The sequence below is a fragment of the Mya arenaria genome, chromosome 10 (genome assembly GCF_026914265.1).
Source record: "Mya arenaria isolate MELC-2E11 chromosome 10, ASM2691426v1".
NCBI lineage: Eukaryota > Metazoa > Mollusca > Bivalvia > Myida > Myidae > Mya > Mya arenaria.
This window is the reverse complement of record NC_069131.1, coordinates 67,283,812-67,355,900: the sequence shown is the minus strand read 5'-3', so window position 1 is coordinate 67,355,900 and position 72,089 is coordinate 67,283,812. Positions and strand designations below refer to the sequence as shown.

At 34.2% G+C, this 72,089-nt stretch overlaps 2 protein-coding genes across 3 annotated transcripts; both read right to left on the bottom strand.

Annotated features, from left to right (window-relative positions):
* Positions 1-26,379: 26,379 nt before the first annotated feature.
* Positions 26,380-31,947, bottom strand: LOC128205074 (receptor-type tyrosine-protein phosphatase alpha-like). Its single transcript, XM_052906489.1, has 6 exons — positions 31,905-31,947; positions 31,249-31,383; positions 30,765-30,899; positions 30,302-30,456; positions 29,769-29,904; positions 26,380-29,501 (listed from the first exon to the last, which is right to left on the bottom strand). Exons 1-6 carry the CDS (start codon positions 31,908-31,910, stop codon positions 29,409-29,411), a joined length of 660 nt encoding a protein of 219 aa, XP_052762449.1. The 5' UTR covers positions 31,911-31,947; the 3' UTR covers positions 26,380-29,408.
* Positions 31,948-39,591: 7,644 nt separating this feature from the next.
* On the bottom strand, positions 39,592-56,329 carry LOC128205075 (protein tyrosine phosphatase type IVA 2-like). Of its 2 annotated transcripts, XM_052906491.1 has the most exons (5): positions 55,209-56,329; positions 52,811-52,833; positions 52,465-52,534; positions 46,934-47,139; positions 39,592-45,049 (listed from the first exon to the last, which is right to left on the bottom strand). In XM_052906491.1, the coding sequence occupies exons 1-5, from the start codon at positions 55,323-55,325 to the stop codon at positions 44,938-44,940; spliced, it is 528 nt and encodes a 175-aa protein (XP_052762451.1). In that variant the 5' UTR covers positions 55,326-56,329; the 3' UTR covers positions 39,592-44,937. The 2 variants fall into 2 exon arrangements, with proteins under 2 accessions (XP_052762451.1, XP_052762450.1); XM_052906490.1 differs by lacking the exon at positions 52,811-52,833 and having other exon boundaries at positions 52,465-52,557.
* Between the last annotated feature and the right edge of the window lie 15,760 nt (positions 56,330-72,089).

The following is a 72,089-nucleotide window of genomic DNA, read 5'->3' as shown; positions in this document are numbered from 1 at the left end:
ACCAGAACTGTCGGTGTACAGATGAGACGGATTGAGATCATTGTAAACCTGGATTTTTCAATACTACGGTTTTTTGCGAAACTCCTTGCTCCAGTCGCTGTATAAACGTTTCTTGTAACAATGATGGCAGTTGTGCATGTCGCGAATCCTTTACAGGAAGCAGGTGCACGGAATGTCTTATTGGACTCTACGGGGAACACTGTAACAGATTGTGTTCAAAAGGATGTGTTAGTGGATTTTGTTTGAGAAATGGAACATGTTCTTCGTGTTATCCTGGATATTACGGAGATGGTTGTCACGACATATGTTTTATTAGTTGTGTTGAAGAAGTTTGTATGAGGAATGGAACATGTCTGGGATGTATTTTTAGATATTATGGAGATCAATGCAAAGGGAAATGCTCGAAGGGATGCGTTGATGAAGTTTGTATTAGGAATGGAACATGTCTGGAATGTATTGCTGGCTATTATGGAGATCGATGCAATTTAAAATGCTCTCAAACGTGCCTTGATAGAATCTGCATAAGAGATGGTTCTTGCATGAAATGCATTCCAGACTATTACGGAGAAAATTGCAACATATCGTGTTTACAAGGAGTTCTCATCAGAAATAACACATACACCTGCATAGATAACATTGCTGGTAATGTTTAGAATACATCTTAATATGAATAGTTTTTATGCCTTGAAAACTACATATACTAGAGCAAAAGCCAAAAACATACTATGAACTAGTTAAATGGCACACTAATTAAAAGCTAGACATACGCACTCTTTCGAAAGAGGTTTTGCAAAATTTCAAAGATATCATAAGTCCACTTCTTTTTCTTAATGGTTCTGTAACAAAATGTTTCCAAATGTGATTTGATTATCATGGTGTTTCCGTTTTGTGTACATATTCCATGATTTTGAACATTACAGGTTGTGGAACTCATAAAACTGAATCAGATGGAAGAAGCGCTGGCCTGACCGTAGGAGGAACTTTTATTGGGTTTGTGGCTGGACTAATCATTTCTTTGATTGGAGTATACATCTGGAAACGCCAGTAAGTGTTACTGAATTGGGCTGAATTTGTTCAAAATAGGAAAAAACACCACCTTTTGGTTCAGCTGGAATAGTATTTTAGGATAGAGAAAATTAACATTATCTAGTAATCAAAACATGTCCAAATGATTTATATATCTAAATCTTTTATATTGACCTGTGTGTTTTTCGAGGACATGATATCGGATGAACAATTCAACTATAATTCTAACATATGCATTATTAGTTTAACCAAAAAAACAAAATATGTAGAAATGATGATACACATTGGTATACTTGAGTGCAGTATACTATAACATAAATAAAATGGTCGGTTATGTTTCAGACTATTTAAGCATGGAAATAAAAAAACAGACATGGCCACCTCAACAGGAGACAACAACACAGGTGGTAAAAATAACAATTTAAAGTGTGCAAGATTTCATACAATTACCCCAAACATTAATTATAGCCATATTCACGAAAATATTTCGAAATATAGTCATGACCATACCTTCACTTATAATATTTTGATTTACTTGATACATAAGTAATACAAAATAAAGTACAAAACTGAATTTTTCAAACATATATTCTCGATTTTAAACGATCATATCGAGCCTTTACACAAACAATGCAGTAATCGTTCTTAAAAAATGGAAAATGTCATGATAACAATAAAATTTAACGGAGTGTTATTTCATTGTTTTTGTTTTTACAGTCTTTTCAAATATTTCGTAATCAATCGATAATAATTGTTTATTTAATGTTTTAGGTTGTTTTAATGCAACTGATAATTTATCACTTACAGATCTTACAGTTTCAACTGAACAAGACTATCAGTGGTTATTTCAGGACCAAAGAAGAAACAGTCTTGAACTGACGGCGTACGACATGTGTGAAACTACTTCTGTCCAACATGGTCCGAGCGAAGACACGCATAATGAGTCCAATGAGAATAACCTCAATTAACGAATCAAGAAAGGCATAGCTTGTACGCAAGCGTATATCGAAAGCTAATGGTTGTATTTGTAACGATATATTCACTTTTTGTAATAATCTGTAAATGCATTAAGACCCGTTTATTCAAAACTCCCGTTGACGATTTAACGTTAACCATAATCGCTATAATTTATGTGCTATCGCTTCATGTCCATTAACTTTTAACGCTGACACACATCAGTTACCGTTAGTGTAAGTTCTCTTGTGAGTTTGGAACAATTTGGCATTAAGTTTTCAAATGTTTCCATGATTATGAGTCCAATGTTCATAATCACTATGAATTTATTTAGAAATCTATTCAAAGCAGAATGGATTACTTGTAGTTATAACCCCGAATCCAAATGAAATGTGTACATACTTTTGAAATCATTTGTGTGTGTTTTTTTTTAATAACAAAATGTGTTTGTTTAATAAGGATAATAAAAAATAACCCAAAAATCCATGTTCTTTTGTCAGTTTACAGAGAAAATCGTTTAACGGCAGTGTTCGTAATATGAAATAAGACACTGCTTTCGATTCGCTCTCTCTGGGCAGTATTACGTCATACACCCGCTATAATATCAATATTTGATCGCTCTATAAACGTCACATGTAACAACATTACATGCGTTCCAGCAGTCAAATTGGCTGCAACAATGATAGTGAAGGTAGAGAATGTACAGGTACGAGTGTTTAGCCAGAAATCGGCCCATACAATGAGAGCTTCGAATGTTGTAACCCTTCTAAAGTTATAGTTACATGAGGTTACAGGCAAATAATCAGCGAATATTATGAACAATGAAAAGAAAATTGAAGTTCAACCCCATAAATCGAGTTTTAGGTCGACATCTGATAAGAGTTGGCACTTACATTAGTTACAATGAGTTACAGCAAACATTTTGAAAAGTTTGAATGAGAGTTTGTTTCTCAAATATCGGGTTACGCGGTAACATCGGTTACATCGAAAATTGATTTTATGTTTACCATTAGTTCGATCAACGTGTACTTTAATTTGAACTTTGATATGAGCATAAACAGAGAGATGGTTATTTTCTTACTTTTCATGTCTTACACATGTTATTATTTTCATATGAATAGAATAAAGCATTTCCAATATATCGTTTTCAATTTGGTATCAGAGTAACTGGATTAGAACCTCCTTTCATGTGTTATAATGTAAAGAAATCGACAATCAAAATACCAAAATGGAATATTATAATAACATAGGACCTATTTAAAAAATGAATTGACTATTTTTCAAACATCTTTTGATTAGTGACGGTGATTATAAACGAGATGGAGGTGGCCTGTGAAAGGAAGTTGTGCTTGCTGTGAAGGAGGAGAGGCTGCATGTGGATGGGCTGATGGAAAAACTGATTATTGCTTTAAAGGCTGTGTTATGACAATATATGGACACAGATGCAAACATACATGTCATGGTAACTGCGCTTTCCGTCCAAACTTATGGGCCGTGTATTACTTGCAAGGATTCATTTTACGATATAAATAGTGCTTGTAGCATGAGTTGTTATCTTAGGTGTGATGGTCCTTGTAGTAAAGAAGGCTCTTGTAGCAAATGTATATCGAACTTTGAAGGCGCTAGATGCGATGCATGCATACCAGGGAAATAAGGTGAAGATTGTTCTATGAACTGCCATTATCACAACTGCCGTTGTACAGACTTGAATGGATGCGATTCATGTAAAACTGGATTTGCTGGTATCTTTTGCATGGAATGTGAAGCAGGATATTATGGAGCAAACTGCAACAAAATTTGTCCAAGCGGATGCAGGGGTGAAAATTGTAGGAGAAATGGAGAAAGCATTGAATGCAATGGTAAATATGGCGAACAATGGAACTTTATGCGTTCTTCTGGTTGTAGCGGTAGGGTATGTTACAGAAATGGAACTTGTCACTGTACGGAAAGTTTTACAGGTACCCATTGTATTGTGACGAATGTGTTGAATGGAATATTGGCGACAATTGTCAATATGAATGCAGTGTTGGTTGTTCTACATTGTCCTATGACAAAGAAGATGGGTCATGCAGTGATGGATGTGACGATAGATTATATGGTATAGATTGTTTTCAGAAATGTACCGGTATTGACGATGAGTGTTTAAAATGTCACACGTTTAATGGAACGTGTGTGATGTTTAACAAAGGATTTTACCCGAATGGAAATGGAGATTGCACAACTTGCAATAGTACCTGTAATTATCGACAGTTCAGTCCTGAAACAGGCAAATGTATACATGGCTGTGCAGTAAGCTTTCGGGGAGACAAGTGTGACGTCAATTGTAGTTCTAAGTGTGGAACTTGTCAGCAAGATTCAGGAATCTGTGATTCGTGTACTAATCTTACTACACATGGTTTATATTGCAATGAATCATACAGCTCCTCATGCTTTGAATGCAAAAGTGAAATGAAGACTAGCCATTGTTGCAATGGTTGCTCGAGAGATGTGTTTGGACATCTGTGTGAAACCAAATGCCCTCAACATTGCCTACGAAGTGGTGCAGAACCGAAATGTGATACTGAAGGTCACTGTTACAATGGCTGCAATAATGGCTTTGAAGAAGCTGACTAAGTACTAGTCACACATTTTGTTTAAATAAAGAAAAATTCGTTTTAATTTGTTTGTCATACGGGTTTTTTTTTTCGGATATATATAATGACGTTATAATCATTTCCGTAGGCGATGAGTTTATTTTGATGATACTTCTTATTAACTCCTTTCACATATTAGTAAATTATCGTTGATATTCAACAGTAGACAAACAAATAAAAGTAATTTTCCTTACAAATTGCATTACTATGTTCTTGCCCTGTGCCATATTTCGATGCATATGGAATATAATTCCACAATACTATGTATATGGTATGAAATACATTTTAAAGTGGTTCTTCTGTTTTCTTAACATTCATATGGATTTGCGACGTAACGAAATGTGCCGATTTGGCGAACATATTAAAAATGTAAAACAAATAAGTTGATTGAACATATATATTCTCTAAGGAATAGTTAAGATTGATATATGTTCTTTTGTAAAAAGAACATAGAAACGTTATTTTTCCGATAGGGTTGTGACTTGGGCAGAATTCCGAAGAGCAATGAATTTCTCGAAATATTGTGAAATTCAATTTTAAGCGACGTCCATTTAAAGTTTCACGTTCATGATTTAATGGAGTATAAAAGAGTCTTAACGTTGAATATACACTTGAAATGATGATCAGTATTAACTTCTGACTTCGTTTCGCTGTAATAGCCTCCCTTGACTTCATTTTACAAAACTACGTTAACACATTCGAATTCATACGCGCATTTGACAGATGACGGTAACATGAAATAAAATTAAAACCAACAAATAAAAAGGAATACTTAAATAGGCAGGTTTATAACAAATGGAATATTACGATAAAACGCTTTTCTGGTGACCTGCATCACGTTTTGTTCGGTGATTAAACATGAATCCGTCTCGACCTGCGGTCTGGACGGATACGTGTTTGAACACCGAACTCGACGTGATACAGGCCACCAGAAAAGCGTCCTATCATAACATCATATCCCAAAATACTCGTTTAAACAGAATTATATTTAAGTGATAGGAGCATTTCTCTTTAATTTTTTCAAATGATTATAATTTGTTTACGAATTATTGGTACAGTTCAGCGTCATTCATAGGATTTGAGAAGGTTTTGCACCTGAATCCATACTTAAAAAAGATCTATTATAGATTTGATCATGCTGACCATTCCAAAGCTGTGACACCAGTATGTATCTATAAAGGTATTTTAAAAACGTGTAGACCATCTTTGTGGTTTTGTGACGTCGTGTGTCCCTCGTGTAGAGTTGTAAGGAATAAGCAATACGCTTCTAAACGTAAAATGTGTGGCTTTATGGCTTGTAGCTGAAGTTTCCTTTGTAATCTTGTTAATTTCCGTCGGTAAAAAGGATTTCCCTTGGTATTTATTTAACCTCAGTTTGGATAGTTTTTTTTCCGAGCAGTAACGGACTTAAACCTACCAGCATATGACTATTAAATTGTGGAATAATGAAAATCCGAAAGCTTTCCTATTAAACGTTAATATACAACATACATAAGATATTGATAAGCAGGTACAGTCATTCTTTTACTAATTTAAGATAGAATAGCTGAAAATATACCACCATACATGGGGGGTTTGTCAATAAAATTGCTAGAAAGTGATGGAAAGTTCCCGGTATATCAAATATATCAAATAATTTCGCTGAATCGTCTGTATCTATACTTTGCCATCATAATGCGATTAAAACTTAAACGAAATGAGGAAAAACAGAGGACCGATTTGGTCGTAATTGTCGTGAGACCTGAACATGTTTTCGTTTAGCCTATCAGGCCTATACTTTAGTTGAAACGTAATTGACAATAGTTTTATTGAACTAAAAAGAAAAAAAAAATACCATGACATAACTTAATCAATATAAAACAACGTATACATAGAGAAAAATAACACAAAAACGCCATTATTGAAGTAAAATAAATGTGGAACAACATAACAAAGCTCAGGCTTTCCTTTCATTCTCGTTCAGTTGAACTACGTCTTTATTAAAAAACATTTAGGAAGAGGTATACAAACCGCTCGTACCCAGCCGCGATAACATCATTATTGTAGGATTTGAGATAAAAACGAATACATTTATTGAATCTATAACTATTTCGCAACGTATGTACATGATTAACAAAGAAAGGTCTATAATTGTACATGATTACAAACCGTAACAAAATTGTAACAATAGTGAAAACATATAATGGACATGCAAGAACAAAGTAAAATCTGTCATCTACAATGTATTCACACAATGACCTATGGCGGCATTCGCTAACGATGATTTAAAACTCTTTTCAATCATAAAGGGTATGACATGGTCGCATGGTCCCGAATGTAGCTAAACAGATTCTGTATACATGTAATTGGTAAAGCGGCAACAACCTGAATTAATGTAATAAACACGAGCACTTCTGTCAGAGTATGAATTACTTCACGAGGTTTATTGGTGACGTAACTGATTAGTACAATGTTGTCAAGAGCAGCGTTCAATAACTAGCACGTGGTATTAATGAATATCGCCTTTATGTTTACTCATGCTAGTTACCGAATGGTTAAATTCGGCCTACTTTTTATAATTCCGATGTGGGCCGATATAAAGGAAAAAAAACCTAACATCCTAAATACTATACAGATGTCAACTGCGAAACTTCATTGTTATTGCTTAAGACAGTTCGCTTTTTGAGAACATTATTTCTTCTTGTCTTCTATAATGTAAACCGTTTGCCATGTCAATTGATATAAAAAAGTTCTTGGTTACCAACAGTTTGTCTTTCCGATATAACATTATAATTCTTATATATAATTGGAAGTAACTGTAATTTTAACACACTTTCCTACATCTTATTCGAATGTATACCCAAAACAGCTCTTTTAAAATGTTCGTTTTTTAACATGAGAAATAATAAACAATTCGAAGTAATCTCATTCAAACTTAGCTTATTTTAAAAGGCATTTCATTGACTGATTTTAAATATGTAAGTTATGAAACGAACAGACGCACTTGTACTTCACGCTCGGTGATTTTAAACATGCAGTTTTATGTAACTATGTCTATATTTGATGATCATACAAGAAAATACAATATGAATATAATATTTTTCATCAGTTAATAGTAATATTCCCCTGGTGTCCAACACTTAATAATTGGGAACATGTACAGAAATACTATTTGTAGTATGGTTTTCTACAACATGTGCAAATACCATGGAGGAAACTCTAAGAATAAATATTTGCGCGAAATAGGTTGTGTTGGGGTAAACAAATGGAAACAGTAAACGTAACTTCAAATGTCTCAACTTTGTCTCTTATACATACAGCAGAGAACAAATAAGGTTTGCTGAACTAAAATTGTAAAACATTTCATAAAATATGGCTATACATAGTTCAAACGTGGAGTAAACGATTCTGTAAGTACATTTTTATGTCAAATTGTCTCGATAAAATGTCATCATCTGAATTAAAAGTCTTAACGGAAAACCACAAACAGGCCGCACATGAACGTATACAAATATATATATATTCACAAAGTTAGGGGTTGCTGCCTTGGGACGGTGAGCGAAACTATGATATGAAATAAAAAACATTTTATCCCCATTAAATTCTTAAAGTTACACTTTAAAGCTGCACTCTCACATATTGAACGTTTTGACATTATTTTTGTCTTGGAACGAGCCATTTTTTGCGAAAATCCATGGAAACCAGTGATATAAGATTGCTGACAAAAAAAGATCGCAGTCTTTTATATTTAAGCTCAAAAATGATGTTTTATGCGTTTTTCTTAAACCGTTAGTAACGGTTTAAGCCATAAAACATTAATTTTCGAACGGAAATATGAAAATTTGTGATCTGATCTTTTGTCAGCAATCGTACATTATTGGTTTGCAGATATTTACGAAAGAAAATGCTCTTTCCAAGAAAAAAAATAAAAAAGTTGTAGAAATGGTGAATCTGTAAGAGTGCAGATTTAAAGACCTTTCAACAGCGGAAAGTTCGTGCTTTTAATGAAACATTAAAACCCGGGAAGTTTGGTGACCCAAACGTAGCATTGCCAACTTTGTAATATGTTTTGGTATTGTAACTTGACCTACCATTACGTCTCATACTGAAACTACATTTATTAGGGAAAAATGTATAGCATATCAGACGACCTACTCTGCCTTTGGATCACTGCGGTGATAACCCCAAAAGTTATTTAATTATAGTTTTCTATACTTCATGTCTGTTTAAGAATACCAAGCAATGAATCAAGCCTGATGCCGCAGTTAAAGCTTTACTCTTAAAATTATATAAACAAACCGAACTTAACGAAAACAACTCATCGAACATTTGGAATGCTTTAGAATATTAATGTATATCATTTATTGCAAATTAGTCATGATTAAAATAAAAAATATTCTTAACTTATATTTGAATAATGTCTGCCATTTCATGCAGGTGACATGGAAACTTGGAAATATTGGAAAGCAATAACTGTCCGTGGGCAATAATAATCCTGTACATTTCCCCATTTTATTTTGTAATTTTCTTCAATTTCATGTTATTAAAAATCGATTGATTTTTGTTATGCATTTGTAAACGTTATTACACCATTTTAGGATGCACTCTTACAATCTACGGAATGCAATTCGACAACAGCGGAATTTTCTGGGCACACTTCTTAAGATGTGATTTTGCTAGCCTGCTGCGGTGTTACGGATTGTCCTAGAAACGTATCATCGACAAATACCTGTAAAAAAACAACCTCGTAACGTAAATGTTCAATCAAAACTGAACATAATCTTAAGCTTTTAAAACAAGTTCAAAGTCCATGCAGTCACAGTCATATAATTTTCTACGTTTGATTGAAAAGAATTAGGAGAAAATTGTTTCCCCTTGTATCGTTCCGAAACGATACGCCTGGGGGCGCTATGATTTCGCGCTCTATCGAGCACGTGTTTACTGTACAATATTGATTGATTCATTCAGCGCATGGTCACCAAGCTGTGTACAAGCATGTCCGACGATAATTCTCATTCCGACAATTCAATTGCCAGGCAGTTGCGTGATATTTCAAATAAACTTTCGCAACAAAGTGACGAAGTATCTGCTTTGCGTGAGGAATTTAGGGGAAACAGTGTTTCTATCGGAAAGGAAGTTAAGAAATTGAAAACGGACATAGACGTGCAGTGGAAGAGGCAAGGTAACAAAGTTCAATACACATTCAACGCGGAGATTATTGACTTTATGAGTCAAGCTTGTTGGGCTTTGGAAAACGACAAAGTATCCTACTGCAAAGATGTTCTCTCTGAAGGAATAGATAAACTGAAACACAGGCAAAAGTTAATTCGTATTGCTGATAGCTCTGAGGGTGGATGGGACACCGTGAATTGTTACGAATCCAATCCACTAGCCAGTGACTCTGATGATGAAACTAAGTTACGTAAGGCCGAAACGCAAGCTCTCAAGAAGCGAAAAAACAAGAGCGTCAAGCGTCTTCAGTCAGTTCGCAAGACGCCTTCTGCAACCGTTACTTCCGGCGCTTTGTATGGGTATCCTGCTTACCGTGGTTTTCAACCAGACGCATACAGGCAGCAGGCTCCAAGAGGCAGTGGGTCTTTTCGTGGCTTCTACGGCAACGCTCCCAGACCCAGTCTCCCGTTCGGTTCCTGTTACTCCTGTGGGGAATACGACCACTTCCGGCGACAATGTCCGTACACCACCGGTGCCGCCGTCTTCAAGGCCGACGCCTCAGCCACCAAGAAATGACGTGGCACAGGGCACCAGCACCGTGGAAGATGAGTATATTTCATATTTGTCAGATCATTGTAAAGAACAGGAACATTCACACAATTTGACTACTGATTATTTTGAGTATGAATCCGGGCAAAAAGACATTATAGTTCGTGGTAGGCTTAGAGAACATTTAGATTTTTGGAAACGAATTTGTACAAATGATTTCATAATAGACACAATAGAAAACGGTTATAAAATCCCTTTTTATTCTTTACCAGCATCTTGTTGTTTAAGGAATAATAAGTCTGCTTTAGATAATTCTGAATTTGTTTCTGAAGCCATAAATGATTTGTTAATAAGAAATTTAATTCAAGTTTGTGAGTCTAGGCCTCATGTAGTTAGACCACTCACTGTCAGTGTCAGGAGCAATCAAAAGAAACGTTTAATTTTGGATTTAAGAGTCGTTAATCGACATTTATGGAAACAATATTTTAAGTATGATGACATCAAAACTGCATTAGGCTTTTTTGAACAAGATTGTTGGATGATAAAATTTGACATACACTCAGCATATCATTTTACAGAAATCTACTCGCTTCATACTGAGTTTCTAGGATTCTCTTGGGTAAACAGCCTCAGTGAAACTGTTTTTTATAAATTTTTAGTCTTGCCATTCGGTTTAAGCAGCAGTGCTTTTATTTATAGTAAAGTTACTAGGCCCTTGGTAGCTAAATGGAGGGGTGAAGGCTTTAGAGTTATGATGTTGCTAGACGATGGTTTAGGTTCAAGCCGGACTTACGATAGTACTGTAGATCTAAGTGCTGTAGTAAAGCAAGATTTGATCTCCTCGGGGTTCGTTCCAAAAGCTGAAAAATGCATTTGGGTACCAGTTCAAAACATGCAATTTCTTGGAAATGATATAGATTCAAAAACAGGATCTTTGTCTATACCTCATGCTAGGCTTGAAAAATGTAAGGACACTCTTCAAGGTCTTGTTAACAGTGTACGAAGTCACAGTAGGGTGAACGTTAGAAAGCTAGCAAGTTTTACAGGTCAAATTATGTCCATGTCAATTGTCATAGGTAACGTTGATCAGATTATGACACGTTATTTAAGTATGGACATTATTCAGGCCCCTCACTGGGATTTCTATGTGTATTTAAGCACACAAAGTAAGGACCAACTTCGTTTCTGGGAAAATGAGTTGCCTTCGTTAAATTGTAGAAGACTCTTTGAAAGTCATTCTTGTTCAAAGATAGTTTACACTGATGCTTCGTCGTACGCGTACGGTGGTTACGAGGTTAGTACAGTTAACGGAGTAGCACACGGTGTTTGGTCACCTGACGAAATGTTGAAGTCCTCCACGTGGAGGGAGTTAATGGCTGTGTATAGAGTCCTGTTGTCATTGGTTCAAAATTTGAGGTTTCAGAGGGTAAAATGGTTTACGGACAACCAATCCGTTTCAAAAATTGTAGCTAATGGTTCAATGGTACCTGAATTACAAGAAACCGCTTTAGATATTTATAGATATTGCGCGTCAAATTCTATTATCGTAGAAATGGAATGGATTCCAAGGTCCGAAAACCACAAAGCTGATTATTTGTCAAAAATCGTAGATTACGACGATTGGGGTGTTTCGCAAGCAATAGTAGATATGGTTCAGAATAAATGGGGGAATCTTGAAGTAGATTGGTTTGCGTCTGATTTCAATGCAAAATTGCCTTGCTTCTATACAAGATTTTGGAACAAAGGTTCCAGTGGCATAGATGCATTTATTGAGAATTGGTTTGGTAAATTTGGACTGTTCGTGCCACCAATTTGTATCCTTCCGAGAGTTATCAGGAAAATGATTACTGACCATGTGTTTGGAGTTTTGATAGTTCCGTACTGGCCGTCTTCAAGCTTTTGGCCTTTATTATGTCGACTTGGGACTTTTACAGATGCAGTGTTAGACTGGATGTATTTACCAACATCAAAGAGTTTTTACACAATTTGCAAAAACCTAAAAGGGTTGTTTGGAAATAAGGATTTAAATTTCCAAATGTTGGCACTATTGGTTAAATTTTGATAGAAGGGGGTTAAATCATGTACTGATTTAGAGCAATTACAGTGCTTTATTATCTCCCTTTGCTCCACACAGCTGCACGTGAAACATAATTACGTTAATTGCGTTACAACATGCTCTCAAATTGTGGCATTTTCATTTTTATCCAGTCAATTTTGTTTTGCAATATATGATAATCACGAGTTTTTAATTCCTACAGCATATCATATATCGCCTTAGGGCATATTTGTACGTTTGTACGCTGATCAATGACAAATATAAAATGCTTGATAGTACATTTATTCACTTTAAATGTTTTCAGTAGCCAGAAATTACTCTGTTGAAGGTTTAGAAGCAAATATTGTAAAATTTACACGTGAATTTTGGCAAACGTAACGCAAATTTATGTTTTACGTGCGTTATAGGTCGAGCGCTTTTTACAATAGTCTGTGAGACATATGCACAGTTATAGAACATTTAGTTCTTACAATAGTACCTAAAGTACATAAATTTCAGATAATGGTCTTGTAGATATAATTATTGCAATGAAGAAATGCATTTTCATATATGTAGGCTTGACAGCCATTAGAATAGCCAGCGAAAGAAACGCACGCATTTATATATACAGGCTCGGCGGACATTAGAATAGACAGTTAAAGTGATGTACGCATATATACGAAGGCCCGGCGGCCATTAGAATAGCCAGTTTTAGTTATGTGCTCATATAAATATGCAGGCCCGGCGGCCATTAAAATAGCCAGTTATGTGTTCATATAAATATGCAGGCCCGGCGGCCATTAGAATAGCCAGTACAAGGTATGTACTCACATACATATGCAGGCCAGGCATTCTTGAGAATAGTCTTAGAATTTATGAAAAACTCCATGTGTTGTACTTATGTACTACGTTCATGTATTATGATTATGCAACAAAGGTTGAAAGCGTTCAAATAGCTTTAATAACTAGTTATATTCACAAGATATAAGTTTTGTTGTTTAATAGATTTAATAGTATCATTATAAAGTTAACATGTTAATATGTTCATTTTGCAAATAAAAGATACATTTAATTTAAAAAGATTTTTACATCTATTTTTCACAGATTTTCTCAGATTCACAAACACGAGATAGACGAGCTGCCGGAGGTCTTGGCGGACAAGGTGGCCCTTCTCCCTCAGATACTGCAAAAGTCAAGAGCCGACAGCACGTGCAAGAACTATAAACAGTCGTTTCAAAGGTGGAATGTTTGGGCTCTTTCAAACGTTTTCGGGATTAGGGACATTTTGCCCGCTAGGGCTTTTCCGGTGGCTATCTATCTAACTTCGTTAATACAGACTGCTTCTACAGCAAAACCTGTTATATCAGCTTTCTATAGTTTAAAATGGATGCACGAAATTAATGGTTTTGTTTCCCCTACTGATTCAAAACTTGTTATTAATGTGTTAGAATCAGCAAAACGTATAAATTCTAGGTCTACGATTAAGAAGGAACCTATAACTGTAAGTATCCTACAAAAAATGTATGATAGTCTTTATGGTGAATGTAACCTAATGTCACAGAGAATGATTTGTGCATGTTTAATAGCCTTTTCTGGTTTTTTAAGAAGTGCTGAACTGTTAAAGATAAAGAGAAGTGATATTATTATAAGTACAGCATATATGGAAATATTTATAGAATCTAGTAAAACTGATCAATATAGAGACGGGCGCATGGATAGTTATAGCCCGAACTGGAACTTTGTTGTGCCCTGTTAAGAATTTGGAAAAGTATATTCAATGGGCTGGATTTTCTGATGAATCTTACATATTTTGTAACTTGAGTGCTACTAAAACAGGATTTAAAGTCAGAAGTGTTAACAAGCCTTTGTCTTATTCAACTCTTAGAAATTTGTTCATAAAAACTTTAAAACCTTTAGTTACAGACGTTCGTAAATATGGCTTTCATTCACTTCGTTCTGGCGGGGCTACGGCTGCCGCAAACAAAGGTGTAAAAGACCGAATGTTTAAGAGACATGGACGTTGGGCGAGTGAAAAAGCGAAAGACGGTTACGTAAAAGATAGTTTAGAACAACGTTTGGTTGTTTCACAGTGCTTGGGTTTATAAATGATGAGTTCCGAATTATTTTTGTTTTTTATAAAGTCGCTTTCCCGTTCTTTATAATTCAGTTGATTGGCCATGACGCTTACAACAAATTAAACATTTGTATACTATACATGTTGTTTTTCGTCTTAGTACAAGATCGAATTAGTAAGATAGAGTGAGTAAGGATTGATTCTAGGGGAATATTATTTTCTACGTTTGATTGAAAAGAATTAGGAGAAAATTGTTTCCCCCTGTATCGTTCCGAAACGATACGCCTGGGGGCGCTATGATTTCGCGCTCTATCGAGCACGTGTTTACTGTGCAATATTGATTGATTCATTCAGCGCATGGTCACCAAGCTGTGTACAAGCATGTCCGACGTTTTTTATTTCAAAAAACTTAACGGGTTCATTCATATCAAACATCGGAACTCATCATTATATTCTTGAAATCAGTATACATTATGATATACAAAATTTTGTCTTTATGTTTTACAAAAGTTGTCTTGTTACATAGATATATCAATGTTTTTTGAATAATTTCATTGAAAATGTGTTGTTTATTATGATCGTATATGTTGAAATATGTGAAAAATGTTTGTGTATGTACAGTTGATTGGCCATGACGCTTACAACAAATTAAACATTTGTATACTATACATGTTGTTTTTCGTCTTAGTACAAGATCGAATTAGTAAGATAGAGTGAGTAAGGATTGATTCTAGGGGAAGTTGTTTTACAAGTATTACCTGACAATACTCATGAGGTAAGTTGAATTTCCTGATGTGCTATAAAACAGATATTCTGCCGGTATGAAAGTTTTTGTTCAAGTCTGCTATATCGGTCAGGGTACTTTCTGATTTGCCAAGATACAGGGTCCGTTTCATGAAGATAGCTTTGTCGTTAGCCTTACGCTGCTGTTCGACCGTAAAATTACGGACGTAATCGAAGCGATAAATGTCCCTACACTATTTTTATTGAAATGCATTTTACGCCTTAAACGGAGTTACGCCTAGAAAGTCAAGATTTTAATGGATCGCTCCTTTTTGAAACGGGCCCGAGATATTCAAAGTTTAGTGGAATTTTTAACATAATATTAAACTGTTACTTAAAAGGTTAATATAATTTTGCTATGCTAACAAACCATCAGTTGGTTCTGCGATCTGCTATAAAACAGAACAATCAATAGATAAAAGATCAGTAGGTTTTCCCGTTTGCTATGGAACAAACAGTAAATATATCAGACGACCTGCGATGAAACAAATAATCAAAAGGCTAGTAATTTTTTAGATCTGCCCTGGACCGGATAAGCAAAAGGCCAGTTGCTTTTCTGATCTAGTATGGATCAGATAATAAAAGGCCAGCTGATGTTTCCGTTTGTTATGAAACACGTCTCTGAAAGCATGCATATCTGATGAATGTTATGATATTATATTATTAACTTCATGCAAATTCTGTATTCAATTCGAATAATTTTACCACACAAAGAGGTACGGTCGAGAGTAAATATTTATTATATATCGTATATGATATAAATTTCATCTTTCACCTGACAGTGAACTGAATGGATTTCCAACGTAAGTTGCACCTGGCCAACGATTCCTGGGTATTCTTTGTCTGCAGGGACACTCACCATCTTTATAGTAATCTAGGACGAAGTATCCGTTTCTTATTGCGACGTGTATGTAGCTGTTATTTGCATCCATATTAAGATTGAAGTAGAAACTGAAAATATAGAAACAAACAAGTTGTAATTATATGAATGAAATTACTACCGAATAACGGTATTCTGACAAAGTTACTACTTAAGGTAAAATCATTTTATTCACAAATTATTAAATTTATAGAAATCTTACAGTCTTACTGTTTTGACCTTATAAGAATAAACACATCGGTAATTTCCTATAACCTGCAATAACTTATTTAAATTTTAATCATTAATTTAGATGCACTCTTACTCCAAATAAAATGTATCACAAATGATACAATTGATTTAATTTACCCAAAAGAAGAATACATATCGAAAACAGTGGTTACTCTGTTTCATTTTAAAGAAAGATGAAGAAAGCTCGGTTTATACCTTATGAGACGATAGTCTGTAAAACATTTAACACTCACCAGTCATTTAATAGTTGTGCATATTCAGCTATAAAATACACGGTTACAATCTTGTTATCAGTAATCAATAGTTTTCATAAATGCATTATTATACTTAGTAAGTTCTTAAAGGATTATCACTCATTAATATTTGGTTGACATGTGTATGTATTCATTTTAATTACTTTAAGTAATACTATTCATAAAGCAATACTGTTTCAAACGGTACCACGACAATATGTGTTCATTAACAATTAAATTACCGCAGATCAAACGCTTGAACGTTTACCTTATTTATACATCGAATCCTTTAACATTGAAACTATTTATATATATAATGAAAATAAATTCCGAATTTGAAAAAAATCAAAAAAAATGATTTAATCATCGATGCCAAAGTTTGTTCTACCCTTTTTAATTATACTAGAGTGACAATGAACGTAAAAACAGAACTGAACACACTGCGCTTGTACATCTTGTACGAGTGAAGGGTTTATTAACGCACATATTCGTTGATCGATCAAAATGAAAAAAAAATACAAACTGAATATGCTGATGCTTATTTGATCAAGTGCTTCAATCACTGGCAGTTTTAAAAGATACATACAGCTTAATAAGAAAATTAGGTGCATAAATTACATTTAACTTTTTCGCCAGTTAGGTGAACATTTTAGTATTTTAAACAAATTTGATTGACAGATAGATCACAGTATTCAAACTGAAAAAGTAAATTGTCTACATTTGGCCAAAGTTCCTTCGCTTGTGTCCCCTCCTTATTAATATTTTCTTGAAATATCCTTAGAAAATAAGCATGAATGGCTTTGACATAATATGGTGAGTACATTATGAAGAAACAGATATTGTCATTGCATTTTTTAATTCATAAATGATTTTTTAATCACATCAGAAGCCATTGTACGAACGAAACATTTACCTGAACGATACATATTTACTGTAAACTTACTTCAGTCTATTTGGTGTGAAAACAAATTTAAAACTGCTTCCAGTTTCTGGACTAAATGGTACAGGCATCACATTACACACATCAGTTGGGCCCACCAAAATTTGAAGAAAATGGACATGACTAATAAGAAGAATGACTTCAGTATAATAACATTACATTGGTACATAATGCTTAAAATTCTTTAATGTAGTATGATGCAGTATGTTATACAATGTAAACAAAAGAAATAAACACGTCGCGCTTAGAGTTTGTATGTAATGTCACAGCTTCTGCGGATTCTGCACTTGGCCTTAAGGGTATGCACAATTTGTATTGCATTACTTCCTTCCCTGAAATCGATCATTGTTTTGTCTTTTGAACATCGTACAAATGGGGATTATATCGAGATTGCTACGGAACATGGGCGCGGGGGCAATTTAGGGCCTCTAGTGTGGATTTATAGTTTTATGCTTTGATTGAAACCGTATCAGCATATATATATATAATTTCATGTGGCCATATTATTTAGGTAACCTTAATATTACAAAACAAAGCAAAGAATAACGTGATTTTTTTGCATAAAATATAGCCATAACCAAAAAAACCTGCCATTGGGTTATATGCTTGTTCGAGAAGTACGAACCTAGGTGATTGAAATGAAAGTGGCGATAGAAGGCAGGACACAATACTAATATAATTATCTGAGGCAATATACGCATAAGTTTTACGATGAAAAATACAGGAATAAGGACAGTAGTCAAACATCCAAATATAAATCCCGTTAAAAAATATCGTCTTGGGTTTAGGAAGTTGTGTTTGCACATAGCCTCACCTTTGCCCAAATATGCATCGGTAATTACAGTTTTACTTATAAACAGTGAAGTCTATGACAGTACGTATAACGTTACTTCTAAACGAATTATTATGTGACATGTGATCGTGAACCGTTATCTTAAAACCTCACAGATCACGGACTTACCGGCGGTTCGAAACTTTCATACAGCTGCCTCTTTGCAAGATACACTCTTCCTGGTGACATTATCGGGTCATCGTACCACTCTAAACCGTAGTTAGAACAAGTGCACGGTGCTCCTTGTACCTCGGTAACTGATGTATCAATGCTGCTAAACAGGAAAGCACATTTCATTACACACGAAGCGCTGACGTCTGCTATGGCGCTGTTTAATGTTTGCTTCTGGTACCAAGCTTGTCTGTTACCAGAACTTCCACAAAACAGATACCGGTCACACTTTCAAAATAAAATATCTCCAAATATTCATTTTGGATTTCTCTATGAGCTAAAGTACATAGTAAGTGTTCCACTTTGAGTTTAAATGCTGTACTTTATCAACCAGACGAATGACAAATTGGATTTATTCAATTTAGTAAAATGAGGTACTGTGTAAAAAATATATTCTTGCTTGAAAGCAATTTTCGTTAATTCCGAGGGAAGGGTAAACTATGAATATCGAAATCCCGTCATGATACTAGTATGTGTTCGAAATTTCCATTAAATTTCCGAAGTTAAAATGTGTTTCTAAAAAACATTACGACAGTTTTGGCCTAGAAATATGTAGAATCTCACAACGAATTTTACAAATTCAAACAATGTAAAACAATTCCTAACATGTGTTATAAATATTCACAACTCCAATATTTCTGTCAATAAAAAATATTTTCTGACAGACAACAAGAACATTTGCACTGTTGAACGAAATTACCCAACTCAATATCCTAAAACAAGTAAAGAGATGAAATACTCTGTTTTATTCTTTCACCTCGAATCAGTATTTATGATCATGGTATTATCAGTCACTAGTTTTTATTTTTTTAACTGTGTCAAACAGCAATTGATAGAGAAAAATCTCCCTGAACAGTCATTTGGAATTTTAATACACTCCTCAAACCGATTTCGTCGTAATCTTTTAAGCATCTATAATGCAATGGAGACTTCAGGGATAACGTTAACTATATAAAAGTAAACATTCCCCTTAGGCAGTGAATTATTCAATTATCACTAACTTTAAGAGATTTTTACAAAGAAATTTGTTTTTTCTATCAGATATACTTTGTTAAACGATAAGTTGTATACGCTGTCGGAGATATCTCAATGGTTTTTATGACATTGTATGCTATCATTTGAAACCATTTATTTGAAACATTAATGATACAATAATTTAGCCAACACTTTACCTCTGATTTATGTACCTTGAAAAACGGAAAGTCCCATATCAACTACTCATCATTCAGTTATGTTAACATTCTTTTAACATCAAACGATCACAAACCTTAATGGAGCACCAGACAGTCTTAAACGACGTCAAAGATCAGGTTATTTTTTATAGCGTGGCGCTGTCGTCCTCATGCGACCGCTCAACAAGTGTATGTCACTACTTACGTGACAATCACGATAAATGGTTAGTTCTGCAGCTAGGAGACGGTGGATCGAGCTCGCTAGTTTATTGGAAGACACCTCCAGACTATCCATTGGCGTCGACCAAATAAAAAAAACAGATTCAGTGTTGGTCTTACATAATGCAAAATAAGGATGTTACCGAACGAACGCATGAACGAGCGAACGTGTATTCAATAAAAAGCCTCTTGCTTATAATACAAATACAAATCAAATATAACAAAATGCATATAAGTAGTTAAATAAGAGTTGTGTCTCCTGGTTAACAAAGTTGATTTATGTTCCGTATAGCTTACATGAGTTTATGAACGTCAAGAGCAGTGGATTTAATATGGGTAACATTTTGCGATGCCATCTGAGATTATAGAAATGAACAATATCAGTATTTCCACGACACCAGGAAAACAAACAATTTTCGCGGATGCCATTAATCTTGAGCTCTAAAAAAATACCTGATATTCATCTTCAATAACAAGTATGACGTTTGTCCAATAAATAATAAATACAAAAGCGATCATTTCTATCAATACTAAAAATCGACCAATTTCAATATGGAGTTTATGAATAGAGGTTCTAAATCTAGCCAATAATGTTCGTACAAGAAACGGTAAACTTAAGGTAACTTTCAACATTTAATAAAGACTTTATTATTTACATCATCAAGTCCTGTTTGTCTACAACGATCAGTAATTCTTGTTTTAAAATGATACATTGATATATTTATATCTCCAGCATCCAGGGCAATCCAAGCATACCCGAAGCCATATGCAAACAATATTTCTTTGATATAAGTTGCTCAAGTACACCTTTCGAAACTAGCCAGATTTTTATCATAATATATTAATGTCTAGGGAATCTATTTTCAGGCATTTGTAATACTTTGCACCACTTTTTACACATTTTGAGACATAAATATTGAATTATGGTAATCTACCACTTTTACCTAAAGCCACACAATTATTTACAGAACTTTTTAACTCCGAGAAAATATTGACAAAAGAAAAGCTGTCCTTTTTCAATCTCATTACATTCATTGAAACCCCAAATTTCTGAGCCAAATTTCAATATCGGGGAGACCATTGTATCAAAGTTTTAAAAAAGGATCATGGTTAACGTACCAAAGACAACTGGTAGTTTTTAATTAAAAATAGCTAACCTTGCCTGAGCTGCTAATTTAGATTTAGCTGCAGACCAGGATAATGTTGGAGTAAACAATAAACCCATATATTTGTATATCGACGTCATTCTGACGATTGTTACCATTAAATGACCTTTTTAATGGCGTATGGGTCTTCGTTTTTAAAAACAATAATATCAGTTTTATTCGGATTAAATTGCCTTTATATTTATTACAGAAATCGGAAATAGCGTTCAATTGTCGTTGAAGGTTTATAGCAGTATCAGCACAATTTGCCACATCATTAGAAAAATTGTGTGTAAACACCATGGTTACAATTATATTTTAGATATTTACATATCTATATAGGTCATTAATAAAAAGATTTAATGAAATTGGAGAATAAAAATCTCCCTGCCTTGTCCCAAAAGTACACTTAAAACCCTCAGTAGCATGAACATTTTCGTATTAACGTCATCATTTGTGATGACGCCATCAAAAGAGCAACCAGAATTATCTAATTTAGAAAGAGCCTTGAGTTTGGAATACATCGATAATATTACGTTCATGATATTTCCTTTTATTCCTTTGTTTATCATATTTGTAAAAAGTTTGTAGAGACCCTAAGAATCAAAGAAAATCCTCTTTCAACACGACTTTTGATTGTCTTTACAAAGTAAAGATTTAAAATATTCAACCAACTCATTAGGCTGAATTGACATCAATGCCTCAAGCTGTTTAAATGTACCTCGCTCTAATGTTGACCAAACTATCTTTGGGTTTCTACTATAATCTATTAACATCTGACGTACATGCTTTTGATATTCTGATTTTTTTCTTCTACATATATACATATTAAAATCAAACTCGTCATTAGTATGCCTCAAATGGCACAATTTTCTTGTTTTAGTATGTTTTAACTGGTTGCAAGTTCGGTCCCACCATTTTGGTTGATTCGACTTAATACGCTTTTTTACACAGCATTACACCTGCCGCTCATATATAAATATCCGATAGCGTAGAAATAGCACTATCTTTATCAATTTCGACTAAATCTCAAATTAAAGATAGAAGAAAAATTAGATACAAACTTATTTGCCATGCATTCACTCCATTTAAAAATATCAAACGTTTGTATATTAGGTCCGCGGTCCTCTTGTATATTACAATAATTGATTGTTGAGGATAAGAGTGAGGTTTGTGCACTGGTTTAACAATCCTTGATAAACATTCCTAGCTTTTAATATATAGTATGTATGCACTGCGATGTTAGTGGAGTTTTGTGCTGTTCTTCCATGTTTCTTCTTTGTAATTGTATGTTCTATGTCTTTGGCGTTTACCCAGTGCCATTAAACCAGGTTTATGTTTAAACTTTTTGCTACTGAGCTTGTTTCTAAGCTTTTCGCATAAATATTACAATAAGACGGTGATCAGAGCTATTTCATCGTATAGTAGCATATGTTTTGTATCAACTCTGATGAAGCTATATAATAATCGACTACACTTCAACCCCTATTAGCATAACATGTTATATTCCCCTCTTTATCGCTATGTAGTCTACCATTTATATCATGTACATCCAGAGTGCAACATAGTTCAGTTAATGCTTTACCAAATGTATTGTATCGTTCAGAATCTTTATTGTTTCTAAGTATATGACATTATTCATAGTTATTATCTACCTCTGGATTGCATACATAATTTAGATTGTCTTTTGGTATATAATCGAAAGGATTTTTGGTTCGAGCATTAAAATCAACACCCATATATATCAGACAATTGTTACATGTATTCCTAATCATTGAAATATTATTCTTTTTTAGACGAATGCCGTTAATGTCCTCTTGGTATAACAAATTTCAGGGGAAACATTTGCTACATAAAGTTTAATATAATGCGCAAAATCATACAAAGACGACTTAATATAAAGTACAACAAAATTTACATAATCATGACATATGCGGCTTATAAATCCTGATTGAAAATATTCACATTTACCAAAAACACTTACATACACTGCCGCTATTTCTAATGCATTTACAGGTTTCTTTCTAATATATCCGAAATGTCATAGTTCAATGAGGCATAATTACCTTCTTCACGCTCGGATAGTAATCGTTTGCGCGGATGCCCTTATCCGCTCAGAAAAATCATCGTAAACGATATGAGTTTCTTAAACAACGCTTGGCCTTATTCAAAATTTCATCTTGATCCTTGATATTGTCAATTTAACACTACTAGAGCATTAATCGGCACTATCATTTCATTTCATACGATGTTCCCGCTCTATATCAACATTTTCGAGATATGGCAAATTTAAGTCATGTTGATGAATTATTGCACCTTATATTCTGTTACACTCCATGCTTCATTAGTTTACATTGTTAACCATTGAATTGCAATTTGTAGCGCTTCATTTGAGCTTCAATATTGTCTGCTTTGGATTTCAGAAAATAAATTTCTTTACATTCATTTTCTGATTTTAATTGATCATTTTTGATTTTCAATTCCGCAACTGTAGTATGAATGTCATCAGTTTTGGTATTTAATGTCCTTTTGAAAGGCTCTCAAGTAGGCTGATACCTCTACATTAATAATATCACTAATGGCACTTACACTATCCTTCCGAGCCCCAAATTTTTAACACGGTAGGTCATTAAATCCATTCCCATTGTCAAAATACTTAATATTTTTCAAATATTTGCACAGGTAAAAAATATTGCCGCCATTTTGCAAGGGACGCAATTCCAAACCCATGGCTACATATATCTGATTCTAACACGCGCTTCAGTGTGGCACACGGATACCCAGTTCAACGTCAAACGCGAACAATATTATCAGGCCACAATAAATGAATACAAAACTGACGAAAACGAAAGTCAACATGCTACTTTAATGGATAAATTACCTTCTAGCAGTACTTAAAAACGTTTGATAACAACTGTGCCTTTGATACTCATCCAACGATATGATCTATATTCCGTCAGGAATCAGCTATTGCAATAATTCAATTTAATACATAATAAGAACATTAGATTTTGAATGAAGTCAGTTCAGGCTCCAAAAAGGAAAATAAAAGATCATTTTTTAAGAAAGTTCACATCACATTATCATAGTGTTTAAAGTTTATCCTCAATTAATAGATTGCGTAGTTATAAAAGTGGAAATTTACGTTCGAAAATATCCACTCTTAGTTTGTAGTATAAACGAAAACAACATATAATGTGTAAGCTGGTCGAAATAACACAATTTGTAACAAAAATTATGCTCTGCATATTAATGATTCTCTGTGTTTCCTTGAGTGTGTCAAGCTCATAAATTTTAAGGAAAAACATACGCAAAATGTAACATGTAGTTTATTTACACAATAACATATATTTTATCTCTGTAGAACCATGTAGAGTGCGGGACACAATCATGTACGGCTATGTTTGCAATATTCAGGAGAAAAACTTTGAAGTAAAAGGTCAGCTTTTTGTAAACGACGGCCTAAAACAATATGCATAGCAAAGACACTTAAACATTCATACTTCGTGAGCAAATGGCTTCCTTTTGCAAAATAATCAACACATTGTGTATTTTGTTGCTAGATGAACGCTCCATAATTCTATATGCTCTTACATGTTTTTAATGAAATTGCTTTACATTTAGTTTGTCAAAATTTAAGTCAACCATTATTAAAAATTAAACCATGCTGTATTGAAGTGAAAATAAAATTAATGCAAAAACTCCCCATCGCCTAGATATGCATAACATACATTGGTTACATTTTAACAGATTGAAGAAGTTGAATAGATACCAAATTATCTTGAAGTTTGATGCTTCGTCAAGCAATACATTTATATAATTTTCTTATAAAATGTCCCCCTTATCAATTGCAAATAACACCTTCATACTTTGTTTTGTAAACGCAGTCGGAGCCAATGTAAAGATGCGTTTTAATGAAGGCTTCGTTACACTAGAACCGACAGCTATCACTTTAACGTGTAAATCAGACGGTGTTTGGAGTCCAAAACGCTTGATCTGGCTTCCAGGTATTTTGTGACCCAATATCTGTACAATTTAAAACTTATTGCAGTATGTACATCTTTTTTTTCTTAAGACAGCAAGCCAAAATATTTCTTATAATGACGTTTCTGTAAGTCAAGAAACTTAAATTGTCTATTGTAAATGATTCAACAAATTATTGATGTGAGGGGAATGCCATGAGGTTTAGCACATACTTCTGTCATCGGTCCTGTGCCATTTGAGATAGTTCTGCAGAGGTATTTTGTTATTGTTCGCTTAGTAGTACCCGGTACAGCTTTGTTTATTTAGGAACTAGGTAGTACTGTTAGAACCCTGTTTCATTGTAAGTCATTGTCATCATCATTGCAGAACTCTTGGTCCGGGGTTTTGTTTTCTGTTTGGTGTTGAGGTCATATAGTCATCTTTCTCTTTCTCTTCTCAAAATGTTTAAACAAGTATTAGTAGCTATGGAATGGAAAAAGCTATTCATTTAGATTTGTTTCTGTGTAAAACAAATCAAATGTATTAATACATTCGCATCGGTTTGCAGTGTTTCTGGAAGTAGAAAAATTTAAGCTGACCCCATCAGCCATCTAATTTTTATATAATGTGTAATCATAATATGATAAAATCGAAATCAGAGGAGTTGGGTACTCCCATTTGAAAATGTTAACAATTTCTAGTCCAAAAAGGTGCATTTAGAAGCAGAAGAACTTGATTACGTATATTTGATTGCCTTCTGGAATGTAATAACAAAGTATGCACACAAATGATTGTTTATTCAATAGATTGTACTCAAGAAGATTGGCATAATTTTAATATATTCAAAAGCAGTGTAATATAAAAGCATATATAAATACACATAATTAAGCAGGGGCCTAGGAATTGACTTTAGATGGGTAGAGGGGGCTTTACATAGGGTTAAACCTATTGACATTCGCATTCTCTAACAACCGAAACTAAAATGGTTTACAAAATTTGCGGGGGGGGGGGCGGCTGGTTAACACTCTTTAAAATTATAACAATTTCAAGTCTTAAATGGTGCATTTGTGCCTATTTGTTCATTTTTTCTCTGAAATGAACACACTAAGTAAACTTTTACGATTAATAGTGGGGTCGGGGGATCGCCTGTTGCCCCCCCCACAGCTTAAATTTGATATATACGTTAAATGATTTGAATGAGATCAAAAGGAGAAGTAAGCTGAAGGTTTTTGCAGTGATTCTTTTTTGTCACCTCCAGGGCTTGTGAGTTCTTACTATTCTGTGTAATTCTATATTTGCCATTATAATATTCATCATGGACTGATTACGAAATCGACGTCAAGACTTTTTACAAAAGGCATACTGTTTTCGCGAAGTCAGTATTTTTTTTCACAGCCATCTTTCTAAACATTTTGCTTTTATTCTATATTCGATTATTGTCGAAATCATGACTGGACTTTAACGATGAGAACAACTATCTTTTTTGCAACGCTCGTTTATTGTTGTGCAGAATTAATTTCCAAAAGTTGGTACACTGTATTCTTAATACTCGTTTTTCAAAAGTCCTAGTAGAACTTATCATAGTCTTGTCAAGGTGAATAAATAAACTTCTTTATTTCAATTGGGAAGGTCAAAACTAAATATCGTCTTATTTCGTGATTCATGGGATTTTCATTAGTAAATAGACGGATCAAATTAAATGAATGATTTTTTTAAGAAAGAAAGTCATTTTGTATCAATCATATTTTCTTTATAAAACAATTGTTTCACTTGATTCAATGCTGTTTGAAAAGTCCGTATGAGTTTAAAGTTATTGTTTTTTTCTCGGAATCAAACAATATCTTTTTAGAACATTAAATAGAGCAATATCGTAGTTTTCTGATATGTGGACCAAAGCACGCGTGTAACAACTTCCGGTTTAAGTTTACTGGCAAACGATATACCTGCATAGTTAAGGGATAATAATTCACTCATAAGTAATACTTAGAAGGAGAATACATATATGTTTATGCAATATGTAAAAAATCAAAAACTATTTAAAGCTATTGATCAAAGACGCTTGTCTGCGGGGTTGGAAAATGACATCTCAAAGGCCAGATAGTGTGTATAGTTCTCTTAAGAAATCAATATGGCGATAAGTCCTAGTACGAAAAACATTGTATATATATAACTTATTTAAAACAACAATTTTCAGCTACTCAGTAATTACTCGTTTTTGTAAAAATCCCCCCAAAAGCCAGTTTAATAATTATTGTGTTAAATCCGATAGTTAATATGGTAATATATAATTGTATATATCAGTGTGCTTCAATACGAAGATAAGATGGTCATCAAAAATAAATGGAAATATGTATTTTCGAAATGATGTTAAGCTGTTTTTATTGTCTATTTACAATTGATTTGTAGATCAATGCTAACATTAATCAACCCAAAAATTTTGTTATCAAAAACAAATCTTCTAATAAGGATATATTTCAGGAAAAATTAAAGGGAGATAAGCTAGTGTGTGGCACCTTGAATGCGTGTACTTATACAATGAACTCTACAAAAACAAGCTGATAGTTTTCAAACAATTACTTTACGGGTATTACATGTACAATGTTGTTTAAGTCACGTGTTTGTATTTATCATTATAACGCCAACATGTGTTTAAAATGCTGTTAATGGTGTTAATTTCGACGGATGTGTTAATGCATGTAACTTTTGTTCATCTGGCACGACCGTGAATTACCACGGCTTTATACCCATGTTAAACGGACCTAGAGTCTAGTCCTGAAGTTGTTTCGACTAAAGCAAAATATTCATTCTACTGAATAAAAACAACGCAAGAGGTATATAGCGCTATAATTTAAAAAAGAACTTTACTGTTGCTCAACTTAGCTGCAGGTAACCTCATGAGAAAGGTAGTTCTTCCTATCTTATAAAAGCTCGACTTCCGAATTGTAACTATTGTTAAAGTTAGTTGACCTTTCAAAATAATTTGACAAAACCTTTCACAGCAGCAATAAGGAACACATAGATACATATGCATTTAATATTACAAACTTCTCTAATTAATAATAGTCACGTTCAAGAAATGTCTGTGACGATGAAAACACCGCCTAACATAACAAGAACAAACGAACAATAGAACTTTGCTTTACTACAAGCTCAGTTACTCTAAAAGAAAACAGGGTATCACATTTGAATTAAGTATCTGCAAAATGTGTTTTTCAGAAAATCATGGTAGACTAAAAGAAATAAAACAATTATACGCAATGTATTTACAGCATGAGCATTGCCAACATGGTATCTTACATGTATCATACAATATCAATACCTGATTATCTGAGCAAATCATAACACACAATCAAACTTCCTGCGAAAGAAGAATAACAAATTGTTAACTGCAAACGTTGTTTATAAAGCCCCAATATAGTCTTAATAATATCTTGCAATGTTGATATAAGGTTTGTATACTCGATTATTCACTTCCAATTTTATCAAGAGTCTTTGATACCCATGTGTATACAACATTTTAGCATTTGAAAACAATCCTAATTCGTCGTATACAACAATATTGTCTGAAACAATCTACAAGTATATACAACAACATAATGTCAAAAATGAACTATGACCATTCACTGAATAACATACAAAATATGATAAACAAGAAGCAAACTACGGAAACGAAGACATGATTCAACACCTATCAACATAAAAATTGCTGCTGACGTGAATATTGACAAAAAACATGTTTATTTTCTTTCAAAGGGCAATGAATAATTGGTATTGAAGTTGTAAATTCATACGAATATATTTAAAGATTTGGCTATTGTGTTGCTCTTTTGGTTTGTATAGAAGTATTTAGGCAATCTTTGTGGCAAAAGAGGTTAAGAAATATTTTAAGACCTCTTATTATTAATAAATAACCCGTAAGGAACAACGAATCAGTATTAATATATAACCCTTAAAATGACACTCTTACATAATTATTCGAAGTCAATGCATTCACATGTTAAAACATAAACTTAAAGTGTTAAAACTTTAAGCATTTTGTTTCCCAGGTATAAAGATAAAATACATCTGCAGTGTTGTTCTTACAAAAAAGGTAATGTTTACATCTGTTACGCGAGACTAATCGTCAACGATACTTTTGATACAAATATATACAGTTTAGAGATATCATGTCGAAAATTTTCACTCTTTTAAAAGATACACATTCAATAAATATGAATGTTATCGGGTAAAGAATATTTTGTAAATAAGGTGATAAAAGTGATACTCCTTTTAAATGACATTAATTCATATAGACTTAAAGATATATAATATTATATTACAAGTAACAATAATGGCATATCATTACATATCTGTTAGTATGCTTTGCGCAAAACACGGCACCAAAATATATATACACGATTTACGACTAAACAACACATTAAATTTTTCCTGTAGCCTCGTTGAAGTTGGCGTACACATTAAACGAACGAAGGTACTCCGAAACGCATCCATGGCAGTATATAAATTGCTCCTGAAATCACGAAAACTTGGGAATAAGTAAAAGGCGACAAGTCTTAGTGCATACATGCTTTTTGAATTAATAATTGAACGCACTGGGACATTACTTGATATACTGGTGTCCGCCGCCAGAGTAACACGAAACAAATGATTTAACAGTGAACCATTCAATAAATGCTTAAAACTACGTACAGTTTGTCGAACAACTAACACAGTGGTTCGACATAATAAATGTAATATTTTGTTCCTTATTTTTTGTTTGATGAGACAACTTTTTTACCTGACTTGGGATCGCTAGCCTCCGCGTGGATTTTACCTTCCTGACAGTGTTAAGTAAACTGACTTCATGTTCCTCGGCCATCTTGTGGAGAAGCAGCGAAACCACACAGAACAAACCACTTTTACCTGCACCATTTCTATGATAATGAAAGATAACTTATAAGCAATACAATATCATTAAAGCACGTTAAAAGGTTCGGTGCAATTAAAGTCAATATAAGCGATCCACTCGTCATAGTCCACACATTTAAACTCGATGGTCTTGATTCGCATACGAATAAACCCGCAGAGATATTTAGACATTAATATTTATCAAATCTGATGCTAAGCACTCTTCTCCCTTATTGTTCTCTTTTAGACCATAACAGGAGGTGAACCATACATTTCCACATTTTTCTCCCGTACGAAAATAGTTATACTTATTCTACTGAATATATCATGTGCACTTAAAACTACGTTAACAGCCAGTTTTTCAATGTTATGAAAGCGATAAGTTAAAAATTTATCAATTAAAACTGAAATTGTTATACTCACAAGCAATGGACCAATATCGGTCCATCATCTTGTTGTTTTGTGACATTCTCTATCAAACTCAGAAATGACAGAAAGTTTGAAGTTGATGTTGGAATATTCTTCATTTCATCCCAGTCAGTAAATTGAAGGTGTGGAATGGTTAGATCAGTGCACTTCTGAAACCATATTTGCAACTGTTTCAATTTGATCAGTCATTCAAATTAGTATGTCTGTCCGGTGTAACGAGTGTTCAAATAGTGAATAGCTTTGTCGATAAATACTTAATTCTGTTTAAAAATATTTTACCGCATTGGTTATTGGTTATCGAATTACACATTATTATACTACCATCGTAAATGAAACAATAATAAATACAAAGTACAAAATTTACATTCATGTTTGATTATTTATAGTGAAATCATAATTTCAATGAATTTCTAAAAGAACATAATTATATTGTCAATAAAACTTCGAAAATGCTCACCCCTGCCACTTTGTGCTGTATTCTCAATGTTCGTTCTGTGTAGAATGATTTCTTTTCCTCTTTTGAACAGCTGACTTGAAACGATCCCTTTTTTAAATCATCTTGGTTTGGACCAGAGAAGTAAATGCCGATATTCTGTAAACAGATTTTTTTTTCAGTTTAGGGGCGTAAACAAACTATTAAAAATACTGTATTGCTTCATAAACGCGTATGATTAGTCTTCACACAGTATTATCATTGAAAAGAGGTTACATGAATGTATTTTTGATTCAGTACATCGGAATGCAGCCAATAACATTTCTGTCCACAGCCTATTGTGTATGGTGTTGATAAATAATGAACCATTTGTAATTATACGTTGCTGTGTTATTACTGCGCTGAGTGTCAATATATGTCTTTTTGCATATTCAAAGGTTTGTTGTATTTTCATTTATCCGACGATAATCAATTATGTCCATAAAGCCACTGAAAATGATACGGTTACCCTTTGTTTGTCCATGTCAGCTTCAAAACTGACGATACATGAACATCTCTCTTGGACAGCTAGGGTCAAAAAGTCGATAACCGTCTCTGGTAGTGGAGTTTGTGCTACCAGATAGCGTTTCTTCATTCTGTAGCTCTGTATAACGTGAAGGAAAACAAAAATAGTACAAGCAAAAAGGTTGTTTCCTCGTACAAAGCATCTTCGCCGAAGTAGTCTATAACATTGTAATCAATAATATACTTCTCAAAAAGCCGTTCGTGCGTTTTACATAAACCGTACGTCATTATGCAGCCATTTATATTCCGTATCTGCACTCAAATTGCACAAGCGACAGGCCATGTTTCAGAATCTGCTGTTCAATTTCATATAGAGTCCATTTGTCGAAAACATCATACAGTAATACAATCAAATGCAAAGTTTCTATCATTAGTCTTAATTATTTTGATAACCAAGGACCACAACTCAAGTCATCCGTAATGAAGTATAAATGATCTATCGCGATATTGCAAAATGCACAATATCGAAAGCACGCTTTATGACTTTGCAAGATGTCTCCCTAGCGGTCATTCTGCATGAACGGATGGTACTCAATACTATGTAAGGGGTATTTCTTATTTGAATTAAGAAATTATACCCAGAAGATGGGAAACACTTACATGCATATACGTAGCATTGATGTAGTCCGTAGCTCCTGGTTTGAGATCAGATAAAGACGTGGTCTGTTTTCATCACCTAACAATGGCATCAGTATCATCAATTAAAGAAACAACCAGAAGACCCATGTATAAAGCATTAACTCTCATCTTTGTTATAGTTTCATTAAATAGAAATCCCCGTGATTAGCAAAGTCTACCTGGTATATCGGTGTTAGCTCTGTTTTTGGTCAAGCGCTGCTTATTTCGCTCAACTGCATCGGTTTCGTCTTTACATCGTTTTCCAATCGTTTGCTGCAATCTCTAAAATAACGGAAATCTTTAACTAAACAAGAGCCTAGCGGGACGAACGAGTTTTTGTATCGCCATATTTAGCCACATTAGCTACAAATATTGAAGCAATAACTATGGACCTTAGTACACGTCTGTGTGTTGACACTGGTAACAGCTACGCACAGTTTCATGTAACTATCAAAGTATGTAGTGGGTATGGCACAGTTAAAGTTTATTATCAATGGCATAGCTTGACAATGATTGACACTAGAATAATTGGCCATGTTACACATGTGTATTTTGTCACTTTTATCATGTTATACAAGGGTTTTATTAGTTATTATCTAGGTTAAAAGTTTAAAACTACTGCAGTACGAAGATGATAATGCCACCACCGCCACTGATGAGGACTCCAGGACTGTGACGTTATTTCGACTTTTTCTTTGAAAAAGTAATTTACTTGCAATGGACCTAATTATTCTGACTCAGGCGCTTTATATTATCAAACTGTAAGACAACCTCATTGTACAGACTAAATGTATCTGTTTACATATTCAAATTGTGCGGTTTTATCTATTTACCTTTTCGAAGTAATTATTTTTCTGAGGCGCACTTTATATTATAAAACTGGTAACAACTGCATTGTACAGCCTACAAGTATGTATTTACATACTTCAAATGTGCGGTTGTATCTATTCATTGTTTCAAATGCAAATAAAGTATTTATTCGTTAAATATTTGATAACAAAACCCCTCATACGGTAATCAGAGAGTCTGTACTCTTACATCTAACATTGTGTACATACTTGATACGACAAATACACCTGCATACGGTACTCAAAGAATGTCTGTACTATTAAGCTTTTTCATTTTGTACGTAGTTGTCACGATAAATACACTTGTATTCGGTACTCTCAGAATGTTTGTACTATTTATCTGTAATCTTTAGTACATACTTGATACAAAAAATACAACTGTATACGGTATTCTGTGAATATCTGTACTATTTCGTTTTAATATTTTGTACGAACTTGTTACGATAAACTCACCTGAATACAGTATTCTCAGAATGTTTGTACTTTTTATCTGTAATTTTTAGTACATACTTCAAACGATTAATACAACTGTATACGGTACTCTGTGAATATATGTATTTATTAGTTTTAATATTTTGTACATACTTGCTACGACAAATACATCGGTACACGGTACTCTCAGAATGTCTATACTTTATATTTGTAATATTTGGTACATACTTTCGATTAACAAACCTGTATACGATACTTTAAGAATGTCTGCACTGTTTAGCTAATATCAAGTACATACTTGAAACGATTAATACACCTGTATACGGTGCTCTGAGAATATCTGTACAATTCAGTTTAAGTATGTTGTACATACTTGTTACGATAACTCACATGTAAACAGTACCCTCAGAATAGCAGTACTATATCTTTAAATATTTTGTGCATTCTTGTTACGATAAGTGCTCATGTATACGGTACTCTCAGAATGTCTCTACTATCTATCTGTAATATTAGGTAAATACTTCATACGATAAATAAACTTGTATATGGTATTCTCAGAATGTTTGTACTGTTTAGCATTATATTTCGTAAATACTTGATATGATAATACACAAGTATACAGTACTTTCAGAACGTAAACACTCTTGTGTAAACATTCATTCGTTTTACGTCAAATTTAGCATTTGAAATATTGACAACTATTGTCTACACTGAAGCTGTATTGCAGTGTAGTCCGTTTCGTTTCTATAGTATTGTTCGTCATGGGAGGCCATGAGAATATGGTGATTACTGCGCAGCCCTAATATTGGATCACCTTATGGTGCGAGGCGGATGTCGTAACAAGTGTTCAACAGAGCAATTGTGAAAGCAACCTACATTGAACTGACTATTAAGTTCTTGAGTAGAGTGGTCGTTCATATACTGATTGAAGTTCTCTCTTTTGATTTGTTGGCAGTCGAATGTCAATGAATACACCACAGCTGAGTGCAAAAAATGGTATTGCTCCTGTAACGAGTAAATTACACTGATAAAAAGGCATGGCAACGTGAATACAAAGACGGGTTACATAGAACCACGAATACTTAGCCATGAAATTATTTTTTTGTAAACAAAAAAAAAACGGATAAATTTAGGCTTCAATTAACCATAATCGGGTCAAGTAAACAATGGAACAGAAGTTGGTTCCGGGGTTTTTATTAGTGCATAAAAAATAACAAATGTCGGTTTTACGTATAGTATGCTCAAAGTTATGTTATACAATTGGAACGAATCCACATAATACAAAAGGAAGTAACATAGACAAACATGTGTTAATAAAGACCAATTGTAACGGAGGAAATAATACGCGTTCAGTCTAAAACAATATACTACTAGTATATATTAATAAACAATGATACAAATTGCATAATCTGATTCGAATTTAATGTCATAGCATGGTAATGCTGGGTACCCGTGCATTAATTTGACTTTTGTTAGGTAGGTGATGCAGTATGAATATAAAATTATCACCGGATGGATCTGATTAAACGTAAACTTATTCCTTATATCTCACCAATGTCTGCACCATATTTGGCCTATTCTCTAAGCCACGTAAGTTCAGAGGAGAAGATTTTTGAAGTTTTCACTATAAACATATAGAGAAAACCCATGACCCCCCAAGGGGGCGGGGCCAATTTTGACCCCAAGGCCATAATTTGAACAATCTTTGTAGAGGTCCACTAGACAATGAATCATGCCAAATATCTAAGCTCTAGTCCAAGTAAGTTCAGAGGAGAAGATTTTTGAAGTTTTAACTATAAACATATAGAGAATACCCTAACCCCCGGGGCGAGGCCAATTTTGACCCCAAGGCCATAATTTGAACAATCTTTGTAGAGGTCCACTAGACGATGAATCAAGCCAAATATCTAAGCTCTAAGCAACGTAAGTTCAGAGGAGATTTTTGATTTTTTTTAATATAAACGTATAGAGAAAACCCATGACCACCCAGGGGCGGGGCCAATTATGACCCCAGGGCCATAATTTGAACAATCTTTGTAGAGGTCCACTAGACGATGAATCATGCCAAATATCTAAGCACTAGTCCAAGTAAGTTAAGAGGAGAAGATTTCTGAAGTTTTAACTATAAACATATAGAGCATACACATGACCCCCCGGGGCGGGGCCAATTTTGACCCCAGGGCCATAATTTGAACAAACTTTGTAGAGGTCCACTAGACGATGAATCATGACAAATATCTAAGCTCTAGTCCAAGTAAGTTCAAAGGAGAAGATTCTTGAAGTTTTCAATATAAACATATAGAGAATACCCTAACCCCCGGGGAGGGGCCAATTTTGACCCCAAGGCCATAATTTGAACAATCTTTGTAGAGGTCCACTAGACGATGAATCATGCCAAATATCTAAGCTCTAGTTCAAGTAAGTTAAGAAGAGAAGATTTTTGAAGTTTTAACTATAAACATATCAAGTATACCCATGACCCCCGGGGCGGAGCCAATTTTGACCCCAAGGCCATAATTTGAACAATCTGTGTAGAGGTCCACTAGACGATGAATCATGCCAAATATCTAAGCTCTAGTCCAAGTAAGTTCAAAGGAGAAGATTCTTGAAGTTTTCACTACAAACATATAGAGAAAACCCATGACCCCCCGGGGCGGGGCCAATTTTGACCCCAAGGCCATAATTTGAACAATCTTTGTAAAGGTCCACTAGACGATGAATCATGCCAAATATCTAAGCTCTAGTCCAAGTAAGTTCAGAGGATAAGATTTTTGAAGTTTTAACTATAAACATTTAGAGCATACACATGACCCCCGGGGCGGGGCCAATTTTGACCCCAGGGCCATAATTTGAACAATCTTTGTAGAGGTCCACTAGACGATGAATCATGCCAAATATCTAAGCACTAGTCCAAGTAAGTTAAGAGGAGAAGATTTCTGAAGTTTTAACTATAAACATATAGAGCATACACATGACCCCCCGGGGCAGGGCCAATTTTGACCCCAGGGCCATAATTTGAACAAACTTTGTAGAGGTCCACTAGACGATGAATCATGACAAATATCTAAGCTCTAGGCCAAGTAAGTTCAGAGGAGAAGATTTGTTAAGTTTTTTAGAGAAAACCCATGACCCCCCGGGGCGGGGCCAATTTTGACCCCAAGGCCATAATTTGAACAATCTTTGTAGAGGTCCACTTGACGATGAATCATGCCAAATATCTAAGCTCTAGCCCAAGTAAGTTCAAAGGAGAAGATTTTTGAAGTTTTCAATATAAAGATATAGAGAATACCCTAACCCCCCAAGGGGGCAATTGTGACCCCAAGGCCATAATTTGAACAATCTTTGTAGAGGTCCACTAGACGATGAATCATGCCAAATATCTAAGCTCTAGTCCAAATAAGTTAAGAGGAGAAAATTTTTTGAAGTTTTAACTATAAACATATATCAAGTATACCCATGACCCCCGGGGCAGGGCCAATTTTGACCCCAAGGCCATAATTTGAACAATCTGTGTAGAGGTCCACTAGACGATGAATCATGCCAAATATCTAAGCTCTAGTCCAAGTAAGTTCAAAGGAGAAGATTCTTGAAGTTTTCACTACAAACATATAGAGAAAACCCATGACCCCCCCGGGGCGGGGCCAATTTTGACCCCAAGGCCATAATTTGAACAATCTTTGTAAAGGTCCACTAGACGATGAATCATGCCAAATATCTAAGCTCTAGTCCAAGTAAGTTCAGAGGAGAAGATTTTTGAAGTTTTAACTATAAACATTTAGAGCATACACATGACCCCCCGGGGCGGGGCCAATTTGACCCCAGGGCCATTATTTGAACAAACTTTGTAGAGGTCCACTAGACGATGAATCATGCCAAATATCTAAGCTCTAGTCCAAGTAAGTTCAGAGGAGAAGATTTTTGAAGTTTTTACTATAAACATACAGAGAAAACCAATGACCCCCCAAGGGGGCGGGGCCAATTTTGACCCCAAGGGCCATATTTTGAACAATCTTTGTAGAGGTCCACTAGACGATGAATCATGCCAAATATCTAAGCTCTAGTCCAAGTAAGTTCAGAGGAGAAGATTTTTGAAGTTTTAAATATAAACATATAGAGAATACCCTAACCCCCCGGGGCGGGGCCAATTTTGACCCCAAGGCCATAATTTGAACAATCTTTGTAGAGGTCCACTAGACGATGAATCAAGCCAAATATCTAAGCTCTAAGCAACGTAAGTTCAGAGGAGATTTTTGATTTTTTTTAATATAAACATATAGAGAAAACCCATGACCACCCAGGGGCGGGGCCAATTTTGACCCCAGGGCCATAATTTGAACAAACTTTGTAGAGGTCCAATAGACGATGAATCATGCCAAATATATAAGCTCTAGTCCAAGTATGTTAAGAGGAGAAGATTTCTGAAGTTTTAACTATAAACATATCAAGTATACCCATGACCCCCCGGGGCAGGGCCAATTTTGACCCCAAGGCCATAATTTGAACAATCTTTGTAGAGGTCCACTAGACGATGAATCATGCCAAATATCTAAGCTCTAGTCCAAGTAAGTTCAAAGAAGAAGATTTTTGAAGTTTTCACTACAAACATATAGAGAAAACCCATGACCCCCCGGGGCGGGGCCAATTTTGACCACAAGGCCATAATTTGAACAATCTTTGTAGAGGTCCACTTGACGATGAATCATGCCAAATATCTAAGCTCTAGTTCAAGTAAGTTCAGAAGAGAAGATTTTTGAAGTTTTAACTATAAACATATAGAGCATACCCATGACCCCCCGGGGCGGGGCCAATTTTGACCCCAGGGCCATAATTTGAACAAACTTTGTAGAGGTCCACTAGACGATGAATCATGACAAATATCTAAGCTCTAGGCCATAATAGTTCAGAGGAGAAGATTTTTTAAGTTTTTTTAGAGAAAACCCATGACCCCCCGGGGCGGGGCCAATTTTGACCCAAGGGCCATAATTGGAACAATCTTGGTAGAGGATCATTTGGTGATCCTTCCTACCATATATCAACGGCCTAAGCCTTGTGGTTTGGGAGAAGAAGATTTTTAAAGTTTTTCCTTTCCATTGCCATGGCAACCAGAGTTCTGCATGGATTTCAATTCTTTGAACAATTTTCAAAGGGGACCACCCAAGGAACATTCCTGTGAAGTTTGGATGAAATTGGCTAAGCGGTTTATGAGGAGATGTCGTTTAAAGTAAAAGTTTACGGACGGACGGACGCCGGACAAATTGTGATCACAAAAGCTCACCTTGTCACTATGTGACAGGTGAGCTAAAAAGTAGTTCAAACTACTTATTAAATCAATTAAGCATGTTATGAGAAGAATTCATGTTAACAACAGCAAATATAAAATTCACGTTAACAACAGCCTCTCTTGAAATATCGATATTCATAAAAGAACTAAAATAAATTTTACAAACAATTCGTTTAATGAATGAAATGAGTAAAATCAATATTTTAACACATGTTTGAGTTCTTAAACATTACTAATTACTAAGAATTGTATACATAACAAAAAATCAACGGCGCACACAGCGTTGCATTGTTCTATAAAATCCTGTTGATTCGAAATTTTGGCCAAGGATTCCATAGTTAAAATACAAAATACAAGTAAATCTAAAATATTTAACACTTGTAGAAGCAGAAAATAGCATAGTCTTTTATAGGCTTAGAAATATTTTCCCATCTTTTCTCTCATAAAGGTTATTTAGAAATAACTGGCACTTTCTTGCTTGTTTACATCGTATTTTAACCGTGGTGACACATGTGAGAACCCCGTTGAAGTCACGTGATTCCTCACCCTGTGTATACAGAAGCATTGTTTAAAATTATTATACCGGTACAGTGGTGAAACGTCTTGTGGGTGTATTTGTACTTCCAGTTTTAAGGATTTCAAGATATCATGAACAACTGTTAAGTCTGTGTTATTGCTGTTAAGTAACCACATATACCTCGTCCTCCAAGTAATTAATTCCTTGTCCTTAGACACCATTTCGTCATTATTTCAGCTTGTGTTGTGGGTGTGCGCATTAGTGCACCTACCATTTCTACCAATTAGCAGTGACAGAAAGGAACTGCTGTTTTCATACCAATTTGTGCTTCCGAAGCATTTATAAATGGTAGGGATGACAGCGAGTACCAGATTTGGTTGTTGAGTCCTTCGATTATCTTTTCAAAAAGTATTTAGAGAACTAAAGTCAGGCAATAAGAATCAGTTCAAACTTGAAATTGCCTGGCTTGCAAGTTTATTCTTACATACAACTTTTCTGGGCAGTTGTGTCAACGGCCAAAAAAGTTATCAGAAGGTAGCCCAAAATGATTATGCATAAGGGCAGAAATTGAATTAGAACACGAGATTTACACATAATTTATAACTTTATTGCCTCGTCCTAGTATATACAGAGAAATGCTACCATTTTAACCAACTGTTATTCACACTAAGGCTAAAACAAAACAAAAAGCACAAACAGTAAAGTAGGGACACAGAACAGAACCGTTGAGCAAGCTTATTGCAACACTGTTCTTTTTTATATGGAGTAACGTTTGCCCTTGAGATAGTGATTATTTCCACTATGATAACGCTGCAAAAACCTGTTTATGTAGCTGTTTCGAGTGCATTCGCAGGAAAATAGTTTTCAAGCTTTATACCAAAGTATGAAATCTATTTTTTGCCATAATCACAATGTAGCCTAACAAGTACATGTAACTCTAGCAACAGATCTGAGGCAAACGTCCAAGCCAACTTAAGTTGGGAGCTTTCGGTTTAATTAAAACTTAAAACATTTACGGCTAAATTGAATTTTGGTCTTAAAATTTGTATTAACACCCCATAAAATATTGCATCCTATAAAATGTTTACAACTCTGTCAAAAGTTTTGTTCTGTGTCCATGAAAATAAAGTCAAATCCAATGCATATTAAAAGTAACCTTATTTTGTTGAATGCAAGTTTCCTGTTATAATGCATATGAAAATTGCAAGACATGGAAATCTGGTTTTGACAAGAGAGCACTGTCTTGTTTTCGACTAAATGCTTGAAGAAGGGGAAGTTATTTCGGAAAAAACACTGGACAAGACAATATTTATTAAGAAGCATGATCATGCCTTTTGGTGGTCAGATTGAGTTCGCATCACACTGGTGAACATCCATGGTTCGTAAGCTTTATTTCACAGACCATATTTGTGCTTTGTTGTAGTTGGAAATAACAAAAAAAGACATGTGATAAAAAGCTCTTTGTACAGTTTATAAAGAGATTTCAAATACTAAATTTAAGAGACAAATATTGATTATCCAAAATTATTATCTCCCTTAATTGCTATAATGAATTGATATACTTAGTTGATTAATTGATATAATTAATTGATATAATTAATTGGTATAACAAAATAATTCAGTGATATAAATAATTGAACATAATCTAAGACAGTACTCTCATTGATGATAGTATTTCATTAACACTTAAGACCTGGCATACAAACGATATTTTATATAGCTGTATTTTGGAAAATAATAAACAAAGGGGGAAAAACTGGTGTATTTACAATATTTCACATTGTTAAGTACTGATACAAATCCAACATGAGAAAAGCAAATATAGTATGAAAATAACTGTTAAAACGATAGAGGACCTCGTTACTTGTCATCATATCCGAAACATTGTTAAAACATTAACACCAGTCAATTGTATAAAAACTGGTTAATTCTTTTGCTGGTCGAAGTGAACCTCAATGTTTATTGGTTGCCCAATTTTTATGCAATTACTATTGACCAATCAGATCATAGCAAAAGATAACCAGTGGATAACTTATCCAAGCTTTATACAATTGGCTGCTGGTATCTAAGTACTCAACTAGTTCACTGTACGTACTAAAGTTTAAAAATATTAACACAGTAACATGCAAGTTGTTCAATATTTCAAATCTGAATATGGCGAAATAAAGTTAAAATTCATTCATTATTCCGCTTGACAGCTTTTAATCAATATTTCATAATAATAAATATGTGATATTTCATTGAGTCAAACAGTATAGTGAAACAGATGTGCACACATAAACAATGAGTAATTTGTCAATTCAAACATGAATGCTTAATTAAGCTAAGAATGTAAAACACTCTCAACTTGAGACGCAAATTTCATTGAACCTGTCTGTTCCGAGCAAAATGTGGCACTTCAAAAAGGAGTTACATTTTGTAAATTAAATCATTTACTATAGGTAAAAATATGATAAGGATGGTGAACAGTTACCAAACGATATAGATCTTACATCTTATGATATATAATGCGTAAATATGTACATCTTTTTTTCAACAATAGAAATGATGAAATGCATGGTTCATCATTTCAAAGATACAATTCTGTAGTTAACGGTACGCATGGCAAGATAAGTAAGCATTAAAGTGGCACATGTAGGTTGTCTGTACCAGTTATGTCCCTTTGTAAAAAGTTTGTCAAATGATGTATTTATTATTAAGGACTTTTCGCAGGAATTTTCAGCTGGGTGTCCTTAGACCTACAAGGTTCACAAAATTGGGTATCGGGTAATTTCATAAGGTACCAATTGCCAGGGATGTATTATAAGATGGCATTGTAAATTATCATTATTTTCGCAAATTACGTTTTATCCAACATTGAGAATGCATTTTATGTAATGGTACATTCTAGGCATTAGGGTTAGCCTTTTTACTTCAGTAAGGACAATGTAAGCAATTAATTCCCTTAAAATGATCAAAATCTCATTTGCTAGATATACATAGGCAACAAATACAGAACATAATTCATTGTAATAACATAAGTGTTCACAAGATTCTATATGACTTATGTTTGTTATAAATATACAATTGCTTATACTACATACTTCATAGACGAAAAATATGTCAATAGTAACATTACATATTATGATGTAGAGAATGGTGGACAATAATTTATCTATACATAAAAGTCAATTCATTCATAATACATGTATATAAAAACCCATGTAATGAAATTTACAATAGATAGTACCAGATGTTCCCCTCATAATATGATAAACAGTATTGGCTGTGTATTACAGATTGTATTAAAGGCCTATGAATAATAATGTTTTGGTTTCTATCACTGCAGCACTAAACATACATGTTTTAACACAATTTCTCTCGCTATTTTACACAGTTATGTGTATTTTCGATCCTAAAGCAAGGTGCTCAAGAAGTTTTTGTTGAACTGTCTCAAATAGTAAAGTAACAGTTACTGACAGGCTACTACTCATTCTACATAAAATTCCAAATATGAATCACCAAATTGCAATTCGAACTGTCCATTTTTGGGTCCGATTCTTATTGAGAACACTGCTAAAGTATTATCTACAGTAAAATTTTGTACACATATAAATATAAACCAACAAATAATACCTAAGGTTATGTCTTCAAATCAAGATCATCAATAAGAGGTTCTTACTCGACACTTTCATTATACCATTTTGGGTTTTTAAAGGAATCTAGAGGCAGTATTATCGGGGGTGGAGGCTATGAGGTTACATTGCACCAATTTTCAACACTCATATTATCCACTATTTAATTTGGATAAAAACACACAAATAACGATTTGCTGAGAATGAAAAGTGAAGTCAAAAGTTGAAAGCTTATTGAACTCAATTTTAACTAATTCTTTATAAAATCAAAATGAGTTTATTGTATTTCATTCATCAAAGATGAAACAAATTTCAATTTAATCCTCATATTAGTAAACCAGTTATTAATTTTCTCATGACTTTCCTATAAAAGAAAAAAAAATATATGAAAAAACAATCTGCTTGAAGCTTCCCTATAATGCCACTTTAATATTTATAACTTGTTCACCAATGGAGAGATTTACTGGTCACATGATACCTAACCACCATGATATACATATTCATAACTGTCAAACCAATGGAGAGATTTACTGGTCACATGGTAAAATTGGACAAAGGAATGCACGTGGACTTGGATTGTTATACAAAGCAGGTAATTATCAAGAGTGATTGCAAGGGCCATACCAGGTTTTTAAACTCTAAAAAACTGACCTAAGTTTCCACTATTAAAGGTGATTGGCTTGTGATGAAATTCATATTTTTACTATTAACTGATAGAATCACAAGTGATTAAAATGTATTGTAAGTTTTTTTTTAAATCAACTCTTGAAAACCAGTGAATAAATTCTGTCAAGCATAAACATTCAAACAATGTACCATGTCAGAATGAGTATGTTCATACAAAATAGTGCAAATGCATAATATTATGATCAATACAACAGGGGCTCTAACAACAGCAAATAGTTGATCATTAAATAGCTGGGTATATGTTCGAGTATAAGGGATTCATGCCCCAAGCATGGGTATAGGGGCTTAGACACCTTGTGATTTTTTCCCCAAAGTCAATTGCGTCGTTTTAAGGAAATTGCGTACTCGTAACTGTTTTTGATACATATATCTGATCACAAGTTTATCTTTACAACTGAAATCGAAAGCTCTTAATCCTAATTTCATTATTACTCTTGAACTTTTAAGAACCCCTGATAAAAATACCACAAGGAAAACAGTCAATGAATTATTCTTACATTGTACTACCAGTATTTCATAGACCACATATTATAATGGAAGAGTGCAGATTTTAGATAGGTTTGACCGTCAAGTCATTCCTACACCAACTGAAATGAAACAATTTATGGACAATTTATGGACAATTACAAACTTGAGAAAAACAGCCATCATATCAAAATAATGTGTTGTAAGTCTGAATACAAATATAGATATTCTAGCACAAGAAAGCACACATTCAAGAATAAGGTTTCAGCGGTGAATAAAAAGCCAGTACAGAATTTAATGCCGTTGCTGTTTCCGTAGGTTTCCCCTATGCAATGTCATATAAAAAAAATATGAAAAATTGTTTAAAATGAATTTTCTGTTCTTTAATTTGAAAAGCTCTACTACCATTCTTAACTTTTTTCAGTGTGACTGAAGTTATTTGTTAAATGTATCAAATGCATAGCCAACACAGCTCTTTAATCTTTTATTTTCACAGCTTTGCATATTGTGTAAAGGGTGAAAAATGGATTCTCACTACTTTTGATCATCCAGCCAATGGAAAACCTTATGTGTTAATACGTGCCATACTTGGAAAACAATCAATGCATCTCAATTCTGGTTTAAAACGTGTTTAATGAGGTACAGGTAGAGAATAATTAACGCCAAGCCAAAAGTACATCACTCAATGACAAATAAGTCACATAACAATCTGCAGAAGTTGTGACAGTTTTCTGTCCTATTATTAATGTTCTAGTACACTTAATAGTTATGTACATAGATTTGTAAGTATTTGCTAAAATCTTGTACTCATTACAAACATTTGACAAACATATGTTCATTTTTTTTGCCTCATGGTATAATTACATCCCTGAAGATAATAAACAAACACTTCAATACTCATTACAAATTCAAAGGAAGTAAATTTATGACACCATCACATAATATTATACACTGTATTGTTTAAAATGTATATTAGGAAAAACTAACAATCTTTTCTTTTCTTTGTTCAATTAAAACTCAACCTTTATTGACATAGTGGGAATAATGGTATCATATTTTGACAGCATGAAATACATTCCATATGTTGCAGACATATCATGTGACCTATTAGTCACACAGCAATGGACCAATCAAAATGGGGTCTGTTTGTCATGTGATGATGATGAGCCAATTACATGACAGAGCACTGCTTGTGTCCATTGCCCTTGACCTTGAGGCGTGACCTTGGCTTGTAGTGTTCCAGGAAGGACAGCTGCTTGGCGTTGATAGCACCACGTCTCTTTCTAGAAAGATGAGGATGATCATTTGTAACATATGCATATCATTTGTAACATATAATTTCAACAAAATGGACATAAAACTATGTTTAAAACATAGATATAAAACAACTGACTTCTGGCATTTTTTAAGGTTGCTAAGAGGCATATGAAGAAAAATATAGTCATTAATTAGAATTAAAGAGTCAAGCTCTTGGATTATATATACATGTCAGTTTTAATGACATCAGAATCTGAAATGACATATGTTTATGTAAGGGAAACATAGGTTATTTTGATGAGTAACTATAGATAAAAGAATCAGTTATCCATTATAGTGGTTGAAGGTCACAGTAAATTGATTTCTTAATTTTCCAGGATCTGACACGAACAATGGAATGTGTGTTCTGTTTTCTTTTACCCGAGGAAACACTGCAGACTATTTCCCAGTGTTTTTTTAACACATAATAGCTAGTTTCGTTTTATGTCTCGCCTACCAAGTATAACTTTTATATGGTCTGAACTGATTTGGAAACAGTTTTTGTTTTTATAACCATTGCCAAACAAGAGGAAAGTGGAATACTGTGTCATTGAACAGTTGCCAAAACAATCATTGAAGTTGTTACATGATGGTTGTGGGTAAACCCCATTCAGTTAATCAGGGATGCGATTAACCTGGCCCAGTGGAAGTGAAGGAGGGCTTTGCCCACAGACACAGACGTAACACTGCCTTTCTAGAAGCCCTTTTAAGGTTTAATATTTGAAAAAAAAGTTTTGTTGCTTATAATAAAAGTTAACAACCATATTATTTTGCTTTTTTTGGTCCATGGAAATTTACGCACAAATCACGTCCCTGATAATGCAGCCACATGAATGCTATAGAATCTATAGATGTAATATTTACAAAACATAATTCCATTAATGGTCAACATAATATAAGATTGATCATTCACAAGCCACAAAATGTCAACTGATCAGTTAAACCTGCATCAGTGATAGAAATAAGCACAAGCCAGAATATTAAAGCCAAAGTAGATTTTTGTCATAAATAAGAGTTATCTTAGTCATATTTTCTTTTTTTTGGCTACAAATGTGTGCAAATTTAACATAGGCCAGTATCAAAAATGAACATAAAGATGAGAAATTTTAAATAAATCATGTTTTTGACATTTGTGACATTTATACAGATTTAATACAGTTGATGAAATGATTAAGATTCCTCAATGAAAATGGCCCCAGACTTATAAAATTATCTGATTTTTTTTATGTTGAAATATTCATGCTTGTGGGTCATAGTCTTACAATTATTTTTACTTCACACACAATCCCAGTTATTGAAAATAAAAAGGAGTGCTCCTTTAGGTTTAAGCGGCTGAACTTTTTTGTACCAGCGTTCAGTAAATATTGAGTCAATGTATAAACGAAAAAAACGAAAACATTCACCAACATGGTACAACAGTGTTATTTTTCCATTGTTAAGGGAATTGTGGCGGGGCCCTTCGATAAGAGAAAAATAGCTTAACTCTACCAAATAGAGGAATAATACTTGAACATGATTCATATATTAAATGTTCAACTTGGTTTCAAACCATTTATTAAACAAACCTATGGACAAATTCATGAATGGCACTATATTGCTTCAATTGCTGAATGTTTAGGGGTCAATGCTCCTCCTCCGAAAAAAAACACTCTTTATTTTTTCATTTAAAGGGATTCATTTACCTGGGCAAGGGAAAAATATACTTTTTCAGGACGGGGATGGGTACAAATTTCAGCCGAAAGAGTAGACAACCCCCACGATATTTAGTATTGACAGGCCTGTTCAAGGTCTCAATTTTAACAACAGCATCATTGTGTTATTTTCCTAGCTCAGTTATTTTGAGTTACAACCAGAATAAGGTGATATCTCACGTTCTAATGAGTTCCACTGCATCCTCATACTTGAGGCCGCACTCCATGAGCGCGAGAGCAACTAACACCGGAGCACGCCCTAGCCCCGCCACACAGTGAACCGCGACGCAGCAACCTGGGTCTTCCTTGAACCGCGTCTTCAAAAGGTTGAACCACTCATCAACAATCTTGCTAGGCGGAGGGTTGCCATCGTCAAACTGCCAGTCCTGGAAACGGAGTAAAAAAAGAATTAGATACTGTACAATTATATGTATATTTATAGTGACACATTAAAGGGTTAGACTTAAGTACAAAGTAACCAGGATGTGAGCAGGCAGAACTATATTCTTCCACAATTTTGCTAGTCGGTGGATTAGAATTCTCAAACTGCCAGTCCTGTTAATGTGTGAAAACATAAAAAAGGCAGTTTTAGATCTATTGTGTTAGTCTTTCATGGATTGAACTAAGACTTTAACTATTCATCAATCATCTTTCTGAACCATTTTGTACAACTTTTTGGTTACACACCACTAATATCACTGACAAATCTGGAATAACTATCAGTGCTTAAGTTTTTACAAACATACACAGAAAGGCCTGGACAAATATGGTATGTCCTAATGTGACCAGGACAGACAGTTGTGTAAGCGGGTATATAAATCAAGTGGAGAGAGCGAAAAGGCAGGGATAATTTTAGCACGCGATTTAAGCTATTTCTTGCATAAAAATTGTCTAAATTACATTGAATATACATAAAAAGATATTCTAGCGATTGCTTAAATTTGTGTATTTTGTGCCTTTTCGCCTTTATAATTAACAGACTTATCGCTGAATACAGCCCTCTCTTATTGTTTATTGCATTATGGTGTTACTGTCGACTAAATGGTCAGCCTGTGCCTTATTGATTTTTTTCATTGATATCATACAGGCACATGTTTCAATCTACATTCAATATGAGTTTAAAATAACTGAAGTGTCCTGAAAATACCACAGAATCTCAGGTCAGAAAACGTCATCCATTTTTTATTAAAAATCTCACTGAAATTAAAATGATTGGACCAATGGTAGCAATTCTCTCATTGAAAATCTGACATAGATTTACCCTAAAAGGGTGCTATCTCATAATCTGCTTCCTCATTGCTATCACTTAAAATCATTTTGCCTCAACCCATAGAAATGCTTTGCATGTTTTAAATATCTTCACTTTGTGTGGCAAAGGAATACGAAGCTCTTGTTTTGTTTGGCTTTTTTTAATTTATAAGGCTATCATGATATTATCAACCAATACTCAGTGTACTAGAGCAGATTTTTATCTTAGTAATACTACCCATGAAATTGTTGCCCTAATGTCCGTGAGGCTGTATGATAATGTAACCTATATCTTAACAGAAAATTCTTTACTTGTAATTAAAATAATTACATTTAAGTGGTTGAAATTTGCGCAAGCCCTGAAATGGTAAAACTTTTCCTGGGCTTGATCTTATACAGCAGGGCTTGCTTAAAAGAAATGTTGATGCCTGGTGCACTAGTGTAAGAATACTGGCCTATTCCTCCAAACCACTAATTGCAATGACAGACATTCTAAGAGATATTTATTTCATTAATGCAAAAACCTCATTGAAAATACTCATTTATGGAGATGCGACTGGTTGAAAAGTGGCGTCACAATTCATACTGTATAATCAACAACAAGGAGTTGATTGGGCGAAAGCACAATGCAATAAATGCCACTGACAAATAGTATACTGGTTGCCAACATTGCATATAAATACATGTAAAATAAACACAACATATTTTAAGTGGTTGCGGATAGCTGGTCATGTTGTTAGCTGCTGAGCTGTCAATCCAGGGGTCCCAGCCCCCCCCCCCCCCCCCGTTGATCAGTCACTTGTTTCTAAAAACTATGCAAGCATATCAGACACTTGCAAGATTGGCCACTTGCATACAGATAAACTACAACACAATTATTTATTACTATTGTTTTTTGCCAATCCCAGGTAGCTTATAATAAATAGTACAGGTAGTCCTTATGTGCTACAATCAATTACGTAATTACCGAATTCATGCGTTAATTACCTACATGATAGAAGCACAATTCTGAGCCAAGTTTACAAGAAATACTGTAAAACATCTCTATGTTTGTTAAACATGATAATGTTGTTGTTGCTTTTGTATCAGCCAATATTGTTCCCCTTTTAAAACAACGTATTACAGGAAAGATCTTTTAGATATATTTCTTTCTTTCATTCTTTTTGATGAAATACGGAGTGTTGTCAGTAAAGTTACAGCAGTGAAAATATCTCAATTTGATATATTAACTGTAAACTAAGGAGTGAAAATATCAACTTTACGAACTACTTATAACATCATTTTTAGTTATTTCCCTATTGATAAAAACTAAATATATCACCTTTGAACCAGTATATGTTGCCAAAAAATAATAATTTGATTTTAAAAAAGGTTGCATAAATTATATGTTAAAATAAAGATATTTTTGGGAATAAACATAACTTACAGTTTCATGACTTTCAAACCATAACCCAGTGGTAGAAATTAGCATACCCCCACAAGCCTGGACTTGGTAAAATGCTTTCAGGGCATGATCAAACTCTGGGTATAATATAGCAGGGCTTGTTGAGTTTTTTTCATGCCAAAACTATAGTTAACAATTCAGGCTTGTTCATTCAAAGTCTAATTTTGATGCCTGAAAACCTATAAATATATTTATTTACCATTTCTTTCCAATGCTACATATACATGGGTGAAAGTTAAAAAAACACTGATAATAGGGCGATACAATACTGAAATACCATTTTTAAATAAATTACTAACAAGAACTTTTTTCCAAAATACTGAATTCAGTGTAACTACTAAAACTTTGTCCTATGCAGCTATGTTGTTGGAATCTTAACCCCCACAAAATGGGCTACTTATGACCAAGAAATGGGAAAAAAAGAGACCTCATGATAACAAATCTACAGCACTGTCACTGTCCTCATTCTGCCGAAAACACAATGGGATTATGCAGCCCAGGAATGTCGGTCTGGTCCACAGCCAATGTTTACATTGTTTTCATAATATAACAGAAAGTCTGCCACTGTCTTACTAAATGTTTCATAATCAGAGACAAATACTTTCCCGAGGAATGAACTATACCAGCAGAAAAAAGCTACTGCGCATAATAAGAATGTTGCCAAATTATGATCCAAATAATAATAATCTTGATAAATTCATGCTATTCCTCTACTAATAATTATATCACTGGTACAGAACATGCAGTGGTCGAAATTGACACAAGCCCGCAAGCCATGCACTGGGTAATTGTCTTTTGGGCTTGCTAAAATTCTGAATTTTATATGGCAGGGCTTGTACAAAAAATAGATGCCAAGCAATAGTATTAGAATTCAGACTTGTCCATCCAAAAGTCTAATTTTGATGACTGAACATGTTGCACTTTCAGCATTCTATTAAGACTTAAAGAAAGCTGGTTGAGTATTCACTAATATTGAAATATTCTTTACTACAACAATTATATCATATTTATAAAAGTAATAATCTGTCAACACCGTAACACTTAAGTAATGTGTTTCTAACATCTGGACCAAATGTCACATTGGCATTTTAGAACATTGTTTGTAAACACATCTTATCTTTCAGGACAATGACTGAAAATTATGTCAAGTTATGAAAACTTTTTAACATTTTTTAAAGACCATAACAACAAACACAATATTAGACAACATTTCAGTCAAGTATCAGATGCTTTTAAAAAAAGAGAGAACAATTTGCACAGAGCCCAGGTAAACTTTCATGATAGAAATCATTTATTTTTAAATTGTGTATTTGTTTACTAGTGTGTCACTGCCCTAAACTAAGTGCCAGATAATTATACTGTTGAGAAACTTTCACTGATGAACTTCTTTACTTCCAATTCCCATTTTCTATGCGCAGTGGCTATCAAGAAGGCAATCAGTAACCATTATTGAACAAGCTGCTGGGTCAGCAACCAGCCATATCAGAACAAGCCCCAATTGTGGCTCAAACCTTCAACCTCTAGCTCTGTAGGTCAATCTGTGGCCAGATAAAAGTGGAACTTTGTTTTGTCTTGAGTCTGAACTCAGACTTACAGTGACTGTTTGTATGGTGTTATTAATCGATTCAGTTCTGCTTTCAGAATCAAGCTTATCATGTATACGTAAAAAAACTCTCACAGATATACCATTTTTACAACTTTTGTTTATTTTTTGTCTTGGGAAGAGCAAATTTTTGCCTAAATATCTGCGAACCAATGTTATAAGATTGCTTACAAAAAATCAAATTATAGATTTTCATATTTCTGTTAGAAAATTAATGTTTTATGGCTTAAATAAACAAATTTGCTATCTAATTTTTTGTCAGCAGTCTTATACAACTGGTTTCTATGGTTTTCGCAAAAATTGGCTCATTCCAAGACAAAAAAAAATGTCAAAATGTCAAAATGTTCAATCTGTGAGAGTGCCTTACTCCAAATTGAAAAAGTAGGATTTATAATTGTTGTGTGCTGAACTCTCAAATATCTGACTCCGAAAAAAAACTTTGCTATCATTTCAAAGCGGAAGAAAAAACAATTGAGATGAAAGCATTCTCTTAAAAAGAATTAGATTTTTAAATCCTGAATGTGATAGCATCATAATAACTTAACCCCATACTCCATTTCTGCAAAGCAGTTACTTGAAACAAGTGTTTTTTTGCACTTTTTCATGTTCTTGATTTAAATCAGGGAAAAGTTCATGATCTTAAACATTTTTAAAGAACAGTCCCCCTTTCATATGTTTACATATCGGCAGTGACCGTCTGCTTCAAATCAACAATGTTTAAAATGGCGAGTCTCGTCTGTACAATACAATACAGTAAACAATCATTTTAAAAGATTTAATTGTGCTTGACAACATTTTTCACCATCCCTTCGTATTTTCTATCGCATTTTACGAACTTTCATCATTTTGATTGAACGAGTTCTGCATGTATATTCTGATTGGCTGACATTCAATAGGCACGCCTCCTGCCGATGTTTCCCTATTTGGCTCTTCCTAATTATCGGATTAGTAGATGACCGATTATGAATACACAGGTCGTCTGCTCACAACACAAATACACAATTAGCTGTCATATGACTTGGTCAAGGCACATGGGAAGATGAAAGGGCAGTACGGCATATTTTAAGCAATCAATGGGGGCATGGTGACACCTAGCGGGAACACTATTATCATAAGTATTACGTAACTTGTCTCAATTATGACAGCGGATTAAGGGCCGTCAATCTTTTATCATGATTTCAATAGTAAAAAGGGCACTAACGGGATATTTGGCGCTAATAAAGCATTTGTGAAAAGGGCACTACTCAAAAAGGGGGCAGGGCGGTAAGAAAAGGGGCACGGGCGCTGCGCCATTGAAAAACGGGCTAGCTGGAGCACTGAAAATGGACATTTTTCGCAAGTGGAAACAGCCTTTAAAAAGAAGTAATATGGAACCCCCAAAAATCTAAGGACAGACAACTCAAAGCCTTGGCATACCAGAACGCTGATTCCCTCCATGTCAAGTTTATCAGTCTTATAAGTTGGTTCACAAACTCGGACCACATCTCTTGCACCACATTTCTTCAACTCCTGAAACACAAATAAGGTGTTATAAATAATGCTCACAAACTTGGACCACATCCCTGGCACCACATTTCTTCAACTCCTGAAACACAAATAAGGTGTTATAAATAATGCTCACAAACTTGGACCACATCCCTGGCACCACATTTCTTCAACTCCTGAAACACAAATAATGCTCACAAACTCAGACCACATCCCTGGCACCACATATCTTCAACTCCTGAAACACAAATAATGCTCACAAACTCGGACCACATACCTGGCACCACATTTCTTCAACTCCTGAAACACAAATAAGGTGTCACAAATAATGCTCACAAACTCAGACCACATCCCTGGCACCACATTTCTTCAACTCCTGAAACACAAATACGGTGTTACAAATAATGCTCACAAACTCGGACCACATCCCTGGCACCACATTTCTTCAACTCCTGAAACACAAATAAGGTGTTACAAATAATGCTCACAAACTCGGACCACATCCCTGGCACCACATTTCTTCAACTCCTGAAACACAAATAAGGTGTCACAAACAATGCTCACAAACTCGGACCACATCCCTCGCACCACATTTCTTCAACTCCTGAAACACAAATAAAGTGTCACCAATAATTGCTTGTTTCCGATTTGGTGATCAAACATAAAAAAAATTCCATTTGACTGAAGTTGCTATCTGACAAAAATGCAACTCCTTTTGTTTCGTCTATTTGGTAGATTTCTGACTTTAAAAAAATGTCTACATGTATTGATTTATAGATAGAGCTTTATACTTAGCCTTGATCCTGAGCAAATGGCGCATGGTTTTAAAATGTCACAATGATACTCAGACACGCATTTGTCTAAATCAGTTCATATAAACATGGGTGAAAGTTGCAAAATTTCAAAATACTGAAAAATTAAGCTGGGGGCCAGGGGGCCGCAGGGCCCCTGGTGGATCCAGGGCGAAGCCCTGACTAGGGGTCGAGGGGGCCAGAGGCCCCCGGAAGCTCCAGGAATTAAGCATTTCAAAACACATTTCCAAGCCTTTCCTGACTTTTAATCAATGAAATCTATGTTGTATATTTATGATATTTCTGGCAGCTTTTGTGACAAAAGCTGCCAGAAATATCATAAATATTCAACATTTGTTTTTCCCAGGATGTTCAAGCTCTTTAGTATTATACCCTGGGGGTAGAACTTCATTGTTGAATTTTGACAGCAGTTTTTCGATTTATTTCTATGTTTATTTTTGCCTCCAATTTGCAGTATGTCGTAAATGTCGTAAAGGATACTGACCGTAAATATTCGGCGAAAACCGGCTTTTTCCGCCATCCAAGTTTTTGTTGGCGCGGAAACTGCCGAGGTTTTCGGAGAACATCGGAATGACAATGCTTTTTTACGAAAAGAAACGACTATTTTCGGAAATGTTCTGCTGATATCGTCGACACTTCAGGCAACGCTATTTATAGAATGAAATTGGGAAACCAGTAAATTTAACTTTGTTTTGTCTACGATTTTGAATAGACCGCGATGTTGATGATGGGGTATGGGGTACACCCCCCCGAAAAACTCACCGGATTTACACGATTTGGAAAAATGACCCCTGAGAAGACTGGAAATACGGAATTCCGTATGAATACGGAAAACTTTCACCCATGTATAAACCAAAATCCCAGTTGACCTATCCCATTATTTTGGTCCAGTGAAACCAGAAACAATTTTTACATTCATTATATTGGCCTTACAACACATTTTCATTGAAGAAAACCCAACAAACAATTGATTTCTGTTGACCTAAATATCATCGTAACCTGTTGGGATCCCAAGTATTACATATCAACTGACTATTTTCCTGCTTGTTTACATCGCATTAAGTGCAGCCGCCAGGAAAATGTCAAACAGCCTCTTAAAAACGGTTAATTTCAAACTGCTTCTTAAGAACTGTTAATCTAAGTATGACATTGTATGTTTTGTATAGTATTATGTGTTTTACACTTTATTCTAGGTAAGTTTAGGCCAGGTCTTGTAAGATTTCAACATTAATAGTCCAGCTCTCAAAAAAGTTAGGATGAACATTGCATTATATGTTGAAGGCATCACAAGAGAACTTAACAGTACAGGGTCCTCAGTTGACCTTTGACATACCATTGCGGTCAACAATCACCTTCCTCTAATGTATTTGTATGTGTAAGACAGAGTAGTACAATGTAGCTCTAAATGACAGGATTCAGGGAGAAATATTTCGTGGTGCACCTGTATTTTTATGACAAAGATAAAGAATGCAGTTTTTTTTAATTATAAATAGTGGGTGCATATATATTTCATAATAACAACAGCACATCTATATTTAGAGGTTAGTGCACCTAGATTGCAGCTCAACTGTACTCACAAAGTGTCTTTTTACCAAACCGGTTAAGTTACGGGTAATCCCGTTTGGCAGTCCAAAGACTGCTTTTCGGACTCACATTTTTTTATGAATAGTGTACATAAAACAATGACAGGACTTTAACTTGATCTCGATTGAACCAATCCTCACACTATAAAGATTTGAGTGAGACCAATGGTCTTATTAGTAATAGAATTTGAACTATCAATTAATTTTATTAATGGTAGGGCAGAAATAAATCTCATGTTTATGATTAATCAATTGTCCATGTTACTATTATTGTACCCACCTCGATAAACCGGTCAATGTTGGCATCAGATGGGCGGTCCATGATCAGAAACCGCATGTTCTTGTACTCAATCTCGGCGGGTTCTGGTCGCCTAGACTTCATAACTCCGGTTGTCATTGACCCCACGAAAATAAGCCCAATACCTCTCGTCTGTATCCCGCTGTTTTACCCTAAGAGGGGATTAACGCCAGGACACGTAACGCCTGGACACAGAATGCCGAGACACAGAAAATTTGCTTCTGATGCTGCTTGCCTTCGAAAAGGAACGCACTATTTGTTTTCATCCAAGATATTGTTGTGAATTTTTGCTTTTTACGGATTCAATTGATATTTGTTTAAATATAACACTTTTGTTTAATTTCAGATCTATCAAATTTGAACGTTACAGGCACATATGATTTTCGTGACTTCACAGAACTCTTCTGTTTGTTCTCTTGCAAACGGAACAGTTTTTGTATACATATATATATTACAATTCAGCAACAAAAGAGACACTGTGCTGTATATCGTGAATATTAACTATACAAACAAGAGCTATAACCCCAAAATATTCCAACAGCAAGGAAGTTTTAAACAAATAAATAAATAAAACAATATGTGCACTAAACCTAGACGCGTTGATACCTAATCTAGAACCAAAGTATATTCCTAAATTCAAAAGACTGCACACTGGCAAAATATACTAAATACTCTGCTGACACAATTTTTTCAATCTCTGTCGGTACTGGCAACCTGTAGGAATGAATCCCCGTGTCCAAGTCACTTAATTCATTCAAATCCAACGTTGATGAATCAGCCACAGTGAGAGTGTCAGACGCTAACTCTAATACAGAATTTGAACTAGATCTAAATTTACATTGAACACTTTGATCGGCGTAAGGAATTTGAATATCGGGCCTAATTGCACGATTCTGGTCGCTCGCTTCCGCGCACGCACTTGCCCGTCCCCGAAGGGAAAGTTTAATCAGTGTGTAAGTGAAAGACGTCTGAACCCTATATGGGGGCGTTTCTACCACAATCGGCTCGCTCGGCATCCGTTTTACCCCATTCGAATTGCCGCTACGTCGATCACGGGGGATCCAAGTCAAGGTTGCGCATCCAAGAGGAAGAATGATTAGCACCTGAAAAAAGATAAGGTTGTGTTCTTTTTTGTCGATGAAAAATTTAGAGTTATAGCAAATATTTATACCAAAATATTGGCCAAAATAAATGATTTCTTCAAAAACAGGTAGGGTAGGTAGGCTTTTTATCTATTTGCTTTATGTAGGAATGTTATTGCCATCATTGAACGGGGGCCCTTCAGGGCCACGTTCATAGTAGGCATATCAGATCGTTACTACAAATGATTACATGGTAAAGCGGTCAAAAATGGTACGCTCTGTCAATGCTTGAATACACATGACATTTTTATTGTAGAATGGCGCCATGTTCCATGAACCCTGTTTGCCTAGGTGAGAAGGAAGTATGATAACCACTGTGCAGACAGGTCAACCTTCTTTTTGTCAGAAGTTGTATCTTTTTTGTCAATCTCATTATTCTAATTGTAGGAACATAAATTCACCAAGTATATATTTTGTACATTAATATCATATGGAAAAAATCCACTAAAGATCTGACGGCTATTTATACTTTGCGGAACGGAACGAAACGGAACGGAACAAACATTGAGGCACCACACAAGGCACAGCATTTTTTTTACAGATCTGACTACATCAGTGCAATAACAATACCGTAATCACAGCATGTAATATGAAAAACAGACACACATGTTAAAAAAAGTGTTTAATTTCGTATGAGGAAATGAACAAAATAAAACTACAAAATGCCGGAAAATAAAGCATTACAGCCAGTTCTTACAATTAGTATAAAATTCATCTAAAAAAGGAAAATATATGGCTTGATATAATTATATTCTTACTGTTATGTGTCTTTATTATTTGGTTATTTTTAGAAACATAAAAATATATTCTGCCTACCGTAAAAAGCCTCACAGCAATATGGCCGCCACTTTACACGTGACGTGCATGCACGTGTTGAGCAAGGCAATACTCTCCACTGTTGGCCAGAAACTCCATAAAAGTATGGCCAGGTTCACCAAAGAACTGAAAATACACAAGAATCATATTTAAAACAAATTATACATAATATATATACCTATCACATTGTCCCTTGTCGTGGGGTAGTGGTTTACACACTAGACTGGCAGGCTGGCTGCCGCAGCAAATCATCAGTGCAACTCTTACGCATATTAGAAAAACCAGTGATTTGTTTTGGAAATATTTATACCGCCTGTGCCTTGCAAATTGGAAAAAAACAGTCCAGATTTGGAAAAATACAAGATCAGATCAAAATTCAAATATAATGGCAAATCTACATGTTTTTACCTTCTTATGCATACATTATGCTGTGAAAGAATTAATCTTGTCAAGATTTTGTATATTGTTCAAGAAATTCATTTCTTTTTTATTCACTAACATAATCTGCATTTATCAAATAGGGATAAAATGGACACTTTTTCGCAAACTGCCAAAGGGAAACAGATTTTAGAAGGCAGTATATTCCACCAAAACAAATCACTGAAAACTAACGCATTTCATGTAAAACTAGTTTTTCCATATTCACAAATGCATTTTTTTTATCATATTTTATCTTTTTTTCTCCAGTTATTTTCATATATTATCTATGCTTTTTATATTAAGGATAATTTCATCGAATTCACTTTTTGTAAAACTATTTTTTTCCTTATCAGCCAACGCCTTTTGAATCTTATTTTCTCCTGTAAATTTCACATATATCTTTGCTTTATAGATTGAGGAAAATTTCATCCATATCACTATAAAAATAAGGAAAACCACAAAAACAATTTCAATACATCCAATGCACCAGCATTCAAAAAAGTATAACAATTTCAATGAATAACTCTGATTAGCTAATTCCACTTCATAGCAAGATATAGTCCTTATATTAAATAAGAACAGCTTACATACAATTCTTGTTAGTAGTACAGCACAACTGAGGCAACCAAAAAGTTGTTATCTTTAAAATCACTTTAAAACACTTCAAATATGATCTATTCCTGCTTCCTTAACCCTTTACTTCATGTAAACCTAAGCCATTTCAGGCTGCCAGTTCATGGCTTATCAGTTCATATCAGTACCCCTACTTCATAGGAGATTATTGATATTATTGGAATTTTAACCCTAATGTATTACAAACCTATTTTCTTAGTATTTCTTTTGGTTTAATCAATAAGTCATCAATGTAAAGTTTATAGAGAATTAAATTTCCAATCCAGTCATATAAATTTTATTTTGTTATCTAAATTATTTCCGCATGATATTCATAAATAAACAGAAAAATATGTCAAATTTGATGAAAATTAATTTTTATTACACTTTTATTTATCAAACATAACACAAAATATTATATAAACAACATATTTTTATAATTCATTTAATGCAACCTGAATTGAAACAAAGATGGACAGAATTAAAAAATAGTTCACAACAAAGAAGCACGGTATATTTATATATATGATACAGAAGAAAAAAAAAAGTTGATCAACAGTCACAGTATGTATAACTTTCGGTTCTTTAACACTACAATGAACAAATAAAGTTATTATTCAACTACTAAATGAGGCCTGCATGTTGTTGTTTACTAAATTTATATCGTTTATTGCATGTCCATGTATTGTCATTTGGGTTTTATTTTAAAAATCCTCATTTCTCGTATCCTTGTGTGCGTGACGCCGAGGTCTGAATTCTCGACGTCGTACTCAATGTCTCAAACTCATTTTAATCGAAGCCAGAATGTTCCGATTCGTCAGACAAACACTGAAATATAAATGACATTATTCAGGAATGTTGTTTTAAACTGAAGTTAACAAGGGCAGAAATTAGCTCTACATTGCATTCTTGTGTATTCGAAAACACGTGTTTCAACAGCTGATCGATGTTAAATTGGGTCATGTCAAAGTTTAACAATAGGGATAGTCATTATTTTATAACACATTTGTACTTACTTTCAATTTGTAGAAGCAGATGCGCATTTTTATGACCGGATTAGCGAAACAGAAGTGACACATATGTCCCATATAATGATTTATGGCCTTTGTTTATACAAGCCAGATGATTTTTTGTTTATCCAACATGGCCGACATTTTGACACGTTTTCGAACCATGACCTGTGACGTCAGGCGCGTGATCAATAAAATATAGTTGTATTATTGGTAGTTAATTAAAACTTGCAGTATTGTGTAAATTTCCACGAGGAAAACGAGACAGGAATGCCCACAAACCTGCGCAGTCAATGTTTTACGCATCTTTGATACCAGTGACCTTATTTCCCGATTTTCCGAAATTCTTTAAATAGTAACATAGTTTTTTTTTTAGTGCATTGTAGTTATCGATGTTTATACTTCATGAATATGAATTTATAGCGCATAAACAAGCACCAGGCATGAAAATAAATGCCCCTACATTACGAATACGTAGGATTACGTATCTATGAAGCTATGGATAAAACGTTAAGATCCGTATCTATGAAGCTATGGATAGATAAGTAAAATTGCGTATCTATGAAGTAAAGGGTTAAACAAAATAATAGAAATTTAAATGTAACCAGATGTAATCACAACATCCTTCAAAATTGCTTCTTTGTATGTAGATATTATAAAATCCCCAAACAAGCTGTAATAGTTTATTTCAAAACAATAACGGTCATGCAGGAAGTCCCTGCACTTTATTAATGTTATTTTGAAACAAGTACATTTCGAAACTTTGATTTTCTCTAAACTTTCCCATTGCTTGATGGTTTAAGACATTGACTCAGCTAGATTTGTTTTTTCATTAAAAACTGGCAAAGAGTGCACTCTTTCTTCTAATGGAACAACAATTTTTTTAGCGATCTTTGAAGTGCCAGTCAGTGCCACTTGGTCAGCAAGTGTGCTGATGACTGCGTTGACCAGATTTTTATTATCAATTATCCAAAATTGAAACCGATCAATGATTGCTTAATAATCAAATATTTTCATGCATGTATTAACATTTCCAATTTGCATTCTCAATATTATTTTAGAACTTAATATTCTTTCTTCTTTTTTTGCCTAAATGTCTGTTTTGTTATTTGTATTCACGCGGCCTAGCCGGGCTTGATTAATTACTGTAATTCCAAATATTAAAATATCTGAAAGCAAGTGTCAATTTTCAAAGAAGAGAAAATGGTACCAAAATGATCTAAAACAGCTCTTATTCCATGGATTTTCTAATATAATTGATCACCAGAACATCATTGCTGTGTAACAATAGCTAACATCAGGTTGCTCAAAACATTTGAACAATTTGTATTAGAAAGCATTTTATCTGAAGTGGGACAGTGATATTATTCATAAATTATGCTGTTAACCATTATAATAATTTCTACACACTATATAGGTAGAGTCAAGCACATATTAGTTATTTTATTGCCTTCACCTAAATTAGCTGCTGTTTGACCTGTAACAGCTAATAGGCTGTTACACTATTGACCCAGTTTTAAGACAGCTTTACAACAATAGATGCCACCAAACAACACAGGTGTCCAAATATGCGATGTGTGCATAAAAATGCAAGTATTGCACCTAACTGCAAACATAAATCTACAACAAAGAATTCCAAATTGCTTGTTCATTGTCACAGGTAACATTAAAAAGAATAACAAAGATAATTTTGCCAATTAAAAACAAATCAGGCCACAATAGAAAAATCTTTGATGTTACCTGAACCACATTATGAGGAGTAGGTAGATTGGGTTATTGTTTTGGTTTGCGTCTTGTTTTTTATATTTATAAACTTCTTAATTCTGTACATAATTTATTTTTCTGGTTGGGGGTAGTCAGTCAGGACAAACGATCTATTTACATCAGTTGGGTTAAAGGACAAACTATATATTTATTAATCATGGCCTTACAAAGATAAATTTGCCAATAAATCTAACAACTTCAAAATGAATTCCTTAAAAGGAAACAAAGCTCATCCTCTGACATGATTGTTAGACCTGAAACATTATAACGAAACAAAGCCCACCATTATGATCGTTAGACCTAAAACATCATGATTTCTCCATTTGCACTAAAGCATTAATGCTTGCTATTATTATAAATCCAATTTGTATTTTCCTGTGTTATGCTGTACTTATTTGGTACATCATTATTTATGATAGCCATTTATACAAGAAGGTTTTTAGATTCATTTGAAATGACAGGGGGCTGCAAAAAAGGGGCCAGGTAAAATGGGCTCATCAGGCCGTGAAGAATTTGAACATTATGAATTTAACAGAAAAAAGCTAGGAATTGTTTCAATCCTATTATAAGTTTAAACAAAACATAAAAAAATGTTTGATTATCTAATGCTTGTATTCCATGAGGGCAGAAGGGTTATACTAAAAAGGGAGTTACAAGCACACTTCCCTGCAACAAGTGTACATATGAGGTCTCCAGCACCATGGGCTTGTTGTATATGACTAGCTATAAATGATTTTTTTGAGATATATGACCAATGATGAAATTTGCCCATTATGACACCAACGACAATGCATACAACAACACTATGGAAGTATCACAACTTTTTGTCTTTCGAAAAAAAGGACAAGCTTAAAATAAAGGCCATCATTTAGTGCTATATGCATTCATATAAAATACACAAGACCAATTCTAATATATTATTGAGAACATATATTGTAATTCTTCATGGAATAAAATTCAACAATATTAAGTCACGGAAAGTTCCTATTAGGTTTAATTATGGCCATAATTACTCATCAAAATAGACGAGACACTTCAATTATCACAAACCAAAAATAACCTTACCATGTTCTATATATAGACCCGTCACATGAAGCCAACACCTGAACATGATAGATTGTCAAGTCCTCATTTCAATCCCAATACGCCCCGGTACACTATGGTACAACATTTCTCAAGTGTTTTACTATATCCACAATGTAGAGTATTTTTTTATAGGTAAAACCCCTTCAACCCAAAGCAAGCAAACATATCTATCTCTACTTCTTTCACTACTTTGATACTAGTGTTTAATCAGCCCGATAAATACTTTAAATGATGATAATAAACATACCATACCTACCTACCACTGTGCTTCGTTCAGTACTTTTTTTCCATTCATAACTTTTTCTCAATCAAGTCCCGAGTCTAGTTATAGTCCAATCAGCAAAACTATGTCCATAACTTATCGCATTACCACATTATCATGATATGATAAAATCTTGCACCATGCATAACAAGATATTTGAATTATTAATAAATCTAGAAATGACAAACATTTTCACTTAAAAACTTCACATGAATGTCAAGTCCTTTACCTAGGTTTAGATAATAACCCACATTTTCAGTCGACTAGATCTTCCCTTAGCCTTATTCATTGAGACTTGCAATTTTACATCTTAACAGACATGACATCATGATTTGGTTTCCTACCAGCAGAAAACACATTATGATCTTGCTTAGTCCTTCTTCATCATTGAGGTTTGACATGATAAGTTCTAACCATTTATATGTATAATGAAAATAATAACAGTCATTGAAATTAGACTTTTGGATGAACAAGCCCGAATTCTTATACTATTGCTTGGCATTAATTTTTTTAACAAGCACTGCTATATAAAATTAAGAATTTCAAGTGACACTTATTCAAAATCAATACATAAACATGTATAACAAACATAAATTTTGAGTGATAAATCCTCAACTACTTACTAAATAATGCAATTATGGAAAATATTAATTACTGAAAACAAGATTGTAACCGTGTATTTAACAGCAGAAAGCGTAAAAATATTAAATGATTGGTGAATGCTAAAAGATTTACTGTGATCTACTATACATTTTTAAGGTAGAAATATCGTGTTTTATTCACATTTCTTTCAAATTCAATTGGATATCGTTCATAAGAACCATTGTTTTCGACATTTATTCATCCGTAATTACTGTTCAAACAATATTTTTAATTGTGGTAAATCTTATTTGGGAGTAAAAGCGTGCAAAACCTTTAACCTTAGCTTTTAAACCTTAAACATCTTTAAACAAGCCCGGAAGACATTTTACCAGTGCAGGGCTTGTAGGCTTGGGTTAATTTTGACCACTGTAATAACCGAGGCTTGTATGGGTACATGTAGCTAGCTGCCAGGTTTTCTATCACTGAGAGTCCAATGGAGACTTAATCGAAGAAGGGCGGAACTCAACAATTACTTCGAACTTTATGTAAAAATGTGTGTATTGTCTCTGGCAACATGTACGTGTACCAAGTTTCATTTAAATATCTTTATCTGTTTTTGGTTCTTCGTCTGTTTTGGTTAAGGTTTGAAAGCTAAGGTTAAAGTTTTTGCACGCTGATGATGCCCATGCCACCAAGGGTATGATAATACCTCAACCTTTTCTGCAAAAAACAAGAGCTAAAGGTGCTTGAATTTCCTACAGATGTCAGAAATGATAATTGGCATTCTAAAAGTATCAATTACGCTTTCTTGTACGTATATCATGAAGTCAATCGCAAACTTCATTCTAATCTCTATACATATTGTATGGAGGAATAACAAAAATACTATTATTAGCACTGGTGTCCTTTCTTTTTTCAAAGACTGAGAGAACGTGCCTCCAGTAGGAATCGAACCCATGGCCTCTTGAGTGAAAGGCAGACAGTCGTACTTGAATATCAATTCAGATGGCTCTGGCATCCTTCTAACTTGTCAAACTATTTGAAAGAGTTTGAGCTTTGAGTATCATAAAGATCTTCGTCACAAACAAAGATAATTTATTCAAAGGTTTGTTTGAATTTTATTACATTCAACTATATAATACTTCAAGTTTATCATTGAAACTTAGGCATGTAGATCAATAAGTACAAATGTATGACATCACGGCCTAAAATATAAATCTACTCATTCACATACACCGAAAACAAAAACAAAGTGCACAAAAGACTTGGATCAGACTGACATATTTGAAGCCACGACCTCTTATATGCCACTGTGACCTTGAGTTCATCACTGTTTACCTTACAAGTTCTCTCCTTCCAATGTCATTCACCATATTATTAAGTTAGTCATTGGATAAAGATAGTCATGACAAGTGAACATGTTTTGGTTCACTATATATATAAATATACAAAAGCATACAATGACATTTACCTTGCCCCTCAGACACTGCGTGACCACAAAAATCTGAACAACAAGAAGTCAAAGATAAACTAAAGAAATGTTAGATAATTTCAGCCCCATTTACAGACAAAAAACAACAACATTGTTATTGAAGTTATTCGATTTCAATTTTTGGTCTTACATATTTCAACTAAATTCGTACATGAAATGGTCAATTTTGTAATCATCTTAAGCTAAAAAAAGCCTGTTTTCAATATGTTTTTCAGTATATTTTACAAGTCATTAAAAAAAAACAAATGATACTAATATGGGATCTGATGATCATCAGGCATCTAAAATACACATTATTGTATGCTGGATACCTAAAGCACTTAAAAATATCTAAGCTCTTAAAAACATCTAAGTCTCACAGTTGACATACATAAAAATCGTAAACTACCAACCATGACATTCCTCTCCTTTTGAATGACACTCGTTCATTGATAATAATAATATCGATAAAGCACTATCTAGTAAAGAATTTAACAAATTTCATTCACACGCATGGACCTTTTAAAATTTAAATCGTACATCCAAGTCCAGACTGATAACTTCAACAATTCTAAACCCACTAGAATCATGAGCTAATGGTCATAATGTTATCACGTTTTGGACATTTTCCGCAAACAAACCCTGAAGTTGAATGTCAAAACAATAATGGGAAACCACAAATCATGCAATTGCATGCAAGCTTAAATGTAAGGTTAACAAATACCAGGAAGAACTGAAATCTAGATTTCAAAATGCGCTAAGATATAGAAGGATGCATCAAATATCTGTTGAAAATTTGAATATTCATTTATAATATATATCTTTAATTGTATTTTGATAGAGAAAATTGTTATTATGTTTTAGTTGTAGAAACCAGCAATGCTTTCAGTAAGGCGAGAGTTTACCTAACGTAAGCGAACTGTTTCGTTTTGTATCCCTGTTGCAACGCAGTGCATACACTGCAAGCGGAAAACCAAACAGCAAACATTCACTGCAAATGCTAATGAATCATGTAGATAATCGCTCCTGGCCTAGTATTCTTCATAAAATGGTCCTCAGAAAGGCTCTCAAAATAGACAGGCCACACGAAAGAGCCACTAGGTAAAAGGCAGACACCTAGACTGCTCTGCAGTGTTTAATAGACTCTAAATGTTTTTGCGAAGATGTCTGTATGGCTACCTACTTACAAATGTCCGAGTCAAAAATGGATATCAGATATTTCTGATAGGATTCATTGTAAAAGAGAAAACAAAAGAACTGTATTACTGTTTAAAGCAACATTGTTTCAAATAAAACTTTTCAGGTTAAAGTTTAAATTAAGATTCCAGCAACTGACAAGTCTACTTATAAATCCTAAATAGCATTTATTGTTAGGTCTTCCATGGCATGACTTAGGATTGTAACAGACTGCCAACCTCAGAATTCTAGGAGCTCTGGTCTAACTTTTAGAGTCTCAGACTGCCGGACTCTGTTTAGTGTAGAACTCTGCTCAGTTAATATACTCAATCATGATAAATTATTTGACTGTTTTTCCCATATAATTATTGGTAAGTGACTAACAGTGAAGAACACTTAAGTCTTGCTGACCTTGTTTTAAATTTCAGTACAACCTTGATGTTAATAAATTGGTATTTCAAATTGAATTCATACTAACCATACAATCAACATATAATCACCTTTATTTCACTGTTACATTTCATTAACTTTGTGTCAGAAATCAGTTCATAACACACACAGACAACCAACATCCAACAAGTTGCTAATCCAAATGTGTTCGATGATAAAAACAGCCGTTTTAGTACAATTTAGGAGGTCAAAGAAAATGTAAAACAAAATGACATTTATCACAAACACATCGCACACTTCTATACTTTGCATCAGACCTATTTTGAGAACCAAGTTATCACATAAATACCATGATTACAGCAAGTTATTATAATGCAGGCATGTTATTAAATGACAGGCTGCTGTTTGCTACAATTTTTCAGAGAAATGATGGCTCAGATATTTTAAGACAGGAAATGTTTACAAATTGTCACTGAAAACAAACCAAAAGTATCGAGTCAGTTCTTAGAAATGATGATGCAAAGACACTTAAATTCCAAAAATGTCACGAAAGAATGCAAAGGATGAATAAATACACCACATATTAACCTCACAGGTAAAGTCACCTTCACTTTTAATCTTCATCAACAATCCAATTTAAATATGATGAATTTTGAAACAGAAATAAATGCATAGTCTTACCTATTCTGGTAAAGTCCCATCCTTTCAATTTTAACATCATAAAAGAAAATAACAAGGAAATTATTCAGTGCGCGACTAGTAGGATTTAATGCTCTTAAACTTTGAAAGGTAATTTTGGAGTACCACATGATAATAGATCGAAATTGTAGTGTATTCTTTATAAACCCTGTTGACAAAAAACGATATTTACCAATTGTTAACTACTTTTTTCACAAAATTTCTTTTGCGAGTTTAAAACCATTTTTTACATTTAATTTCTACTAGGTCACCAACATTGAATCTTCTTCAACAATTAAATACAATCAACCGGTTGTTCCGAATAATTAGCTGGTAATTATGGTCACTGCAAATGGGTTTCCCACACATCACATTACTATCATGTTCAGTTGTAATTACATTTCTTCACAGCTTGTTAAACTTTTAACTAAATGCACTGTGTGGGCATGAAGGACTTTGACCTACTTCTCTATAGTTTTGTTAAAAGTTGGTAAATCCAGTATCATTAGATGTATATAAATAAAGAAGACAAATGTTTATAACACTGTCACAGTCAAGTAATACTAATGAGGCAGAATAATATATTGCTAATAAGTATGTTACATTCCCTTTGTTATAATACATACATGTACAGTTAGTTGTTGTTTTGAAAAGATTTTCTAGTTAGATTTATTAATACCAAAATTGTCCTTTGTCAAATTATTTTGGCCTGATATTGTGAATTCTGTATTTCAGTGAGTGTGAAAACGTTAGAATTGAAAAAGTACTGACAGTTACATGTACTCAGCCATTCATACATGTGCATAAAATTTAAAAAGTGAGCTGCAGCGACAGGCATAAAATGAACAGTCTTCCTGAAATGCGCCGGTCCGTCGGACATGTCCGGCAAATTTTGTACGGGTCCGGCAAATCTTCCTAAAATGACGGTCCGGATGACCGACATATTTTGAGACGACTAAATAGCGAAAAGGTATTTGAAAGCGAGATGTCTATAAAAACTTTCGCTGATTATTTGCTTTAGCGGTAGTTAGTCAATCCCATACTGATATTGACGTCACATAAGATCGCCATAAGTCGGATTTCCGATATGCTATCATGATGTTGATTTCCGGGGATAAACGAGTAAATACGATTCATCAGTAAAGGCATTTTATTACAAGTTTTGATTGGTTCTTGGTTTGCAACAAAGTACAATCAAAATTGTCAGCCCTCAATTTACGGCGGCGGTGTTTAAATATTTTTTTGTGAGACCAAGTGTGTTTATTTTTACTAAATGACATGTCAATGTAGTGTTTATATGCTGTTGTTATTTTGTGAACTAAATCAGGAAAGCATTAAAAACAGTTGACATTCATTTTTTTTGCTCTTTTAGTTTATGTATACATTGACATATTAATTTTGTTCGGACAGGCAAATATTTTTTCGGACTGGCAAAAACTTCCAAAGTGCCTGTCCGGCAGACAGGCACATTTTTTTCAATTTCGAAGACTGAATGAAAGGAAAATATTTGATGTTAAGTAATTCTGTGGCATTTTACCGCTTTTATTGTAAATTTATGTTTGATGTTAAAAGCAATAAAATCAAGAAGGTGTTACACCAGTTGATTTATTCCTATAATTAAATTCCCCTAAAGCATGTTTCAGACATTCTCACCTTCATCTGGTAATTTGATTATAAAGGTCAACAAAACCAACTGCACATGGTCGCAAACAGACAAGCAAAAACAGTAGTTTTGACAATACCACAAGCTTCTTTTCAAAGAAAAATAGGCAATGTACAAAGATCAGCCACAACAACTTGACTTTGTAACAAAACAACCTCAAATACTTCCTCAATCAATGTTATACACATTTTTACAGAATTCCGGTACTGTTTTCAGCAACCACAAACGATAGGCAAATCAGTAAAATAAGGAAATTAATCAATTTATAACTAGAACTGTAAGCCATAGGCTAACGAATACCCCCCACCCCTCCATGTCTAGGTTGTTTGCCCTGGAGTTAGGCCGGACAAAGCTAATTTTGCCTACAAGGGGAGATAACTCCAGTCAGGGTCATGTGACCTGTACCAAATTCACAGAGGCGAAAGTTTACAACATGGCCATTAATTTCTGAAAGTTTGATAAAGATTTGTTGAATAATAACAAAGATGAATCCCGGACAGGGCTTATTTTGCCTACTTTAACACATCAAGGGGAGATAACTCCAGTCAGGGTCATGTGACCTGTACCAAATTCACAGAGGCGAAAGTTTACAACATGGCCATTAATTTCTGAAAGTTTGATAAAGATTTGTTGAATAATAACAAAGATGAATCCCGGACAGGGCTTATTTTGCCTACTTTAACACATCAAGGGGAGATAACTCTGGTCAGGGTCATGTGACCCGTACCAATTTCACAGAGGCGCAAGTTTACATCATGGCCATTAATATCTGAAAGTTTGAAAAAGATTTGTTCAATAATGACAAAGATGAATCCCGGACAAAAAAAAAACGGACGGACAGACAGACAGACAGACGGACAACCCGATTCCAGTATACCCCCCCCAAACTTTGTTTTGGGGGGTATAATTATGAGAATAACTAAATGCCTTTAAACCATCTTCATATAAATATTCATAACTGTTTAACAAATGGGAAGGTTTACCAGTCTGAGTCACATGATTATAACAATCTAGATATACAAATGCAAGTGGACATGGATTCAATTGATATATTATTTGGTTAAAATAAGGTAATGATGGCCATCTTAATCCAACTAAGCACCATTCATTCTTCATCTTACCACACAACTGAAAAACCAAATCTGCATTGTTACAGTTATGTCCAATATCATGTAAGGTTTTTCGCTAGGTGCAGCACCCCGTCCCATTTGGAGAGCACCCTTCTGGCCTCAGGGTGCTCATGTTGGTTGACATGATGAGCACAGAAGGTGCTTCCAGGCGAAGCACCTTTCCATAACTCTTAAGCATAAACCATATATCTAACCACCCACTACCACTCATCCGATACACACTCCCAGCGTCAGTTTTTGCGTTGACATGTGTCAAACAATGAGGTTGTATTCTAAGTCAGTTTAATGACCTGAATAAAGATCTTGATGAAAAAGAAGGGCTCGTTGGCTACGCTCACTTTGTCCATTCTTAATCATAAAGATTTTAATTCATGTTATCTAGTTTAACTTAAATCTCTTAACAAAAAACAATAATAATTGGCTTCTAAAATCATGAAATATCTGCCTTTTACCGATCCAATTACCCTACTTGCCCTCAGTGCCCTGTAAAAGAAGACTATTGTGTATCAATGAAGTCACTGCTCACTTGAATGAAATTACAATAAGTGACTCTTGAATTTTCAACAAATCTGAAATAACAGGAAATATCACCGAAAAGGAAGAATTAACTGTTTACAGGTCAACCCAGATGTATAATCATATTTGTAACAGGAAATATATCTGAATTTTGAACAAGGCAATAAATTGTCTGCACTTAACCTACATTTACAACCAATGAGATCGCATATTGGTCTTCAATAAACACCAGGCTAAATCCTTGAGATTTTACTTTTTAATTTGGTTCCCTGCTTGCTGAAAAAGGGGTTTAGCGCATAACCTACATTTCCAGCCAATGGAATCAACAATCAGCCTTCAATTAGTACCAGTTTTATCATTTAGATTCGATGTTTTAAAATTTAACAGACAAAACACCATAAGTTGATTCCCAGCCTGCTGAAAACTGGTTTCACACTAATTATTACAAAGCAGTTTTATCATTTGTCTGCATAACTTAAATACCACAGTATTTTAAGGTCATTTCACTGTCACCGTCTAACATTCGACATCCAAATGCGACCTGATACCAGGTTTAGTCAATCGATACAGTAACCAAATAGTTCTTAAGCTTGTAGACAGACCATATTTAAGTACATGATTTAAAAGCATGTACCTGATCTATAGATTTAAAACAATAAGGTCAGCTTATTTGACAAGTTCATTGACCTTAATTTTGGACAAGCACTTAATTATTAAAAGTTGTTTCATTTCCATAAATGTTTTAATTTTAAATTCTAGTTTTATTAAAATAGCTTCAGAAGTTTTAATTTTTGCTAACTCGTTTATGGTTTGTAACTGAGTTCCATTAGGAGTGTATAAAAACTAAGATGCAGATGGCTAGAACCCTTCAACAAATGTTGATATAGGCTCAAATATTTTTTACTGTCATTGAAGTCCACAATTTAGAAATGTGTTACTAAAGCTGTACAACAAAAGGCTGGAGTGTTATTGTTTGATTGACATTATCACATGTTTTCAATAGAAGTTTAATTATCCGTCAGCTTAAGGTTGAGTGGATAAGGTATTTGTCTTCTATATTTTCTTTACTGTACCAGCATGGGCAAATCGTAAATTCAGGAAGATCAGAAAACTTACATGGGTCAAATTCATTAGAACCCTTTGAAGAACCCCTCCATTGTCTCCCTTTTCAGGCTCATTAGAGACCTTTTAGAATTGTTTACTGACATTTAAAAGTCTTTACATCTGTTGGAACATCAAAAATGGCAACAAGAAGATTTTTCCCTTTTTGAACTTTTTAATAATGTACACCAATATATATATAATTAAACAGCAAAATAAGAAAAATAATTGCCACTACGATAAAATCAGCTTTTGACTATGATTGCCCTAGAGTAGATCATTATTGAAAGGCCTCCCACAGGGCCTTAAAAAAGCATTAAACATAGTGTTCCACCATAAAACGATAAGAAACTCAACTATAATTGCTAGGTGAAGGCTTTGTGGACAGTTTAAGGCATGCATTGACTTGCTGTAAAATATTTGGTAATGTACACACTCTTTGATATACATAGAGGTTGCAGGTGTTCTAACAGCTATCAGTCAATTCTGAAAATTGCAAGGGGTGGGGAGAGGTCTGCCTGTGTAAGTGGGATTCGTGCATAGAGCAAGGTAATTTAGGACTTAGACCCCTTTTATTTTTTTTAATTAATTTATATCCATTTGAAGGTGTTTTGAACAACGAAAGTCTGCAGGTAAATAAGCTCTCAAAGCTGATTTCTGGATCAATCCTGAACTGTAGACCCCCCCCCCCCCCCCAGGATAGTAGTAACACAGATCCTGTTTGATCATTTTCATTCATTATAGATAGAACACAATCATGACCCCGGAAAACAAACACTACATATTTAAGGACAAAATGATATCAAATAACATCTTCCAACAACCCACATTTTCTGTGGTTAAACAACTTTACTTCCCAGTAGGGGGGTTAACTTAAATCACTTTATTGTCATTATTAAGTCTGAATTCCTCTTCTCGTAAACAATATTAAGTGATATTGACAAGCTGAGTGTCTGGAGGAAGCTTTAATTTTACAAATTTTTGGTTTAGTCAAGTTTTACTTGCATCAAAATAATCAATCAAGGGAAAGCAACATCAAAAGAG

Excerpts from the sequence above, each read along its gene's own strand:
- LOC128205075 (XM_052906491.1), bottom strand. The coding sequence starts at position 55,325 with ATGACAACCGGAGTTATGAAGTCTAGGCGACCAGAACCCGCCGAGATT. Across the intron at positions 52,535-52,810 it reads TTGAAGAAATGTGGTGCCAG|AGATGTGGTCCGAGTTTGTG; the intron begins GTATGTGGTCCG and ends ATGTGGTGCAAG. Across the intron at positions 47,140-52,464 it reads TGGAGGGAATCAGCGTTCTG|GACTGGCAGTTTGACGATGG; the intron begins GTATGCCAAGGC and ends CTCCGTTTCCAG.
- LOC128205074 (XM_052906489.1), bottom strand. Across the intron at positions 30,900-31,248 it reads CTGACATGGACAAACAAAGG|AATATCGGCATTTACTTCTC; the intron begins GTAACCGTATCA and ends ATCTGTTTACAG. Across the intron at positions 29,905-30,301 it reads CCGATATTGGTCCATTGCTT|AAATGGTGCAGGTAAAAGTG; the intron begins GTGAGTATAACA and ends TCATTATCATAG.